General features: G+C 38.4%; 1 protein-coding gene across 1 annotated transcript; it reads left to right on the forward strand.

Annotated features, from left to right (window-relative positions):
- Positions 1 to 9,865: 9,865 nt before the first annotated feature.
- Positions 9,866 to 42,017, forward strand: FZD6 (frizzled class receptor 6). The gene is made up of 7 exons (XM_017528920.2): positions 9,866 to 10,048; positions 10,969 to 11,303; positions 28,418 to 28,614; positions 34,593 to 35,610; positions 37,778 to 37,926; positions 39,114 to 39,524; positions 40,496 to 42,017. Exons 2-7 carry the CDS (start codon positions 11,127 to 11,129, stop codon positions 40,662 to 40,664), a joined length of 2,121 nt encoding a protein of 706 aa, XP_017384409.1. The 5' UTR covers positions 9,866 to 10,048; positions 10,969 to 11,126; the 3' UTR covers positions 40,665 to 42,017.
- Positions 42,018 to 72,089: the final 30,072 nt, after the last annotated feature.

Raw genomic sequence — 72,089 nt, forward strand, 5'->3', positions numbered from 1 at the left:
AGGCCGAGGCAGGCGGATCATGAGGTCGATATCGAGACCATCTTGGCCAGTATGATGAAACCCTGTCTTTACTAAAAATACAAAAATTAGCTGGGCGTGGTGGAGTGTACCTATGGTCCCAGCTACTCTGGAGGCTGAGGCAGGAGAATCACTTGAATCCAGGAAGGAGAGGTTGTGGTGTGCCGAGATCACACCATTGCACTCCAGGCTGAGCAATAAGAGCAAAACTCTGTCTCAAAAAAAAAAAAAAAAAAAAAAAAAAAAATATGTTAAAAAAAAAAAAAAAAAAAAAAAAAAAAAAGCTGGGTATGGTATGTCATTGTTGTTCTTACCTTTGTGTGTTTATTTCATTTTTGCCTTTTGCACTTATGTATATACTATACTGTGAAATTTTCCTATTTTCCTCCAAAGTATTTTTGTGAAAGTCATGCACGATTGATGTGAAAGAAAGGCAACAGTCCCCTTTGCACACCAGACTCCCACTTACTCCATGCAGTCATTAGGAATCCAAAGTTAACAGTTTCTTATACTTCCTTGGTAATATATAGGGTTAATCTCCCCTCTCTATTTCTGTCCAACCCATCATATCCCAGTCTCACCCAACTCAAGCCTAGACCTGACAATTGTGTTTTTTTCTAACTAAAGAAAATTTTATTTAGGAAGACATTCTGTAACTTTCAGTTTGTCTTGTAACTATAGTAAGTCCATAGAATGGCTTTTACTATCTCAGATGTCTCTAGTTGTTGAACGTCCCATATAATTCTCTTATTGTCATTTATGTTATAGTTAATTTGTTAATCAAAGACAATATTTGTTCTATCCACAGTTCTTACTAAAATATAAATATTTTATTAATAAGATTCTTGTTTAAATCATCTTTTTCCCTTTAATAAAATAATACCTTTAAGATTATAATCCATTCAATTTGAGCAAAAGTATAATCATTTTAGTTAGGGCCATGTTTTAAGATTAAAAATAAAAGTGATCATCCAAAATTACATTTAAAAAGAGTCAAGACTAACTCTTTTTATTGTGAATTAAGTTGTTCATTAGTGGAATTACTTGGAGGCTGAATCCACTTGAGGCTAATTCAGTTCTACTTTCAGACATGGCAGTGTGAGGAAAAATCCAACCCATGGAAAGAGGATAATGAAGAAGACTGTTTGATGAAAAGAAATTCCTTGTCATTGATGGAGAAGGTGGAGGGCCAGGCCAAGTAATGAGAGAGGAGTTTCCTTTTCCTATAAATTCTTCCTTTGGCAGCAAAGATTTCTGGATTGGAGGAAGGAATGGAGGGACAAAAAAGCTCGCAGGGCTTACCTGGTTTGAAGATCTCTGCAATAAAGATTTTGCATGTACATGGGCTTCTCAGGGTTCCACCTCCCCTGAAATAAATAAATAGATATATAGTTTTAAGTTTTGTCGAATTTATGCATACAAAAATTAACTAGTAATACAAGGTTTATTATTCACAAAAATAGATGTCAGCAACCTCCTCTTATACCACTCTCCCTTTCAAAGGACAAATCAATTAAACTCTTCCAGATGTTAGTAAGTGCCTCAAAACCCATCTGAATTACTCAACTTTCCTGGTCTCCACTATGTTATTTTCTTCCATTCAAGAAGAGTGAATTATGATTGTGAGGTTCTTAAAGCTTACACAATTTTAGAGACCTTTTTAAAGAAGAAGAATGTAAGATTCCAAAATATCATATTAGATAGAGCCTTGGAAAGGTCCCTGATGCTTAAGCTTAATATTTATAGTACATCTGCTTCTGTCCTCAAGTGAGAATACACAAGATCCTTAGTATTAAATTATCCCACTGCTGCCTCTAAACTGTCTCCCCATCCACATACCATGTCAGAAACACCAAATCTCTCAATAATTTTACATTCAAGTAGCTCCCTAAAGCCCACCTCTTCTATAAAATCTGATCTATTGAACTGAAATATAGTAATAATTCTTTAATTCCACTTTCTCTAAAAATTTAATTCCTTGTTTTCCTTCACTTATCAACCTATGATACATACTTATCCCATTGTGCTTACTTTTTATATTTCTTTTTCCTAGCTTTATTGAGGTAGAATTGGCAAATAAAAATTTTGTATGTTTAAGACATACAATGTGATAATTTGATATACATATACATTGTGAAATGATTACCACAATCAAGTTAATTAACACATTAGTCACCTTAGTTACCATTTTGTGGTGTGTGTATGTGTGTGTGTGGTGAGACACTTAAGATCTACTCTCTTAGTAAATTTCAAGTATATGACACAGTATATAACTATAGTCACCATGCAGTACATTAGATCTCCAGAACTTATTCATCTTATAACTGAAAGTTTGTCACCTTTGACCAACATCCCTCCATTTCTCCCATCCCCTACCCCCTAGCAAATACCTTTCTACTTGCTGCTTCTATGATTCTAACTTTTTAAAATTCCACAAATAAGTAAGATCATACAGTATTTGTCTTTCTGTGTCTGGCTTGTTTCACTTGGTATTATTTTCTCCAGGTTCATCTGTGTTGTTACAAATGGCAGGATTTCTGTCTTTTTATGGCTGAATTATATTTCATTGTATACTTATGTCATATTTTCTTTATCCATTCATCCACCAACAAATGCTTAAGTAGTTTCTATAGCTCAGCTATTGTGAATAATGCTACAGTGAACATAGAAGTGCATATTATCTTTTCAACATACTGACTTCAGTTCTTTTGGGTATATAACCATTAACGTAATTGCTGGATTATATGGTAGTTCTATTTTTAATTTTTTGAGGAACCTCCATACTGTTTTCCATATGGCATACAGGCATACCTAGGAGATATTTCAGATTTAGTTCCAGACCACCACAATAAAGTAAATTTTACAACAAAGCAAGTCACATAATTATTTTGGTTTCCCAGTACATATAAAACTTTTGTTTACACTACGCTGTAGCCTACTAAGTGTGTGATAGCATTATGTCTAAAACACAATGTAAATACCTTAATTTAAAAATACATCATTGATGAAAAATGCCAACAATCATCTGAGCCTTTAGAGAGTCATGATCGTTTTGCTGGTGAAGGGTCTTGCCTTGATGTTGACAGCTGCTAACTGATCAGGGTGATGGTTGGAGAGGGCTGCAGTAGCTGCAGAAATTTCTTAAAATAAGACAACAATGAAATGTACCTTATTGATTGACTCTTCCTTTCACAAAAGATTTCTCTGAAGCATATGATGCTGTTTGATACCATTTTACCCACAGAACTTCTTTCAAAATGGAGTCAATCCTCTTCAACTGTGCTGCTGCTTTATTAACTATATAACATAATATTTTAAATCATTTTCTATCATTTCGACAATATTCACATCTTCACCTGGAGATTTCATCTCAAAAAACCACTTTCTTTGCTCATCTATAAAAAGTAACTCTTTATCCATTAAAGTTTGATCATGAGACGGCAGCAATTTAGTCACATCTTCAAGCTCCACTTCTAATTCTAGTTCTCTTCTTATTTCTACCAGTTCCTTCTTCCACTTCAACCCTGAACACCTTGAAGGTCATCCATGGGGGTTGCAATCAACTTTCTCCAAACTCTCTTTTATGTTGACTTTTTTTTTTTTTGAGACAGTGTTTCACTTTGTTGCCCAGGCTAGAGTGCAGTGCCACAATCTCAGATCACTGCAGCCTCAACTTCCCAGGCCCAAGCCATCCTCCTGCCTCAGCCACCCAAGTAGCTGGGATTACAGGTACCTGCCACCATGCTTGGCTAATTTTTTTATTTTTAGTAGAGAGGGAGTTTTGCCATGCTGGCCAGGCTGATCTTGAACTCCTGACCCAAGGTGATCCACCCCTGTCAGCCTCCCAAAGTGCTGGGATTTCAGGCATGGGCCACTATGCCTGGCCAATTTTCGTATTTTCAGTAGAGATGGCATTTTGCCATGTTGGCCAGGCTGGTCTTGAACTCCTGGGCTCAGGAGATCTACCCACCTCAGCCTGCCAGAGTGCTGCAATTAAAGGTGTGAGCCACTGCATCCAATCAATAATGCTTCCTTCTTCAGAATGAGTATTATTCTGTATATACACTATAGAACAGTGTAGTGGTTTGAGAAAATGGCCTTTGCAGTCTAACATATCTGAATTCGAATCCTGGCTCAGTCATTTACTAACTCTGTTATTTAAATTCTGAAAGCCTCAGTGTATAAGTCTGTAAAATAAGGTATGTTGATATTTTGACCTCCGATGAATTATGAATGTTCTTCATAGCATGTAGAATGGTGAATCCTTTCCAGAAGGTTTCAATTTACTTTCCCCAGATCTATCAGATGAATCACTCTCTCTGGCAGCTAGAACCTTACAAAATTTGTTTCTTAAATAATAAGATTTGAAAGTCAGAATTACTCCTTGATCGATGGGCTGCAGAACAGATATTGTGCAAGCAGGCATGAAAACATTAATCTTCTTGAATATTTCCATGAGAGCTCTTGGGTGACCAGATGTATTCCCAATAAGCAGTAATATTTCTTTTTTTCTGAGCAGTAGGTCTCAAGAGTGGGCTTAAAATATTCAGTAAGCCATGCTGTAAACAGATGTGCTGTCATCCAGACCTTGTTTTTCCATTTATTGAGCAGAGGCAGAGTGGATTTAGCATAATTCTTAAGGGCCTTGCGATTTTTGGAATGGTAAATAATAACTGGCTTCAACTTAAAGTCAACACTGCATTAGCCTTTAAAGAGAGAGTCATTCTATCCATAAAAGCTTTGAAGCAGGCATTGACATCTTCTCTCTAGGTATGAAAGTCTGAGATGACATCTTCTTCTGACATAAGGTGGTTTAGTCGCCATTGAAAATCTGTTATCTAGTGTAGCCACTTTCATCAATAATCTTAGTTAGATATTTTGGATAATTTGCTGCAGCTTCTCCATTAGAACTTGCTGCTTCATTTTTATATTATACAGATGGCTTCTTTTCTTAAACCTCATGAACCAACCTCTGCTAGCTCTGCAGCTTCCTCACCTTTCTCAGCCTTTCTAGAATTGAAGTGAATTAGAATCTTGTTCTGGATTAAGCTTTTGCTTAAGGGAATGTCATGGCTGGTTTGATCTTCTATCCAGACCACTCACTTTGTTCGTATCAGCAATAGGGCTGTTTTGCTCTCTTACCATTCGTGTGTTCACTGGAGTAGCACTTTTAATTTCCTTCAAGTACTTTTCCTTTGCATCACAATTTTGCTAGCTGTTTGGCACAAGAGGCCTAGCTCTCAGCCTGTCTCAGCTTTCAATGTGCCTTCTTCACTAAGCTTAATCATTTCCAGCTTTTGACTCAAAGTGAGAGATATGTGACTCTTCCTGGCACTTGAACATTTAGAGGTCACTGTAGGATTATTAATTGGCCTACTTTCAATATTGTTGTGTGTCTGGGAGTAGGAAGGCCCAAGGAGAGGGAGACAGATGGGGAACAGTCAGTAGGTGGAGTAATCAGAACATACTCAACATTTTTCAAATAAGTTCATCATCTTCTATGGGCGTGGTTCACGGTGTCCCTAAACAATTAAATAGTAACATTAAAGATCACTGATAACAGATCATCGTAATAGATATAATAAAAATAAAAAAGTTTTAAATATTGTAAGAATTACAAAATGTGACACAGAGACGTGAAGTAAGCACAGATCACTGGGAAAACGGCACCAACGACTTGTTCTATGCAAGGTTTCCAGAAATCGTCCATTTGTAAAAAGCACAGTATCTATGAAGGACAATAAAGCAAAGTACAATGAAATGAGGTGTGCCTGCACTAACTTATATTCCCACTAGTAGTGTGCCAAGTTTCCCTCTGGTCCACATTCATCTCCTCATGTTGATAGTAGCCATCATAAGAGGTATAAGATGTTTCTCATAGTGGTTTTGATTTGCATTTCCCTGATGATTAGTGATGTTGAGCATCTTCTCATATACCTTTTATTTGAATGTTTTATGTGGTAAAACATCTATTCAGGTTCTTTGCCTATTTTTTAGTTATTTGTTCTTTGGTTTTTTTTTTTTTTTTTTTTTTTTTTTTTTTTTTTTTTTAAGTTGTGTGGGTTCCTTATATATTTCAGATATTAACTCCTTATAAGATATGCAGTTTGCAAATACTTTATCCCAGTCCATAGGATTGTCTTTCCATTCTGTTGATTGTTTCCTTTGTTGTGCAGAAGCTTTTTAGTTTGATGTAGTTCTACTCATGAAATTTTACTTTTGTTGCCTGTGCTTTTGATGTCATATCCAAAAAAGTTATTGCCAAGACCAATGTCAAAGAGCTTTTCCCTTATGTTTTCTTCTAGGAGTTCTATAGTTTTGGTTGTAATATTTAAGCCTTTAATATGTTTCAGTTATTTTTGTATACTGTATAAAAGGGCCCAATTTCATTTTTTTGCATGTGGATATCTAGTTTTTTTCCAACATAATTTATTAAAGAAACTAACTTTTCCCCATTGTATATTCTTGGTGAACTTGTCAAAGATTAGCTGATTCTATATACACATAGGCTTATTTCTGGGCTCTCTCTACTGTTCCACTGTTCTTATACCAGCACCATACTAGTTTGATTACTATAGTTTTGTAATACAGTTTGAAATCAGACAGTGTGATGCCTCTAGTTCCGTTCCTCTTTCTGAAGATTTCTTTGGCTACCTAGGGTCTTTTGTGGTTCCATATGACTTCTGGGATTATTTTTTCTATTTCTGTGAAAAATGCCATTGAAATTTTGATATAAATTGCATCAAATCTATGGATTGCTTTGGGTACTATGGACATTTTAACAATATTAATTCTTCTAATACATTTGTTTTTAATTTTAAAGATCAGAGTTATTAGCAACCCATGATCCACAGTTGGTATAAAGTTGGTTTTACATATCAAAGTAAATTAATTTAGTTATTTTGTATAAATTACTAAATTGGAGCAAGAAGTCCCTTTCTAGATGCTTACAAGCTTTATAAAGGGAAAATACTATTTCTAATATTTGGCTTAACATGGCTGCTTTGGTTGAAAAAAAGGATAATATATTAAATATTTAAAATGACCAGATGGTGAATTTGAAGCCACTAAAAACAAACCCAGCAAGGCAAACTCACAGCCATAAAATGTAACTCAAAGCATTCGTAGAGTTAAGGCTGTTTTTCTTTAGCATTATGAATCTCTTTATTTGCAATGACTATACCAGAACCCCAAAGAGGCAATCTTATATATCAAACTGTCATTAAAATATGTGGCTCTTTCCTGCAGTATCATGTTACTACTACATTGAAAATTTTATTTTTCCAGTAATACTAGAGATAGTAATTAGAAAATCTATTATTTCTGGCCAATCATAATAGATACAACAATAATGGACACAACCCAAAGGTTAATTGCTACTACAAACACTGCAGCAATTAGCTTTTAGAGCAGGGAGTGACAGGGAATGTATTTCAAGCGAAAGTTAGTTTTTAAATAGAAACCATTCTCTATGTCATGTGGATAGACTCCCCTAAATTAAGATAGTGCATGATCAAATTCACAATGTTACTTGGAGGGAGGGAAGCCATGGTAGAGCTTTCAAGGGTTAGGGAAAGAAGTACTTGGGAGAGAACTTCAGGAGGGAAGGGGTTCATGCCACTGGAAGTTCTAACTGCTTCCTCCCAAGTTCCTCTTTCCTTCTGTACTCTTCTATAACCCTGCTCAGCCCAGCCTCCTCCAGCTGGGGTCCCTCCACTGCTGTTTGTTCCTCAAACTGCTAATGCCTCAGCAACAGGTCAGTGGTCACAAGCAGGCCTATCCCCTAGCATGTGTGCAGTGCTTAAGTAGGACTACAAAGGACGACACCATGCTATATGTCTACAGAGCTAAAATTCATATATCAAACTAACAAGCTGCTACTTGAAATATGTTGTATCCTCCTACCTTGAAAAAAATATACCTTTATAAAGACAAAAATGTTTCTAATGTGTAAAGCTATGTTTTAATGAGTAGGCAAAATATCAAAGGCAGATAAATTTGATTATTATTGCATATGTTTGCATAGTCTGGTGATAGGCTGGAAATGTTTGGGTAAGTAATTAAATAAAAACATACACAGTTCATGAATTTCATATTTACCCCGGTGAAATTTACTTTCTTCCCTTCATTTCAGCTAAACCCCTTAATTATATTGTCATAATCAAAATTTTCATATAGCCAGTATTCCATGAATACTAATGCCAAATTATATAACTTTCCTGAATTATTGTAGCTCTCGGGATTTTTCAAATTGATTTTAACTTGGAGAAACTTTCTGCTAAGGCAGTAGCAACTGGAATTAGCAATAAAATTCTTAAAGTAATACCTATTTTTTAAAATGAGAAATTAAGGTTTCTACTGTGGCTTGTTACTCTGTTCTAACAATAAAAAACTGGACAAACTGAAAATCAACAGCTCTTCCTAGATCTATCAGAGAAGTGAGGACACAGATCATGCCCCTGCCTCCAACACTGGAGAGACAAACAGGCAGATACAGAGAATCACAATTTCCTAGAGCAGAAACCCACCAGCAGAAACCTCCAGGGGCACGAGTACAGAGTAGGAAGACCAGAACTGTAACTGATGAACTGCTAGAGGCTCAGCATAGTTAAGACTATGAGTTTAAAACTCCAGGGGGCCGTGGTGGCTCATGCCTGTAATTCCAGCACTTTGGAAGGCCTAGGCTGGCACATCACGAGGTCAGGAGATTGAGACCATCCTGGCCAACATGGTGAAACCTTGTTTCTATTAAAAATACAAAAATTGGCTGGGTGTGGTGGTAGGTGCCTGTAATCCCAGCTACTTGGAAGGCTGAGGCAGGAGAATTGCTTGAACCTAGGAGTCGGAAGTTGCAGTGAGCCAAGATTGCGGCACTGCACTCCAGCCTAGCAACAGAGCCAGACTCTCTCTCAAAACAAACAAACAAACAAACAAACAAACAAACAAAAAACTCCAAGGGGCCTAGTCTTTGGAGGGCACGCCCACACTTTTATAAGTTTTACCTGCAGGAGCTCTCCCAGGTTCTCTCAGTGAAAATCAGAGAAAAATCACCTCCTACATCCAATAGGGAGAGGTGAAAAGTAACTATTTTGAAATACGTCAAAATATTCTGCTCTTTTTCAGATTCTGGAGAGGATGCGGAGAAATAGGAACACTTTTAAGCACCATTGGTGGAATTGGTTAGGACAACCATTGTGGAAGACAGCGTGGCGATTCAAGGATCTAGAATCTGAAATACCATTTGACCCACCAATTCCATTACTGGGTATATACCCAAAGGATTATAAATTACAGATCAGGTGTAAACACTTGTAAAGAACTTGGCACTATTTGACTTACAGCCAGTGCTAAATTAACGTTAGCCATCATTACAACTATTGTCATTCCTATATTGTGAGGACACTATGCCCCTGAAAGATTAGGGTAATTTAATATCTATAATAGAGCTGGTACCCAACACTAGGTTGATTTCCACAGCAATTCAACTTCCTATTAGGGTTTTGCATCAATAAACTGTAGGACCCGCCAGGGCTGGAATCCCACTGCTACCTGAGCATCCAGTTGGTGACCAGGCTCTCCGAATTAATAAAAGGATTTGTTGTTGTTTTCATAGCAGTTGTCCAGGAAGCCTTCCAGACGCGGTTAGCGAGAGGGGGCTCAGCCTTGTGTCTCGGGGGCCGTAACAGACGGCAAAGTGGAGGCGGCTTCCTGGCCCCACAGCCGGACCTCGGCACCTCGAGTTCGTTCACCCGGGCCGGGTGCTGGCTGGCTGCAGGGTCAGGCCCGGCTGCGCAGCGCAGGCGGAGCCCGGGCGCAGGGCCAGTCCCACCGCCGCCGCCGCCGCCGCGAGCCCGGACCTGCCCGCCCGACCTGGCGGCGCAGTCTCGCGGGATCGCTCAGCTCTCGCTCCCCGTGTGGTTCCCGAGGCGGCTCCAGTCCCCTACGCTCCCCGGAGCCGTCTCAGTTCGCTGTGGGGACGGTGGGCTGGACGGAGACCGGAAGGGAGAGCGGCCTTCGACCGCCGCCCGAGGTGAGACTCCCACAGCCGGGACCTGGCAGGGACCGGGCGGGTGCCGGGGGAAGCGGGGCGGGCCTCGAGGGGCGCGGCGCGGGGGCGGCTAGGATGAGGCGCGCCGCGAGCCGCAGGTGCTGGGGAGGCGGCGGCGGGACGGCCCGCTCACGAGTTTCCTCCGAAGCGGGAACCGGCTCTGAAAGGCGATGCCGGGGCCCCGCGGCGCCGCGCGGGCCAGGGACGCTGCTGCTTGGCTCTAGGCCTGGGGCAGGTGCCCGGGTGTGGGGCGCTGGCAGACCGGGTACAGACCAGCGTGTGTGGGACGCGGGTAATTCGTAATCCGGGGCCCACAGCTGTCGCCCTCCCACCGGGACAGATTTGCGCACTTTCCTTTCGACGGCCGCACTACACCCCACTACAGCCAGTGAAAACTGCAATGTTGCTCCTCCGCTGGAGGAATCATAAAAGTCTCCGTCTAGTTGGCCTTTTGAAAACCGAGGAAACTACGTACTCAGAAGACTGCCAGAGTCTTTTACAAGTTTAAGAACTCTTTGGGTCTTAAGGAATTTCCCAGGGCCTTAGTTTTCTTGTGCTTAATAAGACAGGGGCCCTTAGATTGTATGATTAATCCTTTAAAATTTAATTCGAATCACCAGCGTTCCCTTTTTCCTCCGTCTTACTCTTGCCATACCTCCTTTTAACCCTGTGTTCCATACAAGCACCAACCTCCTAGCATCGGTTCCCTAGAGGTGTAGCTTCCTCTGTGCAAATGATATAGTCCATGCCAAGGCAGGTGGGAGATTATCTCGCGAGGACAGAATTTTCCATTGTTTTTCCAGTGTTTGTTACCTGGGATGAAAATCTTAACTCTGCACTTTGACTCTCCAGTTGAGTTTATGACAAATGTTGCTGATACACCCTCTTCGTTGTTTTTACAGTAATTGAGCCAGGACTCATTTTCTGGAAAACCGCTACCTTCAAAATGGTAAAATAGTGAAATGAGGAATTTAAACATTTTACTTTTGGATGGGTATCTTCTGAGAATGAAAAGAATGATTCATCCAAGCCATGTGGTAAAATCAGGAATTTGAAGAAAATGAAAATGTTTACATTTTGGTTGACGTGTATTTTTCTACCCCTCGTAAGAGGGCACAGTCTCTTCACCTGTGAACCAATTACTGTTCCCAGGTGTATGGAAATGGCCTACAACATGACATTTTTCCCTAATCTCTTGGGTCATTATGACCAGAGTATTGCCGCGGTGGAAATGAAGGTGAGTAGTGCCTCATACCTTTATTGAAAAGTAGTTTACTCTGTTCTACAGTAAACTAGTAATGTGACTTCTTTTTAAACAGAGCCGATTTCTTCAGGTTGTGTACAAATCATGTTTTGAAAAGTCCTTTTGAAAACTAAATTCCTCTGCTGACTTACGTTTTGTGCCATTGAGTAGATTCGCTTAAATAGGGTTCATTTTATATAATGAAGTATGGTTACAGATGATTTCTAAATACCTTGTACCTGGAAAATATTTTGCTTTCCTGAATCAAGTATGATAGGTCCTCTAGAAATGTGAATTCTGAATTTTTTTCTAATTCACTGAACATGTAATCTTTATTGCCTGGACGAAAAGTGAAGGAATCTACATGTTTTTAAAAGTAGTCATAAAATTCACTTGGTACAGTTTTCCAGAAGCAAATAAATTATCAGAATATTTTGTTGCTATAGACTGTATTTTAAGGCTATTACAAAGTCACTTTTTAGTGACCAAAAAGTGACTTTGTTTTCTAAGCCTAGCACTTAAATGTTCTTTAATACTTGTTAAAAGAAACCACTTGTTGAGGGAGGAGTACAGTGACACTAAAGATTGCCTTAGGTGCCCCAGTTAACCTGTCTCTGGTTTAGAGATATGCAAATAACTAGGGAGTGTGGGAAGAAAGCTACCTGTATAGACAGGAACCTGTCTTCCTATGCAGATTTGTTAGGTTAAGTCTACTGAAGAAAACTAGACACATGCATTGTTTTTATAGTTTTTTTTTCTCCAGAAAAACTGAGGATAGTAAAGGCTTTTTTCCCTCAGATTGTTAGGAGAGGAAATCCCTGCAAATTTAATGTAGATACTATTTTTAAAATTGATTAGATTTGATTTTGCAGCTTTGAAAGTCTTCTATTGTTGTTCAGTTGAATAGTTGTCTGAGTGCCTCATTGTGGACTCATGTCTGGAATAGGAAAGCTTGTAAATAATAAGTAGATGTTGTTTAAAAGGGTAGTACAGATTATATTATTGTTGAGTGGTTTTTTCAAACCGATGCAAGATGTCCTTTTGAACACTGAACAAATGAGGCACTGAGACTTTCATTAATCAGAACCATTTTGATGGTTCAATCTGATTCAAAAAAATATACATATATATATATATAATGGGAACACTGTGAAGCAATAATTATATCTTTCATTCGCTTTTTCTCTGATGACGTGTTTTATGTGTTCATGTTTTAATAGTGTTCCTAAATTTTTTTTAATCTGATTTCCTTTGTATGTAGTAACTACATACATTTTAAGGTTTTTGGGTTTTCTTTTAGAGAGGGGATCTCACTATGTTGCCCAGGCTGGTCTCCCAAACTCCTAGGCTCAAGTGGTTGTCCTGCCTCAGCATCCCAAGGATTACAGGCATGAGCCACTGCATCTGGCGGACCATTTTAAGTTTGATGCTAACAGTGACCTTATAAATTAATATCATCTAGACTCAAGAGAGTTGCATTCTTGCTATTAAATGCCTGTAATTATAAGATGGTAACAACTAGCTTTGTTCTACACATGTCTTTTCGAAACCAATTGTTTTTTACTTTCAAAAAAGAAATTGACCCAGGTAGTTTTGTGTCTGGATGTTATCAAGAAGGCTTTTTATTCTTATCTCTTTTATGTGATTGCTAACACTACCAGTCTCTTCATTATATAATTTTCCATGTATAACCAACCTTTCTCATAGCCTTTACTAATGACTTTTTTTTTCTGTAAATCATACTTCAGTAAATTTAAGGATACAAAAGAAGAAAGCTATCAAGAAGTCACAATGCCAGCATTAACCTAAGTCTACAGAAGAAAGGAAGGGGAAATGAAAAGGCAAAAATAATGTCAGCCTGGGCCAGACTTTTAATCCCTATATGTAATTTTTTCGTCTATAGTGTTGTATTTTTCCTACTGCCCCATTCCTGTTTATCCATATACTGTAGTATTCTCTTTTAGCTCCTGTGCTTGAATGCCGCAAATCCTATAATCTGAGAGTTGTAAGTGACCCTAAAGATCATACAGAGCTTCTTAACCTTTTTGTGTCATTTACCCCTTCTCAGAATAAGAGAAGTTTTAATATTTAAATAAATAAAATGGGTGGATTATAAAGGAAACAAATTATATTGAAATATACTTATAGCTAAGGTAAGGAACCCCTGAACCCTTCATTATACAGGTGAAGAAACTGAAATTCAGGGAAGTTATGATTTGTCCAAGGTTTGAGCACTCTGAATTGATAGTCTTCTCTGCCTACATGGACCATAATGTCATCTTTGACTGGTTGTTTTAGGCCTTGTCCTTATTGGATAAACAAGATAATATTTCTTATGATTTGGAATGCAATGTATGAATTTCAGACTTTGCTACCTCTTTGCGTAGTTCATTTAGATAAAAATGAAACTGGGTGATTGTTACCTCTATTTAGTTCTGTCCCTCTTTTTCCCACCTCTCCTAAGTGTCTTGAATACAAAGTCTTGTTAGACCAAAAATAAAATCCCCGTAGCGCACACCTGTAGTCCCGTCTACTCTGGAGGCTTAGGTGGGAGGATCACTTAAGCCCAAGAGTTGGAGGCTTCAGTGAGCTGTGATCATTCCACTGTACTCCAGTCTGGGCCATAGAGTGAGACCTCAACTCAACAAAACAAACAAAAACAACAACAACAAAAAGCAAAAGTGAATTCCCTAAGCTTCAGTCTCTTTAGTGGTGCCACAATGATTTTATTATAATGTAAATTTGTGCAGTCCACTTTAGGGTTAAAATCCTTCATCACTTTCCCTAAAGCTGGAAAAATAAAGATCTGATTCTAGAGCACCCTAGGCTCTTTATGTGGGACCCTGCCTTCTCGTCCAGTCTCCCATCTCGTACCTTCCCACATTGCACACTCTGCTTCAGCCAACTGACCTGTTTGGAGAATTCAAATCCATATTGCTCTCTGTCACCTCTGTATCTTTACACACACTGTATCTTCTGGTGGGCCATCTGTCTACCTACCTTTCTTCGCCTGCTCAGTTCCTTCAAGTCTCAGTTAAAGCAATAACTGTTTTCAGTGAACCCTTCTTTCACCTTTTTCCTGAGCATATTTAATCAGCTGACTCTATACCCCTACAGTACTTAAAATGTACAGTTCTTATACTTAATCATGCTGTTTTACAGTGATCTGCATGTCTCTAGATTGAGAGTTTGTTGAAGATAGGGATGGTGTTTTCTTCATCTCTATCACTAATACCAAGTACAAAGCCTCTGAGCATGGTAGAGGCTCCATAAAAGCTAAATGAGGAAAAAGGTGGTATTTTATGTCCCAAAAAGTCAGCAAAGGGGATTTTCCCTCCCAATCTTTACCTTCCACTTCTATCATCTACAGTGTCCAAATGAAAGCATACTAATATTTTTAGGTGGTTTATGTATCATTCTTTTTCATTCTGTCTGAGCCTAGCTAATGAAATACATCAGTTGACATCCTCTATATTGTTTCCCACATTAGCTCTACACATATTCATCAGAATTTATTTAAAGAATTTAATTTTTAACAATTTCTAGTTATTTATATCGAGTGAAGGAATTCAACTTTTGATTGGACCATTGGATTATAAACTATATGAGTCTTTTTTTTTTCTAACATTGTACTTTATTTAGTCTTCAATTGTATGGTCCAATCGAGTACTAAATTATAGCTGGATATAACTTGGCTTTTACTAGAAATGTGTTTTTTAGCTTCTCTAAAGATTGGATTGGGTTTTACACCTCCAACCCAATTGCCTTTAGTTTCTGCTGGTACCTGTTGAATGTCCAGGGTTCTCTGTGAATTAGTGTTAGGATGAGGGGCTGAAGAATTGCCTGATGGCTATGGCAACGAATTGTACTCTCTTAGCCACCAAGAATTCCATATAACTCAAGAGATCTATCTCATTCCTTTTTTGTTCCTAGTTTTCATTTTGTGACAGCTAGCATGTTTTACAGAATTTAAGCCTTTATGGTCATTTTTAATCTATGATTGTATGAGACGACTTAGAGCAATGGTTCTTAAACTTTAGTTCTTGGACCAGCAATTTGTGAGCTTGTTGGAAATGCAAGTTCACAGACTTCTATCCCAATCTACTAAATCATGATCTCTGAAGATGGAGCCCAGCTGTGGTTTCACAAGCTGTCCAGGTGTTTCTTATAAGTGTTAAAGTTCAAGACCCACTGGTTTAGAAGTTTGGATTGCAAATTTTTATTGTAAAAGACCAAATTATTTTGGCTTTGCAGACCATAGAGTCTGTCACAGCTATTCAACTTTGAAATTGTAGCACAGAACCAGTCACAGACAATATGCCAACAAATGAGTGGGGCTGTGCTTCAATAAAACTTTATTTACAAAAACAAGCAGTGGGCTATATTTGGTCCAATGGCTACAGTTTGCTCAACCTTGGTTTAAAGTACTTGAAAATGTTTTAAGGATAGTTTGGAATGTAATAAGTGAACATTATTGTGCATTCTTATGTTAATACATTACCTGAGTTATATGTTACTTATTTTCCACATAAATTTTTTAAAGTAAAATTTATCACAAACCAAAGAATCTGACTGGGATATCTTGGTTCTTTAGTTTTGTTTCAGAGGTTGCTTAAAATAAGGGACTTCAGTCTTTTTCCTTATTTTATTATGTGAACCTGAAATCATTTGTGTTACAAAGAGTTAATTTACAATTCTGCATAGTAACTGGCCTTTGTAATGAAAAGGATGTACAGTCTAACTCTCTCAAGTGGAAAAACAAATGGCTGCTGGTTTTCCATTGTGTTCCTTTTGTTTCATATCTAGAGCATTGTTTCACAAATTGTGAGGTTGAGGTCCCTTGAGAGACTGATTTCATCCAGAAAGAGCTGAGACTGATCTAGGGTAAATGGAAACAGGAATGTTGTATTTTTCTATTTCAATTGCCTTCATTGAGGCCTAGGCAAAAGCAAGGTCACGTATTGTGTTTAGAACAGCAAGTGGTCATTCCCCTTTTAAACAGTCTAAAGGGAAGTGAGCCAAAAAAAAAAAAAAAAAAGCCTTTACTTTCCACCTGTTAATAATGTACTATTAGAATGTCTCTATTCAGTTAAACTGGATACACAGACTTCTAAGGAAAATATGTATTTCTGTTGTATAGTGGCTTTTATGACTTTTCATTTTTCTGTTTTTAGAAGAGTCCAGCCCCTTTCTTCTTTTACCTTTCTTCCATCCTCTCTACCTCATATGCTCTTACACAAAGAAAAAAAATGTTTAGTGAGATTAGCCTGTTTGTTTTTCAGGAAAGACTGTCTGAAAATAACTGTAGCTATTCTGAAAGTAAGATATTAATCATATAAAATGAAATAAATACTGAGAAGTGTTCCAAGCCAGTTGCGTGTATGATGACTACTGTTGTGTTTTAAAGGTAGAAACCTTCCTTTGTGATGATGTGTTGCAGTAGTAAGGAAAGTATCTTAACCGCTTCTTGTAAATCTGCAGAACACAGATTTATAGACAGGCCTGTATGTGAAGAGAAAGTATATTTCTCCTGGGAGGCTCTGCTGATAGGCACAAGGTTTCTAGTCTATTCCCTAGTATTCCATGGGAAAACTCTTGTGGTTATTTCCTTTCCCAGTAAGCTGGCATGTAGATCATGAAGCTTTATTACTCTAGGTTATATATTTGTCATATGTTCATTCATATTTGTTGAATACCTGAATGTGTAGCTTTCCCACAATTACAGTTTTTCAAGTTCTAAGGGTTAACATTAAAAAGGCAATTGATTCTTTGCTAGACCGATTACTTTGTAGTGTCAACCAGTTAATATATATGTTTGTTTAATTTCCAAAGGAAATCTCTTTTGGAGAAATGATATAAATTTTCTAATGGTTCCTGGCAAGAAATAGTTTAAAAGTAAGTTTTCCGTTATGGAAATAATGCAAATTCCTGTTTTTTATTCTCTTGTATTCCAGGCTCCCTTTACATTTTTTAAAGAAGCCGATTTGCCTGAGATTGATCTCATTCATTAAAATAAGTATCACAATTTGCACCACTTTCTTATACAGTAGTCCCTTGACATTCTCAAAGAATTTACTCAAGACTTTGTAACCGCTTTAACAGTATTTGCCCAGTGAGGTGTAATTGAAAACATTTAAGGGCCCCTTTAGACTTTAGTGAGCTTGCTGCTTTGCTAAGCTTCATCACTTTTTTTCAATCACATTTTAGATTTCTTTCACTCAGTTTTCATCACTCTCACTGTAAATCGACTTTGTTTTTGGTGCCAATTCAGAGCAAGAAATATAGCTTTTCTCACTGCGTGAGAGTTACTGTGTATATCACCATGAGTAGGAAGCACAAATCCTGAGCTTAGGATCAGATGCTTTGCAGTCACTTGGTCTTGTTCACTGGTGATATGGCTTGCTTCCGTGTACCAGTGGAATTCTCATTCATGCTTCAGAAAAGTGACAAACATTTATATATCCCATATTTTCAGTACTCAAGGAGGCAAGGCACTGCCAAGATACTGCCACAGGACCACTCTGCTTAGGCTATGCTTTATATATTTTTAAGAAATGAAACACTTCTTCTTTTGATCCCTCTCAATTAAAATTCTAGCCCAGACTTTCTCTTCAGGATCTTATGTGCCACCAACCCCAGGCCCATATTATGGTTCCTTCCATTATCATATCATTATAGCATCAGGAGCTAGCTGGTCCTTTCCCTGTATATCTCACTGAGACCAGCTAGTGTTTATTCATTCAACAACTATTTGAATGCCTAAATAAATAAATATTTGAGAGACTGTTCAGGTACTCGACATACAGCAATGCACAAATAGGTCTATGTGCCCTCATAGAATTTATATTCTGGTGGAGGAAATGTAAAACAACCTATCTGTTTTGGTCATTGTACTTTCATTGCTAGTTTTTTACAAAGGCTTATTAGATTACTTTTTTGCCCTTGTTTACTCATTTCCAAAAAATACCTTTAGACCTATTTTAGTATTATTTTGCCCTGATCATTCCTTCATTGATTTTATATAGCTCTTAATTCTTTTAACTCTGAAAAAGGAGCCTCCTTTCCTTGTGTTCTAAGGTTTTTTTTTTTTTTTTTTTTTTTTTTTTTTTTTTTTTTTTTTTTTTTTTTTTTTTTTTCTTTTCACCTTAGAGTACCTAGATTGATTAAGCAGAAAAGGAATTGATAATAAGAGTAGCAGATAGCTCATAGAAGGGACACACTACAGCTAAGATGCTGGCACAGGTGTAGTCTACTTGGGAACTTATAAACGGGATTTCAGTGAGGACAAGTCTTGGATGGAAAGGATCCAGAATACTTAACCTGACACTAGATAGTTGGATGATCCTGCTGGGACCTGAGACTGTATTGAGGGCTTAAGGTTGGTTGCTGCTCTGTTTCTGGCAAATGAACTATTCAGCAATAGCCAGATCACCTGAGGAAGGAGAAGTCTATGCTATTGGATCTGGTCTGGGCACTCTTCTGCCACCATGGCCCTTTTGTTCCTGAGTCTGTTAAGCGTATACTGGTGTAACTAAAGAAAAGGCTGATTGACATCCACAGAGTAGATTATTTAGTCTACACATTTAAGAGTCCCCCTCTGTCTTGGGGCTTTTGGGTTTGCATTCACATGCAAAATTTTTTTTGACATTATGGGCCCATTTTAGTCCAGTCACATACTGCTTTTCCAGACTCCTAATACCAGTCTTCTAGAGCTCTTCCAAGCTCTTGTTGCTTGCAAGTCCCTATCTTGTTATATCATTAGCTATAGCCGATTAATCAATGTTAACTTCTTACCTGAGACTATCTTTCTACTGATAACATAGACAGTGATTGAAGTTCTGCCTGCTAGGGCCACCTCTGAATGGAGTTATAATCCTATAGTAGCTCACTCTTGGCTGGGGCCAGCTTGTGTAAGTCAGGCTGTAATTGTTTCTTCATGAGTCATTTGGTCAAAGGGAACTCTCATTGAAGCCATAGGTGTGTTTTAAGGAATGGATTGTAATATGGCAGAAGCAGGCATTCTGAGAATGTGAGCAATGTGCTACTTTCCCATATCTTTGAGATCTGCTCAGTCACTTGAAGATGGAATGCAATTGGGTACATCTGCCATCACGAGTAGGTGAGTTCAGTAACACTCAGTTCATCAAGAGGTAATTTGGCTTGATGATCTCTAGATGTTCTCTCCTTGTATTTAGTTTCTATGAGGAACTAGTAGCAAAAACCAAGGTCCCTTTTAATTATGTAGCGTTAATCTCATTTGCACTTGTATCTTACCATGGCATCTAGGGTACGTGTCTGGCCACATCAGCTTTATGTCTTCCATAAGATAGATTAGTGTGATGTCCTGTGAAGTTGGTAATATGTTTCACTGACAGTTAAATTGAGGTACAGAGCTGAACGGTTGATGTTCCCCTAAGGCCATAGCTCTTAAACTTTGGTGTGCGTCAGAATCATCTGAAGGGCTTATTAAAACACAGATCACTGGCTCCATCCCTGAGTTCCTGAATCAATAGGTCTGCAATGGGATGGAAAAATTCCACAAATTTGTGGGGGATGCTGGTGCTGCTCACTCAGGGCCCACTCTTTGGGAACCACTGTGTAAGGCAAGTTGGCAAAGATGTTCTGCTGTCCCTGCTGGGTGAAAACAAATTGCTTTTGTAGAAGAAAGAATTTGCAGGCTTAGAGAGGCATACAAGGTGCCTGAGCTTTACTGATTTACTACAGGAAAGAGACCACATCTGGAGAATCACCTTAGCCAATTGAGTTAAGGTTGCTTAAGACAATCCACTGGAAAGTTAAAATGAGCAGGTGGTAGGAATTGCTACCCCTGAGTATGTCTCTAGTGGTGTTGTCAATCCCTGAAAATCCCTTTGGCCTGAAATATGTTTTTGATTTTCTCTCATGGTAGGGAGGGAGACCTCTAATGATTTTTGTTTGTCCCCTAACATAATAACATTTATCCAGGAAACAAATATGGTGATTATGCTTTTAATACAGCTATTTTAACTGTACATACATGGACTTGGAAAATTGCAGGGGGTTGGATTTTGGTCTCACTGAACCCCTGTCAACAGCTGTTTATCATCTTACCCCCAAAAGCCCAGCCTCTGAGTCTAGCACACTGAATCTAGAATCTCTGGGAAATAACCCCCTATCAGTATGTCTTAGCCGCATCTAAAATTGTATTCTTTCCTCCTCAATCTGTAACCCTCAAAAACCAATATAAATTAGCAGTCTTACAACTAGTTTTTTGGCCTTTTTTTCAGATTTGATTTTGACTTGATTTTCCCAAGCCATGCTGGGATGAAACTCTAGTTAGAGGTTGAGACATTGAAGAGTGGTGGGATGGGGCAGGGGGATATTTATTTTCTTCTTACAGAAAGGGTTTGCTGTTAGAGCTGCAGATTCAGAGCACTCTGTGATATCCTGAGCCTTGTCATGTGTCCCTACTGCAGAACTCTGGGTCTCACTGCTTCCTAGTTACAATATCACCAGGTCTTTTATGTGAATGGGAAGCAAATGAAACTGATATAATTTAGCCACCTGCAGATCAAACTGCTTGGTTTTCATCTCCTTAAGCCTTAAGTCCTTTTAGTCTGTGTGTGTTTGTGTGTGTGTGTGTGTGTGTGTGTGTGTGTGTGTTTCCTTTTGTTAGAGACAGGGTCTCACTATGTTGCCTGGGCTGGAGTACAGTGGCACAATCATAGCTCACCGCAACCTTGAACTCTTAGGTTTAAATGAGCCTCAGGCCTCAGCCCTGCAAGTAGCTGGGACTGTAGGGGTATGTGCATCCACTCCCTGATTTTTTTTTTTTTTTTTAGAGACACAGTCTTGCTATGTTGCCCACACTGGTCTCAAACTCCTGGCCTAAAGCAGTCCTTCCACCTTGGCCTCCCAAAGTGCTGAGATTACAGGCGTGAGCCACCATGCCCAACTTAGTGTTTTGCTCTACACGCCTTGAGTCAAAAATTCAGAGATGTCAGTTTGTCATTCTCTTCCTAAACCAAGCAGTACCATTAGAAGCCCTCACCGTACCCCACGATCTAAATAACTCATGCTCTTTATATTATTTTCCAGTTTTCTGGCAGCAGCCACTCATTTATCTCCCACAGCCTTGTATTCACTGGGCATATCATTCTAACATGTACAGAAAAGCTAAGCTAAAACCAAGCTAAGTGATTACAAGGATAACTTCATTCAGTTTGCCATGGGTTGCCAGATTTCCATCTCTAAATACTAATAGGTTGCTCACTGCCTTTGGCCATAGACCAGAAACCGAGTTCTAGAATTCCCCGTTTTGCTGAGATCACTTGTAAACCATTCTTTATGGTTTTTTTCTGTACTAGTCAGTCTACTTGGTTACAAACAACAGAAACCAATTCTTACTACACAGAAAATGGATGGATATTGGACATCTTGTAAGTTCAAAGGGAAGGCAGGAGAAACAGCCAATATCATACCGAATGGGCAAAAACTGGAAGCATTCCCTTTGAAATCTGGCACTAGACAAGGATGCCCTTTCTCACCATTCCTATTCAATATAGTATTGGAAGTTCTAGCCAGAGCAATTAGGTGAGAAAAAGAAATAAAGGGCATTCAGTTAAGGAAAAGAAGAAGTCAAATTGTTCGTGTTTGCAGATGACATGATCATGTATTTAGAAGACCCCATCATCTTAGCCCAAAACCTCAAGCTGATAAGCAACTTCAGCTAAGTCTCAGGATAAAAAATCAATGTGCAGAAATCACAAGCATTCCTATACACCAATAACAGACAAACAGAGAGCCAAATCATAAGCGAACTCCCATTTACAATTGCTACAAAGAGAATAAAATACCTAGGAATACAACTAACAAAGGACGTAAAAGATCCCTTCAAGGAGAACTACAAACCACTGATCAAGGAAATAACAGAGGGCACAAACAGACAGAAAAACATTCCATGCTCATAGGAAGAATCAATATTGTGAAAATGGCCATACTATCCAAAGTAATTTATAGATTCAATGCTATTCACATCAAGCTACCATTGACCTTCACAGAACTGGAAATCACTTTAAACTTCATATGGACCCAAAAGAGAGTCTGCATAGTCAAGACAATCCTAAGCAAAAAGAACAAAGCTGGAGGCATCACACTACCTGACTTCAAACTATACAACAAGGCTACAGTAATCAAAAACAGTATGGTACTGGTACCAAAACAGAGATATAGACCAATGGAACAGAACAGAGGTCTTGGAAACAATGCCACTATCTACAACCATCTGATCTTTGACAAACCTGACAAAAGCCATGGGGAAAGGATTTCCTGTTTAATAAATGCTGTTGGGAAAACTGGCTAGCCATATGCAGGAAGCTGAAAGTGGACCCCTTCCTTACACCTTATACAAAAATTAACTCCAGATGGATTAAAGATCTAAACATAAGAACGAATACCATAAAAACCCTAGAAGAAAACCTAGGCAACATCATTCAGGACATAGGCACAGGCAAGGACTTATGACTACAATACCAAAAGCAATGGCAATAAAAGCCAAAATAAACAAATGGGATCTAATTAAGAGCTTCTGCACAGCAAAAGAAACAGTTGTTAGAGTGATCTGGCAGCCAACAGGATGGGAAAAAAATTTTGCAATCTACCCATCTGACAAAGGGCTAATATCCAGAATCTACAAAGAACTAAAGCAGATTTACAAGAAAAAAGCAAACAAGCCCATTCAAAAATGGGCGAAGGATATGAACATACACTTTTCAAAAGAAGACATATATGATACCAATGAACATATGAAAAAATGCCCATCATCGCTGGTCATTAGAGAAATGCAAATCAAAACCGCACTGAAATACCATCTTACGCCAGTTAGACTGGCAATCATTAAAAAATCTGCAGACAACAGATGCTGGAGAGGAAGTGGGGAAAAAGGAACACTTTTATACTGTTGGTGGGAGCATAAATTAGTTCATTGTGGAAGACAGTGTGGCGATTCCTCAAGGATCTAGAAGTAGAAATTCCATTTGACCCAGCAATCCCATTACTGGGTATATACCCAAAAGATTATAAATCATTCTGTTATAAAGACACGTGCACACTTGTGTTCATTGTGGTGCTGTTTACAATAGCAAAGACGTGGAACCAACCCAAATGCCCATCAATGATAGACTGGACAAAGAAAATGTGGCACATATACACCATGGAATACTATGCAGCCATAAAGAATGATGAGTTCATGTTCTTTGTAGAGATATGAATGGATCTAGAAACCATCATTCTCAGCAAACTGACACAAGAACAGAAAACCAAACACCACATGTTTTCACTCATAGGCAGGTGATGAACAATGAGCACACTTGGGCACAGGGAAGCGAAGAACACTCAGTGGGCTAGGTGGGGACGGGAGGGGAGGGACTGCAGGGGGCGGGAAGGAAGGGAAGGGATAACACTGGGAGAAATGCCTGATATAGGTGACGGTGGTGGGGTGGGTATGAAGACAGCAAACCACCATGGCATATATGTACCTATGCAACAATCCTGCAAGATGCAGGATGTGCACATGTACCCCAGAGCCCAAAGTACAATTAAGAAAAAAAAGTTTCTTGGCAAAATGTGCGTGTGTGCACACACAGACACTTTGAAAATAATTAAAGATTTTTTCTCTCAAGTTCCTCCCAAATCTAAGATACTTTAAATCTGTTCATCTGCAACTGAACATGGAATTTGGTAGCCCACACTGGATCTGACCTGAGACTTGTTTTTTCTGTGTGTGTGTGTGTGTGTGTGTGTGTGTGTGTGTGTGTGTGTGTGACGTTGGGGGGTGGAGTTTCTGTTGCAAATGTGTAGATTAAAGTGCCAAAATCTAAAATTTGGGAAATTACACATAAAATCTAGGATCTGTTTTCTTGGGAAAAATTGATATACCCGACAATTCTGTGCCTCCATTTCCAAATAATAGTCTGCTAGAGTTGAGTAGCATCTGCTTCCCAAATATTCCCTATCATCTTACAGGCCTTTGAGTTTACTTGGCCTCTGAAGGAATCTGAGTTTTCAGCATTCAGTGTTTATCCTATACACAGTGCAGGAACCTCAGCATTATTGGATTAGCCAACTTTGTCACTGTAGAATAATTAAATTAGGGAAGAGACTTGCATTTTCCTTGTAAGAAAATTGTTTTAGTATAGCAAAAGTACATGTATTGCATTTATTTTGCCTGTCCTGGAACGAGATAATTACTTTTTAAGTGCTGACCACCAGTTAACCATGGCTTCTGAGTTAGAAGAACTAAATAAACACAGTGTGTTTTAATTCTTTCTACCAAAGGATCTGATTACCAGATAGTCAAAAAATTTAGGAACTAGGCTTTTTTAGGACAGTAAACAAAGAGTAAACACTACTAGTGGTCTGCAGCTCCCCTTCTCCCACCTCAGGCTCAGAGCAAGATGTGCACACCATCTGGGCACTCTCTCTTTCTCATGATGGAGGAAACTGAAAAATGTACCATGTTGTTTGTACTCAAAGTTCCTGTGAAGTAGCAATGGATCCGATCTCAGAGCACCATTCAAATGGAAGCAATAACATATGTCAACCATGGCACCCCGTCTCTGCTCAGTCACTTTGCCCCATCAGGACGGGAACTTCCCACTGTCCAAATCCTCCATAGCTATTGTCTTCTAATTGTTGGGTGTGGTTATGTATGTGCCCTTTAAGTTAGCCTTGTTAATTGTAGTCTGTAATCTAAGCTTATATTTACGTATTAATTTTTGTCTGCTTGACCATTCATTTACTAAAGAAGATGTGTTGAAATTTCTCATGATCATGGAATTGTCCATTTCTCCTTATAGTTTTATTGCTTTTTGTTTATATGTTTTAAGGCTATTTTATAAGGTGTGTACAGTGCACAGCAATGCATTTTAAAGTGTATTTGTTGTACTTTATCCAGAACCTGAATGTTTTGTGGCAGGAGATGTTTAATTGACCATACTGATGAAAGAAGTTGGCATTCCTTCTTTTTGCCTTTCAGAAATTTCTCAAAGCTTATGGTTTCTTGAGGAGTCTTTTCCTTGCTTTTTTAATGCAGCTATGGATTTTATTTTTTATCTTTAAACCTTTTCTGTCATTTCAATGGCATTTCGAGAGGAAGAAGATGCTAATACATAGATTCAGTACATTTCCCTTGAATCAGAATTTTCATCTTTTCTCACTCTACATGTTCTTTTTTGGTAATTTCAGTCAGTTATTTCAATTACCATTTTCATACTGATGACTTTTAAATCCATATCCTCAACTTTAAGTCTCACTCCTGCATAGCTTTATTTATTTAACTACCTGCTAGTAGATATTCCACACTCAAATGTCCCATCGGCACTTCAGACTGCCCATCAACTGGTAAATGGTTAAGAAAATTATGGTACAGCCATACAGTAGAATATTACTTGGCAATTAAAAGGAACTACTGATGCATCTAACAACATGACTGAATCTCAAAATATTGATGCTGAGTGAAAGAAACCAGACAAAAAAGACAACACACTATATGACTCCACTTATGTAAAATTATAGAAAATACCACTCCACAGTGACAGAAGGCAGATCAGTGGTTGTCAGGCGTTAAGAGTTACTGAGGGGGTGAGGAGGATGAAAGGGTGGGAGGGATGACAAGGGACCTAGAGGAAACTTCTGGTGGTGGTGAGGGATACATTTGTTACCTTGATTGTGATAATCATTTCAAAACATCAAATTGTATACTTTATACATGTTCAGTTTATCGTGCATCACCTATACCTTAATAAAGCTGGAAAAGAAAACCCTCAAAACTGAAAGGCTTTGATCAGAAAAACAATAGTCCTTGCCTACCTTCACCCACATTCCAGTCATGCCCTTGAGAGGGAGCCTCTGAACTCCTTTAGGTGTTCCTCTGGTATGTAGGCCACATTCTAACTAATGGGTTTACTCTGTTGGTTATTGATTAATCAATTTAGAACTTCAGGCCATTTCTGTTTGTTCTTTCCTATTAGGGTAGTTGATAATTCATTTATCTTACCCTGCCACTTTTACTTCTCCTCTTAATACAGTTTTTGATTAAATGAATAGTGCTAACATTACTAGAAATATTAAATATTGTGCACTGCTAAGTCAGGTAGTATATTTTAAGTACATTTTTTAGTACCCTCCCAACAATTAATGTAGTAGTTGTATTTGCTTTGTTTTTTAATGTAACAATGTCTGTTTTTAGATACCTTAACAAACTTTTCAGACCCTAGCAGCAATTTTCCTAGTGCTCAAATTAACATATAATCTGTCAATCTCAATCCCTCCTCCTTTCCCTTGGAGACCTTTCTTCTTCAGCCATCTGTCCTTCTGTCAGATGTGCTCTGATTGCTTCTGGACTAGATTTGTAGTTGTCACATGGAAAATTTTTCTTGTAATTCTTCAGTGTTGAATCAGCTAATTCCTGGATCCCATATTATTTTCCTTCCTAGTTTATTCATATATTCCTTCAGTTTGTTTCAGGAATATTACATCTTCGAGTTGCTTGCTAAACAGGATGCTTGAAAGTTTAAATTTTGTATTCCTTACAGCACCAAAAATGTCAATAGTTTACCCTCTAAATGTTTCGGTGGGTCTAGAATTCTAGGTTGAGATGCATATTTCTTTAGAATTTTATAGTTGTTTTTTTAATTTTCTTCTAGCTTCTGATATTATCAAATATTAACAATTTAATTTAGTTACATGTATCCTGTTTTTCCCCCTTCTGGAAACATTTGTGATCGTCTCTTTGTCTTGATGCTCTGAAATGTTTTATTGATATGCTTTGTCATTGTTCACTTGTTTTGGAGAATCGTGCATTTACTCTGTAAATATAGAGAAATTACTGTGTAGCAGACACTGTTTTAGGCACTGAAGATAGAGCAGTGAACAAAGTAGACAAAATCCTTTCCCTCTTAGAATTTCAGTGAGGGGAACAGCAAATGCAAAGACCCTGAGGCAGAAACACATATGGAACGATGAGAAGCAAAAATCCAGTTTAGTGGCAATGGAGTTAATGAGAAAAGTGATCAGAAATGAAACTGGAGACATAATGGGAAACCAGGAAATTTAAGGGCTCATAGGAACTGGAAAGGACTTTGGAATTTATTTTATTGGAGTCTCTGAACAAGGATAAACTTACATTTTAAAGAATCACATTGGTTGGAAATTTGACTGTAAGATTAGCAAGAGTGGGAAGTAGTGAGACCTGCTAGGAGGCCATTTTAGTAGTTGAAAGATAATAGTGGCTTAGACTGGGTGGTAATAGTGAGACATGGTCAGATATGGAATATACTTTAAAGGGAGAACCAACAGGATTTGCTGATGGGTTGGAGATGAGGTGAAAGAAGAGAGGAGTAAAGAATGAGTTGTAAGATTCTTGGCCTGCGCAACTTGGTGAATGGTAGCATTATTTACTGAGATGGGGAAGACTTAGGGAGTGTTTGGGAGGCAGATATCCAGTGGGATTGAGTTGTGTTTTGCATACTTTGGGTTCGAGATGCCCATTAACAGCCAAATGGAGTTGTTCTGGAGCAGATGCTCATTCAAATCTAGGGTTCACAGTAGAGATGGGGGCTGGATGAGTTTCCCTTGATTAGTCAGTAGAGATAGAGAAGAGATCTTGGGGACTGAGCTCTGGAACATTTCAATGATGGTAATTGGGAATTGGAAGAGGATCAGAAAAGGAACAGCCAATGAGATGGCTAGAAACCCAAGAGAGTTCATGTCCTAGAAGACAAGTGCAAAAGGGGCCTCAAGAGGAAGCTAGGAGCCACTCTGTTGATTGCTGTTAAGAGCTGAGTAGAAGGAACATTCAGAATTTACCATCAGATTTGACAATGTGGAGTTTGTTGGTGATGCTGACAAGTGATTTCACTGGAATAATCCATGTCTTCTTGAAAAATATATGATTGAATAAAAAATAGTCATATTCCATTATGTATGGAAAGTTTATAAGTCTGATAGAGGGAGATTTAAAGATTCTTTTGGAATATAAGTGAAAAAGTATATACTTCAAACAGTAAATATATTAATTGTATTCATTGTTATTAAAATGTGTTCTAATTGTATCTTTCTGTCTTTAATAGCATTTTCTTCCACTTGCAAAACTGAAATGTTCGCCAAATGTTGAAACTTTTCTCTGCAAAGCATTTGTACCAACCTGCACAGAGCAAATTCATGTGGTTCCACCTTGTCGTAAACTTTGTGAGAAAGTATATTCTGATTGCAAAAAACTAATTGAAACTTTTGGAATCCGATGGCCTGAGGAGCTTGAATGTGACAGGTAAAGTATGTTTTTCATGGAAAGCTACTAATGGTAGTTTACTGCTAGTATTAGCTCTCTGGGATGTCAGTGGCAGACTTTCATTATTTAATTCCATAAATGTTTATTGCACACTTAATGTATGCCCTAATCTATGGTGCTAAGTGTTGTGGACACAAAGGTGAGCAAAAAACAGATTTGTTTCTTCCTCTCAGGAAACTTACAGTGAGGTGAGAGGGACAGACAGTAATCAAATAATTATGCAAATAAGTGCAAAATTATGACGGCGATAGATACAATAAAGGAAAGGTAGATAGTTTTTTGAGAATATATAATGATACCTTTGACCTAAACTGGGGAAAAGGGAAGGAAATAATTGTTGAGTTAAAGTATGAAAGGTAAGGGTAAGACAGAGGTAAATAGGCAATGAGAGGAGGGAAACGCATTTTGGGCAGTGGGAATAGCTTATTCAGAGGCCCTGCAGAGTCCCTGAACAGGGAGTGAGGGAGCAACGTACATAGAGGGAATTCAAAAGCTAGTGTAGCTGGAGTGATGAGAGTAAGAAAGAACATGGTGCAAGAAAAGGAAGGAGAGAGATGCAGCATTCAGACCATCCTGGGCCCATCTTGCATTTTTTTATGCTGAAAGCAATGAGAAGGTCTTCAATATTTTAATATAGAAATGGGAAGCATGACCCTGTGAGCTTCTGTGTAGAGCATGGCACCTGTGTCAGTCTCCTGAGGGTAGGGCAGCACTCTGTGGCAGTTCCTGTTAGGAATCCAGGACACTTTCATCCTGCAACTCTGTCAGCCAGGTGGATGGGAGAGAGAGAAGGTAGAGAACTCACGCCTTTTCTTGAGTGCCTCAGATGTGTTATACCTTTTCCACATGTATTCATGTTGGCAAGATGTCAGTCTTGTGGTTACAACTGAAACAAATAGGGAAAATGGTAAATGTGTGTCCTGAAGGAAAAAAATATTCAAGGCAGAGGACATGTCAGGTGCTGCCAGTCAAAAAGAACACTACCTTATGCTATTTCACTAGAGTGATTGAGGCAAAGGACAGATTGCAGTAGGTGAAGGAGTGAGGGGAAAGTGAAGCCAGAAACAGAGAGAGTTCTTAGGGAAGCTGGCTATAAAAGAGGAAAGTTTATAAGTTTAATGGGAAAGAACTGACTATTTTAAGAACTACTAGGAAAAAGGAAGAGGCAAGCATATATGGGATAGAAGAAGTCATCAATAGTGGTTTTCTAAGAAAGAGGTAGGATCCCAAGTATATATGACATTTTGACCATGGATGGGAGGAACATCCATTGTAACAGAAGGAAAAGATAGGATGGCTATGGATAGGTTTGTGTGTTTGGTAAGAGTTATTGCAAGAATTTCTTTCTGATGCTTTCTGTTTCCATTGTGACATAGTAAGAGTCAACAAGATCCTCTTTTGTGAGTCTGGGAAAGAAGGATATGTGCTTGAGAGAAGTGGTCATTATGGAGCATGGGAGAATGAGTCAACTAGGCTTCGTAACATTTTAGGTAAATCAGGCAATCTTGAATTTGTGTATCTCATCTGGCCCATTGAAAACTTCTCCAGCTGTGGCAGGATGCTTGGGGCTAAGCACAGAGAAGACAGACAGTTGTGTTCATCTGTGGTTGGGGTTTTGTCAGATAGATTCAGTGCAGAAATAAAGGAGCACTGAAAAATGAAGGGTAACAAGAAGGGTGTTACTGAAATAATAGCCTGTGAAAATCTAAATATATGGGAAGTGAAATTAAGAAAGAAAAGAACTTACTTATGGAGCCAAGCTGGAGGAGATCCCAATGAGGTGGGGTTTTTTTTTAAAGAAATGAGGATTTTTAAATAAATGAACTGCAAGGATAGGAGCTTGCAGATGAAGGGCAGGATGCTTGAGTTGACTTTTGGATATAGTGCATACTTACAGGTTGTGGCAGGGTTCCTTATGTGACTTTGATTGCAGGTGGCCATTGCAGATTAGGGATAATCATTGGAGATGAGGAGGCTAAAGAGTCGAGAAGCCAGAGTGTAGATGGCTTGTCCTTGGCCAGGTCACCAAGGATGATGACAGCAAAAGGAAAGGAGAGAAAACTGATGATTCTTTCAACACATATTTCTTGAACTCTTACTGTGTGCCAGGACTGTTCAAGGTACTAGAGTTATAACAGGCAAAAATTCCTGTGGTCATGGACCTTACATTTTAGTGGAGGGAAGGAGAAGATTAAGTTATATTTATATTAGAAGATGGTGAGGCCTGTGGAGAAATACTTGCTCTTTCATTATGAGATTGCCTACTCAGTTTCAAAGCAGGGGAGGTTATAACTTACAAAAGTTTATACTGGAACCCATGCTTAATTTCTAACTCTAATAGAGTTTTGGTCTTTGTAACTTGATTTTTTGAGAAACTGATAGTTTTCAAATAATTAAACTAAGTCAAATTTATTTCATGTTTGAGAATGCTTGATATATTGAATTGGAAAGTAAAATTCATTTTTTAGAATTATTTGAGCCCTATATTAAACTGTGTCCCATGAATATAAAGCAAATTCATAAATATCCCTTTATACAATGTTAGTTGGGTCAGTTGCACATAAAAATAATTCTAGTATGGCCTATACTGGAGAATATTTTTTTCATTTCTATAAATAAGACCTTCAGGCTTTTGTGGCATCTTAATTACTTTGAAAATATACACAAAGAAGGAGAGGAACTTCTAATTAAAACACAAAATCTAGCTCATTGAAAGATTTATAGCATAATGAAAGGTTTAACATAACTGTGGTAAAAACATCAATTCTGCTTCTATTATTTGAGAAATGTCAGAACTGTGTGATTATGGCATGCATTAGGCTCTTGGTTCCCCAGGAGAATTCCTTTGTCTTGGAAGGATGGCAAAAAGGTGCATTCATTCTTTGAGGTCTATAGTTTCCTCAGCTCATTAGAGCACAGGCACAATCTTTTATACGTGAAGAGTTCTGTAAACTGACTTTGTCTTTAGTTCTGGCTTCAGCCATCCTCAGGTAGTTTACCATAGATGAATCCCACTCATTTGACCCACGGCAATTCTTCTCTTCATTTCTTTCCCCACAGCAGCGCATGTTCACCATGCTACCTGAGAGTCCATGAAATCTTATTTTCTGCTATACTTCCTTCCTTATGCTCATTTTCCCAGCTTTATTATGATAGTCAAACTTTTTCTCCTCAAAGGTATAGCTGCCTTGCTTTCATGAAAACACACTTTCCTGATATGATTTTTCAGAGGCCTTTCCATACCTCAGCCACTATGCTGTGACAGATTTTATAATTAATAAGTGCATTTCAAAGTGAAAATGTTACAAACATGCTTAACAGATGTGTTTATAACATGAAATATTCTCTGTGTTAAGATAAAAATGCTGATTATACTTGTTACATATACCTCAGACCAGTATTAATGTAATATTTTGGCAAGGTGAATGTTCTTTTTTGGATATAAAAATCTCAGCATAAGCCAGGTGTGGTGGTATACAGCTGTATTCTCAGCTACTCAAGAGGATTGATTGAGTCTAGGAAATCAAGACCAGCCTGGGTAACATAGCGAGACCCTGTTTCCACAAAAAAGAAAAAAAGAATCTCAGGCATATGCAGGCATATATTTAAAAGAAATATTCTATCTGGACCTTTCTGTGATAGTGAATAAACATAATGAATACTGATTGACTTGATCATTTGCAATTAGAGTTCATGTGAAGAAAACAGGATTTTAAGCACAATTAATTTATGAATGAATGTATCCATTCACTGACCTTTTCCTAGTCTTGATTAATTACTTTTGTTTCCTATTCTCTAGACAGTGGAGGTTTGTAATTTTAAATATTTTACTGATATAGTGAGACCTCATGTAATAAATTGGGGAAGGAAGCTAGTTAGCTTTTTTGGTTTATTTTTAGGCTAAAGAAACTGTAGAACCTATGTGGAACTTACACACTTCTGGTAGATACATAATCATTTTCAAGAACAATTGAATAATATATAGTAAAATGGCAGATGCTTAACCCTGCATCCTAGGAAATCCCCTCACATAGAAACTCTTACACAGAGAGTTGTGCACAAGAATATTGATTATAGATTATTCCTAATTATTTTAATGGGAAAAAATCTGAAAGTCCATCATAGAAGAATGATTAGTAAGTTGTGATGTACTTACACACTGGAATACTACCATACAGTTGAAAAAATGAATGCAGTTGACCCACATCTGTTATCATGGATAAATCTAGAAAATATAGTGTTAAATTTTAAAATGTAAGTTATAGCATGCTATATACAGCATGGTGTCATTTATATAAAGCTCAAAACATGAAAAACAAGACTTTATGAGGTTATAGTTAGTAAATAATATAATAAAAATATTTTAAAATGCTTGAGAATAAAAGCCAAATTTGTAGTAATGAATACTTAGGAGGAGAGAGAGAAGGAAATAAGACCAGAAAGAGGTCCCCACTGTATCTCTAATGTTATATTGCTTTATTTTAAAAGATATAAAAAATTAACATAATAATATGTTTTAATAAAGCTGGTGGCCAGTTGCGGTGGCTCACACCTGTAATCCAGCACTTTGTGAGGCCAAGGCAGGTGGATCACCTGAGGTCAGGAATTCAAGACCAGCCTGGCTGACATGGTGAAACCCCATCTCTACTAAAAATACAAGAAAAATTAGCTGGGCATGGTGGCAGGCACCTGTAATCCCAGCTACTTGGGAGGCTGAGGCAGGAGAATCACTTGAACTTGGGAGGCAGAGGTTTCAGTGAGCTGAGATCACATCATTGCACTCCACCTGGGCAACAAGAGTGAAACTCCCATCTCAAAAAAATAAAGCTGGTAGATGATTTTTTGTATTTCATTTTATGGGCATATGTTTTAGTCCCTTCTTATCTAAGGTATATTTAAAATTTTTTCTCATTTAAAACCTCCAATACTTTTTTTTTCCTTCAGACAGAGTCTCACTCTGTTGCCCAGGCTGGAGTGCAGTGGCTCAGTCTTGGCTCACTGCAACCTCTGCCTCCCAGGTTCAAGTGATTCTCCTGCCTGAGCCTCCCAAATAGCTGGGATTATAGCCACCTGCCACCATGCCCGACTAATTTTTGTATTTTTAGTAGAGAGAGGGTTTTGCCATGTTGGCCACGCTGGTCTCAAACTCCTGATCTTAAATGATCCACCTGCCTCAGCCTCTCAAAGTGCTGAGATTACAGGCCTGGGCCACCACGCCCAGCCAAAACCTCTAATACTTTTAAAACTATTATAGATTCCCCAAAATACTACCGGTATTTACAAACTCAACTTAGTAATAAAGTTCTGCATGAGTTGGAAATGTCTCCATGTATCACTCAGGACTGTCCATAAACAAGGGAGGCAAGGAGACCAACCTGAACAAAATGGTGGCGTGCATTAAGGTGGCTCTCACCCTGCCTTTTGCTGGTATACTTGCCTTTCTTTAAAAACTTGAACTCTATCCTGTTAATCCAGGGAAGGATCTCATTTCAGTCATTTTAATTTTTGTCACCTTAGTTATGTGGTTGCTTTACTTTTCTTATGGGCATTAGAAAATAAAAGTGAATTTCTCCAAGATATATGATGTAAAGAGACAAGCCAGCACTTATCTGGAGTCTACCAATTAAGATAAATTCTTTCTTAAATATGTAGTCTTAAAAGTAGAAATTATTTTAAAATTATTAATTGGCTAATTTTTTCCAAGTAAATACATTTTCATGTTCACCTGCCTTGTATTTAATATAAATTATTGGGATGAGGCCCCATTAACAACCGTAAGTTTATAGTCAACTTCAAAAATTTCTACTCATCTCTTACCTGTAATTAATTTAGATTTGTATCTCTTCCCATCAATCATGAATATATAAGGTAATATTTTATGGTTGGAAAGTATAGCTTAAAATAGTGAATCAATAAAAATGTTGATTTCATATATTTAATTTTTATAATCTTTACAGATTACAATACTGTGATGAGACTGTTCCTGTAACTTTTGATCCACACACAGAATTTCTTGGTCCTCAGAAGAAAACAGAACAAGTCCAAAGAGACATTGGATTTTGGTGTCCAAGGCATCTTAAGACTTCTGGGGGACAAGGATATAAGTTTCTGGGAATTGACCAATGTGCACCTCCATGCCCCAACATGTATTTTAAAAGTGATGAGCTAGAGTTTGCAAAAAGTTTTATTGGAATAGTTTCAATATTTTGTCTTTGTGCAACTCTGTTCACATTCCTTACTTTTTTAATTGATGTTAAAAGATTCAGATACCCAGAGAGACCAATTATATATTACTCTGTCTGTTACAGCATTGTATCTCTTATGTACTTCATTGGATTTTTGCTAGGTGATAGCACAGCCTGCAATAAGGCAGATGAGAAGCTAGAACTTGGTGACACTGTTGTCCTAGGCTCTCAAAATAAGGCTTGCACCATTTTGTTCATGCTTTTGTATTTTTTCACAATGGCTGGCACTGTGTGGTGGGTGATTCTTACCATTACTTGGTTCTTAGCTGCAGGAAGAAAATGGAGTTGTGAAGCCATCGAACAAAAAGCAGTGTGGTTTCATGCTGTTGCATGGGGAACACCAGGTTTCCTGACTGTTATGCTTCTTGCTATGAACAAAGTTGAAGGAGACAACATTAGTGGAGTTTGCTTTGTTGGCCTTTATGACCTGGATGCTTCTCGCTACTTTGTACTCTTGCCACTGTGCCTTTGTGTGTTTGTTGGGCTCTCTCTTCTTTTAGCGGGCATTATTTCTTTAAATCATGTTCGACAAGTCATACAACATGATGGCCGGAACCAAGAAAAACTAAAGAAATTTATGATTCGAATTGGAGTCTTCAGTGGCTTGTATCTTGTGCCATTAGTGACACTTCTCGGATGTTACGTCTATGAGCAAGTGAACAGGATTACCTGGGAAATAACTTGGGTCTCTGATCATTGTCGTCAGTACCATATCCCATGTCCTTATCAGGTAAAAGCTATCACTTGGATTATGTCACTATTTAATGTAGAAAATGTTCCATGGAAATATACTTGTATTAGTCGTGGATGTGAAAGTTGATTTCAGGTGAGAAAATGCAAGAGCCATAGGGAAGGATTTCCTATGCATCAGCTGAAACTGGGGTGAATGCTTCGTGACTTCCTTCCTTGAGCTTTAGCTTCAGTGGTAGTAGAAAAGCACCTCCTCTATTCTCTGAAAAATTAAATTGAGTTGCAAAGGCAGACTAATAGCAATGAAGAGCAGAGTTAGAAGAACAGACCTTGACATCGGAAGAAAAACAGAAGTCACTTCTGCTGCAGTGGCAATTGTTTTTAATTTTTTAGTAGTGAAAAATCTTATTTCAATATACTTAATTTGATCATATTATTTATTTTTACAGTATATACTTATAAAAACAGAATTTGCTTTTTGCCTGGCTTATCTGTCATTTCTCAGTTGAAAAAAAGTTGTAACAAAATATGTTTTATCTGTTTCTGATTCTTATGATTAGTATAAGGCTGGTGTTTTTAAAATTAATAAAAGTAAATTTCTGAAAATATAAAATTTTGTAAAGCATTTTAGTTGAGGTTTTGTAAATAGAAATTTGGTTTTGTTTGAATAGATTTTAGACATTATTCCTAACTCTTGTGTGGTATTAACTCATTGCATCAAGCAATGGAAAAATTGAACTATTTTATATAGTAGCTTATATTTCAGAAAGTTACTGCTTTATAACATTTTGGAATCTATTTTTTAATGTTGGTATTGGGGATAATAGTTTTACTTGCCTTATACTTTGTCTATAATCTATTCTCTGTAGTCTGTTTTTACTGTATACTTAATAAGAGAGGTATGTCTTAAAGTGATCCTGCTGTATTAGTACTGTTTCCTAGATTCCTCAGTCCAGCAAGATCGGGGAAGGGAAACTGTTACATACTACTAAAAAGTTTAAGAGCTATGGTTTTCAAGTTTAAGATCTGTGGTTCTTATGTTTTATGTAAGAAACTATAAAATGTAATAGGATAGAATTAGAAAATTATAATCTTCAAGTGGAGAAGTATATAACATTCCTGTAGTTATAGAAACTATAAAAGATTGCTAAATTTGACTAAGTAAAAAAAAAAAATTTTAAAGATTCTGCATGACGGAAAAAAAAAAAACCCCAATCCACAATCAGTGTCAAAAGAGCAACTTGGAAAGTTTATTTGCATATGACATCATAGTTGAAGGGCTAATCTCTCTAATTTATAAAGAGTTGCTACAAATCAATAAGAAAAAAAAAAATCTGATATAAAAAAAAAATGAGAAAAGGTTAGGAAAAAGGTTCACAGAATATAAAAATGAAAAAATACAAAATATTAGCCGGGTGTGGCGGCATGTGCCTTTACTCCCAGCTACTTGGAAGGCTGAGGCAGGAGAATTGCTTGGAGGCAGAGGTTATAATGAGACAAGATAGCACCACTGCATTCCAGACTGGGCAACAGTGAGACTTCGTCTCAAAAAATAATAATAATAATAAAGAGCTCTATTTGTATTGATACAGAATGGTCTCCAAGAAAGTCAGTGAAAAAGGCAAGAAATGCAGAATATATAGTATCTTGATCCTTGTGCAGTGTTTAAGGTTAGAATTTCAAAGTTTATGCTTAAAAGAAATTCTTAGGATATTTTCACTTCCTAGGATATTTTCACATTTTACTGATGTTTAATTTACTTTAACCAAATTTTTATAATACAAATATTAATAATGTATAAAAGCTGTAAAGTATTTGTTGTTATGATGAGTTTAAATGTATTTTTGTGGTAGATTATAGAGAGGGAAAATAGATAAATATTTAGAGGCAAATATTCTGGCAATTGTAAGAGGCTACTGTATCTATACAGAAGAAAATGCAAGGAAATCATGCCAAGATTTAGGAGATGATTCTTAAATATATTTCAGTATTTTCCCCTTTCTGGAGATTTGGTACATAAAGGTTCTTTGTTCACCATTTAGATGAAACATGGATTACACTTAGAGTACTCTTCATTGTATTATTTCAAACCTTTTTAGTAAAACAGTTGAAGATTTCTAATTTTTGTTCATTTTATATTGACAAGATAGACTTCTTTCCACTTTTAATGCATCACTGAAAATGTTATTGTTCACTGTTTTTTGTAGGCAAAAGCAAAAGCTCGACCAGAATTGGCTTTATTTATGATAAAATACCTGATGACATTAATCGTTGGCATCTCTGCTGTCTTCTGGGTTGGAAGCAAAAAGACATGCACAGAATGGGCTGGGTTTTTTAAACGAAATCGCAAGAGAGAGTAAGAAACTATTGAATTGTCTGACATAATTTTTAAATAAATAGATCAAAATACCATGCAACTATTCAAATCAATGTACTAGAGTGTCATTATATCAACTATTATTTCAATTTAATTAGCCAACTGAAGTTAGGAAACTTTTTTCATGGAAGAGACATACTTTATTTTTGCATTTTGTTACAATAGTCTTTGACATATACTGTTCTATTTGAAATATGAATGAAAGATTTATAAAAGGCAATATTTTCTTTTCATGATTTATAGTATACCCAGTATTATTACTGCTGTCATATTCATTATTTTGGGTACAGCATTTTAAATAAATTTTTATCAATAATAAAAGATTAAATGGGACTAAGTATATGTAAGGAAAACTATAAAGTATGATTCAAATGTAAGTGATATGATATGGTCATATTTACTAACTTTAAATCTTATTACACCAGCTGTGACCCAAAATTTCACTTATGTGTCTTGATACCAAAAATTCAAACTTATGGAATAGTCTATAACAATATTGGTTTATATTTAAAAGTAAATAATTTATTTTCATTGTGTACACACACACACACACACACACACACACACACAGAGTATGTATACAATGTACTATAGCTTTTAAAAAATTGTTCCCCATTGGTTTAACTCATTTCAGAACTGTAGACCATTTCACAAATAAGTTTTTGAAGTCTGAAGAAGCATATTTAACTGGATTTAATTTTTTTGCACTATTATTATATATCTCATATTTATATACTCACTAACTTCCTAATTTTTAATGTTAGAAAGAAAAGAGTTATATTTAAACAAAGACCATTAATTATATTTTATATCCTTCTGGTTTACTTTTATATTACATATTTATATATGATACAAATATAGTGTCATGTATAGTATGTTTATGCTGCCTTGAGTCTCCTTGCCCTCATCCTTTGATTCTTGCTTTTTAAATTGCCTGCCAGTTTACTATTTATGCTGACAAAAGCAACTAAGAGTGTATAAACAAAAGATTTTATAAAGTCAATTTATGTCTTAGTATTTATAATTCAATATTTTATAATAATATAAACTATAGAATTTTCAACCTTAGTGACCAGGATTTTTGGCAAAAGATAAATGATATCCTTTATAGCCTCTAATATAACACTTGTAATTTGAGTAAATTTTCTACTTTGATTTTCTTACAGTCCAATCAGTGAAAGTCGAAGGGTACTACAGGAGTCATGTGAGTTTTTCATAAAGCACAATTCTAAAGTTAAACACAAAAAGAAGCACTATAAACCAAGTTCACACAAGCTGAAGGTCATTTCCAAATCCATGGGAACCAGCACAGGAGCTACAGCAAATCATGGCACTTCTGCAGTAACAATTACTAGCCATGATTACCTAGGACAAGAAACTTTGACAGAAATCCAAACCTCACCAGAAACGTCAGTGAGAGAGATGAGAGCGGACGGAGCAGGCACCCCCAGGTTAAGAGAACAGGACTGTGGTGAACCTGCCTCCCCAGCAGCATCCAGCTCCAGACTCTCTGGGGAACAGGTCGAACGGAAGGGCCAGGCAGGCAGTGTATCTGAAGGTGCACGGAGTGAAGGAAGGTGAGATTTGATTTTATCTAAAATCATCACTATTTTAAATACTGCATTACACATTTTTTTAATTAAAGCGTAACACATCTGGAAAGCATTTTGTGATATGTCTGTACTCTTACCCCAAGGAAGTTTGAGTTCAGCCTATAAATATGCTGATTAGTAGTTTAATTCTTAGCTTTGAAAACAGCTTTAATATGTGTTATTCAAGTAGGAATGTTCATTTCTGTTGTAATTGTTAAGAGTAACTTATACATTTAGGAAAATGCGATTTACCTGAAATACAGGTTAAGTTTTAATTAATACTACATTATGATGCCGTATAAAAGGTGTAACCCTATACAAAATTATAAGGTGTCATTTTATCAAAAATTATTTTCTGAACATAAAAGGATATTGGCATTGTCTTTAATGAATTTTCTCAAATGGCCATAGTGACCATAGCACAGGTAAACCAGAATGCAGACAGCTAATTGCATTCAGATCTCAAGATTATCTTACCTAGGCCTCTCAGACTAGGCTAAATGCACTTTCTCTGTGTTCCTGTGGCAGCTTTCATATGTTTGGATTGGAATTAGCTATATGCTTTTATCCTCTAGTAGATTTGAATCTCCTCAGATGGGGAGAGCTGAAGTCTTACTCATCTATATGTTCCCAGTTTCTTATGCAGTATCTGATCCATGGTGAGAAATCAATAAAACATTAGTTAAACTGAGGGCAGGAATCCCGCCCTATTAATTTTGTTCCCCACAAGACTCCATGTTCAGCCCATATATGGGTAGTACTTGATAAGTTTCTGAAGTCAGTGAAAATTATATTTTAAAAAATTATTTGTATTTTGAAGTGTTAAAGTACAGCTAAAGACTTAGCTACTTATTCTCTGATAAAGGTGGACACTGATTAGGGGTAAAACTCATGAAAAATGGCATCATATTTGTGCTCATGAATATGCATGTGTCAACTTTTTTTCTTTTTTCTAGGATTAGTCCAAAGAGTGATATTACTGACACTGACCAGGCACAGAGCAACAATTTGCAGGTCCCTAGTTCTTCAGAACCAAGCAGCATCAAAGGTTCCAGATCTCTGCTTGTTCACCCAGTTTCAGGAGTGAGAAGAGAGCAGGGAGGTGGTTGTCATTCAGATACTTGAAGAACATTTTCTTTTGTTACTCAGAAGCAAATGCGTGTTACACTGGAAGTGACCTACACGCTGTTTTGTAAGAATCACTGTTACATTCTTCTTTTGCACTTAAAGCTGCATTGCCTACTGTTGTACTGGAAAAAATTGAGTTCAAGAATAATATGACTGATTTCACACAAAGGTTAATGACAACAATATACCTGAAAACAGAAATGTGCAGGTTAATAATATTTTTTTAATTGTGTGGGACAGAGAGGAATCTTCCTTTTCTATTTATGAAGATTCTACTCTTATTAAGAGTATTTTGGGGTGTACTATGATGTTTTACCTTTTTGATAAAAAAAAATCAAGATATTTCTTTGCTGAAGTATTTAAAACTTATCCTTGTATCTTTTTATATATTTTTGAAAATAAGCTTATATGTATTTGAACTTTTTTGAAATCCTATTCAAATATTTTTATCATGTTATTGTGATATTTTAGCACTTTGGTAGCTTTTACACTGAATTTCTAAGAAAATGTAAAATAATATTTTTACCATAAAAAAATTGACATACCAAAAAGTCTTATAGTAGGAATTTAACTTTAAAAACCCACTTATTGCCATTTTACCATCTAAAATGTGTGAATTTTATAGTCTCGTTGTTTTAGGAATTTCACAAATGTAAATTATGTAGCTGAAATAAGGTGCTTTCTGAAAGAGTGTCCACTATTGATTGCATTATGCTGCTCACTGATCCTTCTGCATTTTTAAAATAAAATGTCCTAAAGGGTTAGTAGATAAAATGTTAGCCTTTTATATATTAGGCTAAGTGCAATTGATTTCCTTTTTTTAATGTTTCATGACTACCCAATGATTGCATTATAACCACTCACAGTTGCTTATACTTTTTCTTTGTTTTAACTTTTGTTTTTAACATTTAGAATATTACATTTTGTATTATACAGTATTTTCTCAGACTTTTGTAGAATTTATTTGAGTAGCTCCCTTATTATTTTGCTGAACATTAAAAAATGTGATAGCAAGATTAATGCCAATCAAATGGAAAAAAGCAGTCCCAATAAACAAGACACAATGTTTTTATACAACATACTTTAAAATATTAAGGAATTTTCTTAATTTTATTTCCTATTAAGTATTATTCTTTGAATAAGGTCTTCTGCTGCTTTTGGTTTTCTCTCAATTTAGCATTTGCTTTTAGTTTTTTTCTCTATTTAGCATTCTGTTAAGGCATAAAAACCTATGTACTGTATGGAAAATGTTGTAAATATTACCTTTTCCACATTTTTAAACATAACTTCGTATATAAAAACTTTGCTTTGTGTGATCTTTTCATGAATAAAATTATCTTTGTATAAGAATTATTGAGTATTCTGTGGTTAGGTATTCTGACCAAGGAAGTAGTGTAATTTTTTAGATTAGTGACTCCATGGCTGGTAAGTCACAAGTTTCTTTTTAACCTTGAAAGAGAAGACAGTCAAGACTCTTGTTTTTTGTCATTATTTCTTTCCAAAAATGTAAATTATACAACTATATTTACAATAACTTTTTAAAGTCAATTGGAAAGACCCAGGGTTGGGAGGAGTTAAAGCAAAAGGATCCAAGGACTCTGTTTTCACTCCTAACAGTGGATTAGGTGATTCAGACAAACTTTCCAAAAAAGAAAGCTAAAATATATGGATGAAATAAAACAATAGGCAGATCTCTATCATAGGAGAAAAAAAAAGAAATAAAATATCCTCCAAACTAAAAACTAATAACATAGTGAGGAATTGCCAGGTTAAGATCTGGGAGAAGAGAGAAATTCCCACTGCCAAGCCCAACATTAATAGCTGTTTTTGCCCAGGGAGCATTTGATGACTTGGAAAAGATAGCTGAGAAATGGAACAGCACTATTAACAGCCTGAAAGGGCTGGAAGACAAGGGGTCTGCAATCACCCTACACTTAGAATTGTGATCTCAAAGGGCTGGACCCTAAAAGTACATGTGAGTTGTACATAAAGCAGCCCTGCTTCAAGTTGTCTGGGTAGATAGAAAAAGTTCAAACCCTGAAATTAGATTAAGGTAGCTCTGGATTAGTAATACCCTCAAGCACCAGGAAGAAGTAAATGAAAATCTCTAGAGGAAGAAAATGTTATTTTATAAAAAGTACCACAGTGTTCATCAGACAATCAAACAACCAGGTATGCAAAAAAGACAATTTTTTGTTCATCAAAACATGAACGAGAATTGGCACAAACAGGAGAAAAGAATTCCCAGGTACTGCCGATGTATTACTAGATATACATCATGTAGCTTAAGAGTGCAAGCAAGAAAAACAGTGAAATACTACACACCTCTAAGACTGGGTAGCACATAGGGACTTCCTTCCCAAGAATCCAAGTACAGGTGGTAGAGGAAGAGTACCATTTACAGTGGAGAAACGTGATAAACTCTCAGCCAGAGGTACCTCACTACTCAGAAGGTGATCAAAGTCAATATCAAGAGTGGTAAGTCATATTGAGAGTATTACCTTTCATATGATGTGATAAAAATTGCAGCTTACCTCTGTGATCTTCCTAAAACCCATAACCTCGCTCTAGTTAATGAAATAACAGATGAATCTCAGCAGATGGACATTTTACAAGACACCTGACCAGTCCTCCTCAAAAGGAGTCAAAATCCTCAAAAGCAAGGAAAGTTTAAGAAACTGTCACAGTCGTGAAGCTGAAGGAGACATGACAACTAAATGTAATGTGGTATCGTGAAAAAGTACATTAGATAAAAACCAGGGAAATCTGAATAAAGCTTGAGCTTTAGTCCTTTAGCTTAGTCATCCAAGTCAGCTAAATGTTCTTTGTGTGTGATAATATTCTTCCTTCTGCTTACTTTTTCTCACCTTTTAGTCAGATACTGGACTTTGGATGGATCCTTTAATTTTATAATCTTTCCTTTTGCCCATCTCTTTGAATTTTTTTCTTTTAAACTTTATCAAACTTATTTTTAAATTTTTGATTGAAGTTTTTTTGACTATTATTTTTTAATTTCACAGCATTTAAAAAAGCTTTGTTCTTTTTTCATAGTACCTTTCTGTTTTGTGATTTTTATACTATATTTCAAGATACACAATTTACTTTTTAAAGGTCATATAGGAAACATTAATTTGTATGATTTATTTTGAACCAGGTGACTTTATTAAAGTCCCTCAGTCCCTCTAATAATTTTGTGGTTGATTTTTCCTGGATTTCCTAGGTGGATGATATTTTCATCTCAAATAATGGTAATTTTATGTCTCAATTATTAGTTAGAACTTTTAGCCAGCTATCATTAACAGCAGAGGCAGTTAGCATCCTTGTCTTGTTTCTTTATTTCAAAGAAAATGCCTATAGCACTTCATCAAGAACAATGTTGGCATTTGACATAAGATAGGTATTTCTTAACAAGTTAAAAGAATCCTATTCCATCTTATAATTTTTTTAAAAAATGATCAATATGTACCAAATTTTATTAAATGCCATTTTGCTACCAGGATTAGTCAGTATGAGGCTAACTTCTGTAACAATCCTCAAAATTGTAGTAGCTTTAGAAACTTAACACGTAGTAGCTTTAGAAACTTACACATGTGAACGTTCTTGAGGTAGCCTTTCAAATTCAAGCAACTACCACTTCCATCTTGTGGCTCTGCCATCTCTCTCACTGAGTAAGAAAGAGAGAGAGTAAATGATTGCACAGAAAAATGTTTCATGGGCTAGAGTTGAAAGTGGCGTGCAACATTTCTAGCTGCATTTCATTTAGCAGAACTCAGGCACAAATCTAGATGTCTTTCTGATGGAGGAAAAACATTTACTGAGCCGTTGGCCAGCGTTTTAATCTACTAATGTGATTTGTTAAATAAATTTATTTCCTAATATAATGCCATCCTTTAATTTCTTGAATAATCCTACTTGATCATGATGTATCATTTAATACTGCTGGGTTGGATTTGTTAGTGATTAGGGTTTTTTAAATGTGCATCTATACCTATATTCAAATGATTTATCAGCCACGCTGGGCATAATATTTGCAACAAGTAAACTTGAATTTTAAAAGTATTTATTTTTAAAAGCAAAATTCAAAAGCTTTATTTAATTTTTAAAAACAGTTTTTCATGGGACCAGAGTCTTTAATGCAAAAAAAAAAAAAAAAAAAAAATCCTGCTGTCTCAGAAAAGGTGACATTAATTTTTATAAGAATTACATAGCATTTTTCAACCAAGAAAGATGACTTAAATTACATAATGTATTTATATTTACAATAACAAAATTGGCATGAGCACCGTGCAGCTAAAACCAACCGCAGCAAAGTCTGCTAGAAACCCTCACTTTGAAAGTCTGCTACAAACCTTCAACACAATTTTATGGAATGCCTTTTTTCAAAAAGACCCAGAACGGTCATTGGGATCCACCACTGCTATGCTGTTCATGGTTTGGAATAAATCTTCCCTACACTTTCTTGATCAAACTAGACTAAAAACATCATAATTGCCAGCCATTATCAAAACCACAGGTTTAGTGCTTTCTTACTCTCTTCATCTTCTCAGAAACGTACCACTGGTGGGTGTTTCCAGTTCCTACTGCTGGAAAGTTTTAACCTTGCTAAGCAGGCATTATTACTCTCAGAAAATGAAAAATGCAATTTGTAATAACCACAAGAAGTCCTGCAGTTGCTTTTGTGCATGGAAAGCATGATATTTAATACTTCACTGCCCACTGCACAAGTCAGAGACTTAAATTCCAAGCTTTAACCGTGGCCCCTGTGATCTGCCATGTGCAGAAGAATCAAAATTTTCATTAACTCACAGTGACAATGTGTCCACGAAGACAGCAAGAAAAAATTAAAGGTTCATCCAAAATGATCAAAGGCATTGGGATCCAGAGCCAGGCAGTAGTGGAGAGCAGCATAATAAAGTTCATTATGAATATTACTGCAGTATGGGAGCCAAAAGATGCAGTATGGAAAGAAATACAATGAAATGAAAAGAAGAAAAGACTTGTGACAGTCAATACTAATTAGAAATAAAAACAGATGGAAAATCATTGCTAAGGTGAGTAAATTTAGCAGCCAATTCTGAGGTTTGTATTTTCTATCCCTAGAAGGAAAAAAGAACCAGGAAAAACGTTGAAGAGCACGTTTTCTAATTTTCCACCACAAAAAGAGGACATGAAGGAGGATGAAGCTACTTAAGTCTTGATAGAAACGTCTTAGACAAAGTTTTCAAATAGTTTTCCAAACACATGCCATAGTTCATCTTCATTAATACTGAATACACTTTAAGTATTTTCTACTATTTCACTTACATTATGTTTTAACATACCTAGTGTACAGTCTATTAAAGCTTACATTCAATATCTATGTTTATAAATATACTATTAATTATAGTAATTATGTTTAGAATATGTTGAAAAGAGAGGAACAAAATCAATAGAGATTAAGAACAAAATTTTTTCTAAAGTTGCAAGAAAATGAAATATCTAAATATCTTTTATACCAAGTTCTAACTAGAGTAAAACTGTCTAGTTTGTGCATTTATTTCCTTAGGGACCTATTCCAGGATCTAATTAGTTTCACTGTCAGGAAATACATAAGTCTGAATATACACACTATACATTATCTAGAGAAACTCGCCAGCAAAGTAAGAGTTTCCCTCATGGTTTTAGTCCTTCCTAACAGTCAGTCCAGAGTCCACTCATGAAAATCTCATAAAACAGAAACCTCCAGGCTTGTAAACAAAGTTGACCACTGGCAAAACCCTTGCTGGAATTTCCAACCTCTTAACCACCACCTCTATTAGTGCAGGCTTCATGTGAAAAAGAATGGCATGCTGTGTTTCTGGAGCTGACCTTGTTGGCAGGCTGTGGGCAAATAAAAGTTACAGTAAAACAAAACAGGAGGGCTGTGTTTCCTCGACTGACAGGCATCACTGCCTCCTTGTCACGCGTCCTCAGGCTCAGGGGAGGCCTTTCCAGGCTTACCACATAGATGCTGAGCAGTCCAGTCCAAAGGTGTTCTTTTACAAAAGCAAAGACCATGAACGTGATGTACAACACAATCAGAAGTTGGAGGAGGGTACCTCAGGGGTGCTGTAGGCAAGGCAGAGTCTGGCTACCTGGACACTCTGAAGAGCCCAAACATAATATAAAAACACAGGCTCCACTCAACAAGAATACAGAGTGACAGGGGAGGCTGCATTCACCCTTGCAAGGGGACAAACATCCAAAGAATTAGGAAGTAATCTACATGAAATCTAAGTGCACGGACATGGAAGATTCTTGTATTAGTCTGTTCTCACCCTGATAATAAAGACATACCCGAGTTATAAAGAAAAGAGGTTTAATTGACTCATAGTTCTACATAGCTGGGGAAGCCTCACAATCATGGCAGAAAGCAAAGGGGAAACAAAACACATCTTACATGGCAGCAGGCAAGAGGGCATGTGTAGGGTAACTCTCACCATCAGATCTCATGAGACTTATTCACTATGACAAGAAAAACCTGCCCCATTATTCAGGTACCTCCCACCTGCTCCCTCCCACGACATGTAGGGATTATTATGATTCAACTTGAGATTTGGGTGGGGATGTAGAGCAAACCATATCATTCCCAAGATATTTTTAAGCATAAAAAAACTTGCAAAATTATACTTACATAATAATACCATGTATATAAACACCTCCACCCCACAGACCCATACTAATATTTTCTATTGTTACTTATACATATATCTAATGCGTGACACCATGTATGTTAACCTTCACCTCATAGAACAATACTATATGTTTTCTATGGTTACATGTATATGTGTATAAATGCATACAGGAAGTTTGGGAAAATACAGAAACATGGGTTATCTCTGTGGAGGGGGTCAGCATTGTAAGTGATAATCAAAGCAGATTTTAGTCTGATCTGTAATGTTTACTTTTTTTTTTTTTTGAGTCAGAATCTTGTTCTGTCGCCAGGCACCAGGCTGGAGTGCAGTGGCGCAACCTTGGCTCACTGCAATCCCTGCCTCCTGGGTTCAAGCAATTCTGCCTCAGCCTCCAAGAGTAGCTGGGATTGCAGGTGCACGCCACCACGCCCAGCTAATTTTTGTATTTTTTAGTAGAGATGGGGTTTCACCATGTGGGCCAGGATAGTCTCGATCTCTTGACCTCATGATCGGCCTGCCTCGGCCTCCCAAAGTGCTGGGATTACAGGCGTTAGCCATTGCACCTGGCCTGTTTACATTTTTATAAGGAGACTCTATTAATATATCACATGTCATAATTGAGAATCTGCTTATTTATTTATTTTAAAACAGAATCTTTGTCACCTAAGCTGGGGTGCAGTGGTACAACCTTGGCTCACTGCAACATCCACCTCCTGGATTCAACTGATTCTCCTGATTCAGCCTCCAAGAGTAGCTGGGATTGCAGGTGCTTGCCACTATACCCAGCTAATTTTTGTATTTTTAATAGGGGTTTCACCATGTTGGCCAGGCTGGTCTCAAACTCCTGACCTGAAGCTATCTGCCTGCCGCAGCCTTTCAAAGTGTTGCGATTATGGGCGTGAGCCACCACACGCAGCCAAGAATCTGTTTTTTTAAAAAAATAAAATCTACTAAACACAAATCTAGCTAATTTGTGGGTTCAGCCACATCTGCCTGAGTCTTGGCCTGATGCGGCCATTGTTTCTGTGGACATGGAGCACACATCTGCAGGCCAGGGAGAGGCAGCCCACACCACTGGGGTTGGGAAAGGCCACCAGTGCATCCAGTTCAAACTCCCCTTGCCTCCTCGATCCTGCACTTCTCCTTTCTCTGGAACCACATTCTCTTTAATTGGCAATCACCACATGTTTATTGGGAACCTCTGTGCCTGCTTCTTTCTCTCCAGTCCCTTTCCCAGATTTGATTACCACCCCCACAAGTAAAGCCCAGACCTGCTGATTTGTTCCCACACAGGGAAGATGTAGGGGCCTCCCAGGGTAAGCCATCAGGGACACAGGTGAAGGAGATGAAGCTGAGGTAGGCAGCATTCAGCAGAACACCCACCAGGGCTGATAACTCCTGTCCACACCCAAGTGCACACACCACCAGTACCTCAAGTGCTGCCAGCAGTTGGCAACTCATCACCACAATTTGCTTCTTTATGCCTCAACCTCAAGTTGAGAAACTGCTCAAAAGTGATATCTGAGGTTAAGGAGAATCTAAGGGATTCGTGGCTTTCTGCAGAAGACAAACCCCTGTTCTTCTCTGGAAACTCCATCAATATATTCACCGATGTGCCTTAGAGTCATGCAGTTGACCCAGGCCCTTGAGTTCTGGATGGAAGCATAGGAGCCCATGGAGCTGAGAAAGTTGGCTGTTTACAGCTCGCTGTGTCCTAGTAGCCGTGGCTAGGTATTCTCAGGGACCATCGAATTTTGATCAGCAGTTCCCAGTTTGCTGGATAGCTCCTACATAGGCTGAACTGTGAAGGGCATAACTTTCTTGTCTGTACCTGCCTACTGCCTAAGCCGCTGAGAGATTAGGTTTTGATTTTGAAATTTAACCTAGTCCTTTCCCTCTAGACCAGACGAGTCAACTTTTCCTCTTAACATGTTTGCCAAGAGCAAAAATAACTTTTTTAACCATCTGACACTTAAACCAAAGATTAATTATTTTTAACCAAGAGGACAAAATGTTCCAATGAGAATACTACATACATCAGTGAAAGATAAGGACCGGTTGTGGCCTGGGAGATGGCTAGAACCTCCCAAAGATATTCTTCTATCACTGCTGGATCTGCCATTCAACCTCTAGAATATAGCCAAGAAGAAAAAGTATACTATTTTGGCAAGATAACATACACACTACAGACCCTGAACTCAGTAACTCTCAATACCGTTTTTCTGGTCTTTGTTTTTAATTTTTAATTGACACATAATAATTGTACATATTTGTGAGATACACAACAGTGTTTCAATACATACAATGTATAGGGATCACATCAGGATTTGGGTTGATTTTATGGTTTCTGCAGAACTAGAGGCTGGTATTCAGACTAAGATGCATGTTACAGTTCCTCCTCCTCATTTTCCAGGAGTGGGAGGAGGTAATAAAGTCCATTGCCATCTGTACTTCAAGCTCTAGACTAGGTTCTCATGGCACGGAACTTGAGATATACCAAGGAGTTAACATGCCTCATACATAGAACAGAGACCCATGGGAATAATACAACCTTATGGTTTTTAAAATATTTTACTAAGACCCTTCTTTCATATTGCTCTGGATCTGGAAACAGGACCATTTACTGGTTTACTAAAGCCCTGTTTACTAAGGCAAACTGAAGGGTTTAATTTGCATCCCAGATTTTTAAATTTACAAATTTCAAGTACACATGAGCGTGTGTGTGAAGCTTTTGGAACACCACTTAAGAACTCCCCAGAAAACCCTGTGTCAAGCCTTTATTGCACACACTCAGGTAAATGGGTCTGTTCTGAAGACCAAATTTTGCCTTGGGTGATGTGTTCTAAAATCTAATCTTGGGAGGATCAGGATGCCAGGAACACAAGCAAGCCCATTTGACTCTCACAATAAGCCACATTCTCCAGTGGCAGGTTTAACATCAACACACATTCTCAAAAATAAGGGGGAGGTATAACTAAATGAGCACTCACTCAGACAAACTACAGAGATATTTGGTATATCTATTTGTAAATAAAGTGGAAAAGAAGAGGCTCTGCTTTCTTCGCAGCCCTGTGTTGCTAACTGGTTAGAGAAAAGATTGAAAGAGGTCGTATGCACAATCCTGTGTCAAAATAAGAATTCCTGTTACCCTGGATCAGTACTCTGGCTTCTCACCCATATGAACACTTACACAATAGTTGGTCCAGAAACAATTCAACTCATCAAAAAACATATAGCAATTTTAAAGTGGAACTGAGAAGCTATATAATAGAGCTACAAGAAAAAAAAAAAAGAAAAGAAACAAGATGAACAAATGGCAGACACAGAATACCTCCCAGAAAATATTGCTACAGGGTAGATAAAATGTTTGACAAAACATATCATTTTTACAAGTTTTTAAAATTAGTGAAACAATCAACACTGTAAAGGAAATAAACAAAAGAAATATAAGCGCTTGGAGATGACATGGAGAAAAGATACAAGGAGGCAAAACATGAATTACTGCCAAAACTCAGGAAAGAAACAGAAAAGAATTAGAAGAAGCAGAGGATAACAAACATTGCCTATGAGACAGCAAAGGACATAGAGGACAGAACCAAAAATCATAAAATAAATAAAAATGAATAAGAGTTAAAAACATTGAAAGAGAACATGGTAGTTACAGAAGACAAAGAAAATTACTATTTATATAATTAGTGACCCCAAAGAAGATAACCAAAATAACAGAACATATAATAAGATGCCAGGTGTGGTGGCTCATGCCTGCAATCCCAGGGCTTTGAAAGACCCAGGTGGGCAGATCACTTGAGGTCAGGAGTTTGAGACCAGCCTGACCAACATGGAGAAACCCCAACTCTAGTAAAAATACAAAAACAAATTAGCCAGGCATGGTGGCATGTGCCTATAATCCCAGCTACTTGGGAGGCTGAGGCAGGAGAATTACTTGAACCTGGGAGGCAGAGGTTGCAATGAGTCAAGATTGAGCCATTGCACTCCTTGGAAAACTGTGGCAACTCAACAAAGACAGTGCCACCAACACCCTAACAATTTAGGAATGACAGTTTGGGTCTTCACTTGGAAAAAAGCCTCCAAACAAATGAAAGGCTGGTGGGCAAAGAGGGAAACATGGGATGGGTGAGGTAAGAGGCAGCTAGGATATCAGCTTAGGATTGGGAACTTTCCCCCTTTCTGACACTACCTAGATGAAATATTGGTTTGTTGTTATTTGTGTTGTATTTCAGGAGCATAAGCATTACCCTATAGTAGTCATGGTGATATTTAAAGGATTTTGTTACTTTTATCCAAGAGAAAAAATGTATATTTTCAAGTTTTTTTGTTTTGTCTTGTTTTGTTTTTTGAGTCTCACTCTGTTCAAGCTGCAGTTCAGGCTGCAATCTCGGCTCAATGCAGCCTCCACCTCCTGGGTTCAAGCAATTATCCTGCCTCAGACTCCTAAGAAGCTGAGATTAAAAGCATGCTGCAGCACACCTGGCTAATTTTTGTATTTTTAGTAGAGACGAGGTTTTGTCATGTTGGCCAGTATGGTCTTGAATTCCTGGCCTCAAGTGATCCCCCTGCCTCAGCCTCCCAAATGCTGGGATTACAGGCACCAGCCACTACGCCCAGCTTAAAGTATTTTGTCTACCAAATAATTCTTGAAGTGCAGCTCCCAACACATTGGACCAATCAAGGCCATTCATACTCTCAGGAGAACATCAGATAAAGCCAAGAGCACAGGAGTCAGGGGACACAAGTGACTAAATGTGTCCTGGCCCCATACAGCCAGGTCAGTTGTAAAGAGGAAAGGTGCCAGGGTGGGTGTGAAATTCCTGAGACCTAAACTGGATCGTGGCTTTCAAACTGGAAAGATTCCAAGGCATCAGACTCTCCAAAAGGGAACGGCTTGGGCAGGAAGGAGCTCTAAGCACTGAATGCAGGATGAGGCAGGGAGAGGGCCACAGGCAGCCACCTCTCCAGAGTGCCCTTGACTCCCTGTATCATTGATGGAATCTCGAAATAGCCAAGTGCTCCCAAAAATAACCACAAATTATGGTATCTGTCAGGCACCATACCAGGGAAGGATCTAATGGAAAACACTAAAGGTCCTTGACCTCATGAAACTTACAATCAGGTGGTATCAGGCAATAAGCAAGTTACTGAATAAACAAACAAGGCCAATTCATATAGAGAAGGTATTAAATACTGGAATATTATTTGATGAGATTAATTGAAGCATCATTTATAACAAGCTAAAGTGTCTACAAATATGCAACTGTTATATAAATTTTTCCATTGAATGGAATACTGTGAAAATACTATATTAATTAGATAAGGAAGAACTGTAAGTGTTCATAGGGAAAGATGTCCAGGATTCACTGTTAGTGTAAAAAGCAGGCTATAGCATCATATGTACATGATAATCCTATTTGGTTTACATTTTAATGCAGTTGTATATGTATAGTGACTAGAAATATATGTACCAAACTACAGACAATGGTTATTTTAGAGGAGTGAGATTATGGTATGGGTCAATAGCAAGGAAAACTTTTACTTTCTGCATTTTGCACTTCTACATTGTTTTATTTCAAAATAAGAATAAGCTATTCACCACCTACCTCCAAAATAGAGGAGGGGAATGGCAGCCCAAAGTGGTAGGAAAGAATAACCTATTTTGCAAACTTCTATTTCTTGTTTAACTAATTTGACACTTCAGGTAAATTAAGGCATATTGCAGTTTAAGCAATGTATCAAGATAAGAATGAAAATAAGCAATATTATGAATTTCATTATCTTAAATGCTATTCTAGGAGTTTCCAAATTGTTTCTTACCAGATAAATATTTCCTTTCCTTCAATTTTGTACAAGATAAAATATGCTTGTTTCTGGAACACAACATGTAAATTTTCATTGATTCTATATATGATATTAATGTATAAAATGCAGAGTTGGTTTTTGCCTTCTACTGTAACTTAGTTTAGAACTTAACTTTGATGAGTGTCCTGTGTCTCTGGATAGAGATTAGAAGTAGTTGATGTGTTTTAGTCCTATACAGAATTCAAAGTTAAATATTTCAAGATGGCTTTGGTCAGCCAAGCCTGACTGCTGGTATGCAGACATGAACAAATCACTAAGAAAAATAATTAAAACCCTTACTTTGGATATGCAGCTTGGAAACCAGCATATCTGTTGAACATATTAACAATGACTCATAACCACATGAGTTAAATATACTGAGAAATTAAGTGTTTAGCTCATAGTTCTGGGTGTCCTGAGGTCTGGGATTACTGTAACTCTAACAGAAAATAGTGATTGGATTAGATACTGGACCCAACTCCTAACTTTAAGGCCAAGAGTTTGCTAATAATGTACCGTGTAGGACTCAGGCAGGAGGGGAACCTCCCTGTCTCCCTCTGCCTTCTGTTTTCCAGTACTCTGTCAGGCAAGAGGGGAAAGTATCCTTGCAGCAGCCCATGGTGTGACTTGGATTATTGCTTCAGAGGCAAAGGCCAAAAATCTCAGAACAAAGGGAGTTCTGGTGACAAGTTTTAAGGAGAAAAAAAGTTATACTTCCTCACCATCTTAGGGGATCCACAGGAGCCCTCAGGACAATGCAACTGGTATCTGGGCCTCCTCCGGCAGTGGAAGCAGCAGATGGGTGTCCGCTGGCAATCTGCCATCTCTCTCTGCATGCTCCTGACCTTGGGAGTCACAGCTCTGCAGTGGGAACACTCCAGGGGCAAACTACTCTCTGGAAAGGAGCTGATGTGCTGGCTCACTTTAAACTGTAAATGCTGCTGGGTGATCTTCCCAGATACATGGAAAAACAAGATATAGAATTTTGCTAAGAGAGAAAAAGAAAAAAAGCTATTAATACATTCAACAATGGATAAATCTCAAAAACATTATACTGAGCAAAGGAAACCAGACACAATGCACACACAAAAAGCACATCGTCTCGAATTGGGTGAGTGATGGGTTAACCTGCAAAGGGTTATATGGTTGTATAGGCATGTCTATCATCTCTCCATAAAATGTGTAGGCCAGTGTCACCTATTTGGGCTTCATCCAAAGTTCTGAGGAAAAAGGACAGTCATCTTTAACATATCTGTGTCCTCAACCCAAAGCTGTCAGTTGCTAACTCAATATCTATTCCCCCATCCTTTTTCATTGCAAAACTCCAGTTTACTCAAGTAGCAACTCTATTCTACATGGGGAAATTAGTCCCAGGAATTTCTTCTTGATTTGCCTAAGTCTATTGTGGTTAACTCATTTCTGGGATTAAGGATTATTTTAGGGTTGAGTACGTGGCCTCATTCTGGCCAATGAGATGTGTATAGGGGAGGGGGCTCCTGAGAAAGATTCTCTTCCTCAAGAAAGAGATAATGCAAGAGATGGTCCTCTTCTTCCTCTAGACATTGTTGCATTCATCGGGGACACCTGAGTCAGCTGTCTCCCGGGGGGATGATAGTGTGAGGACAGAGCCAGAATCTTAAAATGGCAGAACCTAAAGATGGAAAAAAACTTAAATCCTTGATGATATAGTTGAGCTCTGAATTAACTCATCCCAGAGCAGCCCTCCTTCTGAACTTCCTGTTAAAAGAGAAAATAAATTTCCTTATTGATTAAGCCATACCGAGTTGGAGTTTCTATTCCATGCTTCTGAGAGCATCTTAACTGATTTAACAATCAACTTTTTGGGGAGTAATGCATATTTCTGAATATAGAGTCTATCACATAAAAGACATTCAGTCAGTGTTTGTTGAAATATCATAAGAAATGTATATGGCTGGGCATGATGGCTCACACTTGTAATCCCAGCACTTTGGGAGGCTGAGGCAGGCAAATCACCTGAGATCAGGTGCTCGAGACAAGCCTAGTCAACATGGTAAAATCCCATCTCTACTAAAAATACAAAAATGAGCCAGGTGTGGTGGCACGTACCTGTAATCCTAGCTATTTGGGAGGCTGAGGCAGAAGAATTGCTTGAACCTGGGAGGCAGATGTTGCAGTGAGCTGAGATGGCTCAACTGCACTCCAGCCTGGAAGACAGAGTGAGATGTTGCCAAAGAAAAAAAAAAAAGAAAAGAATGTGTATATCAGACACGTTGATAACTACAGATGCATCATTCCATCCAAATAAGCCTGAATTTGAGCTTATTTATACTGCAAAATGAGTAGACAAGTAAGAGAAATGTAGGATTTATGTGGAGTGAGGCCATGTGGGAATCACTGATGGTCAAGCTTATCAGGGAGCTGGGTACAGTGGCTTATGCCTGTAGTATCAGCTACTCAGGAGGCTAAAGCAAGAAGATTGTGTGAACCCAGGAATTTGAGGCTGCACTGAGCTATGATCACGCCATTGCACTGGAGCCTGGGTGACAGAGAGAGATTCTATCTCTAAAAAATAAATAAATAAAGGTAGCAGCGAAAGCAACAGTAACCACTTGGCTGGGGAAATGTCATTTATAATATAGGAACTTCAACCTTTAGTATGAAATCCTTGAAAATTCTGCAGTAAACATGAGGAAATGATGTCAAGGCAGGATAAGTGACAAGCTGCAAGCTTTTCCGAATCTGAAGGCTGATAAAGATTAATCAAACAGATACTGAACCTCTAGAATAAAAGATTAGAAGCTTTTTGTTACACCCTGAGTTCCTCTACTCTTTGGTACTTAGCTAAATCCTACTCCATACAGATCTGCTTTGCATATTGCCATAGCTAAAGCGATTTTTGCAAGGAAGGTGATGGCAATTCCAGGAAGCCTTTGTTCAAAAGATTACCCAGAGCCATGGTTTCATGAGGACCTTAATCAACACTGTACTATTCCACCCAATCATACCCATTGATTTAAAGGAGATTTTATTTTTTAGAGCAGTTTTAGGTTCACAGCAAAGTTGAACAGAAGATGTAGATAGTTTCCAAATTTTCCCTTCCCCGACCCCACACAGCCTCCCCCACTGCCAACATCTGCCACCAGGTGGGACATGTGTAGCAAGTGACGAGCCTATATTGATGCATCATTATCACCCAAAGCCCATAGTTTACATCAGGGTTTACTCTCTTGATATACATTCTATGCACTTGGGCAAATGTATAATGACATGTATCCACCATTGCAGTATGGTACAGAATAGTTTTGGAGTCTTGTTTATAAGCTTATAAACTATGTATGCATTTCATTTTTGCTGGTGTAGTTAAGTACAGCAGGCAAAATAGAAGAGGAAAAACAATCACCTTACACCTTTTTCAAACAGATAAACTGATAGAGGACTCTGTAACTGAAGAAGATTTATCATAAGAATTGAGAAGGCCGGGCGTGGTGGCTCAAGCCTGTAATCCCAGCACTTTGGGAGGCCGAGGCAGGTGGATCACGAGGTCAAGAGATCGAGACCATCCTGGTCAACAAGGTGAAACCTCGTCTCTACTAAAAAAAATACAAAAAAAAAAAAAATTAGCTGGGCATGGTGGCGCGTGCCTGTAGTCCCAGCTGCTTGGGAGGCTGAGGCAGGAGAATTGCCTGAACCCAGGAGGCGGAGGTTGCGGTGAGCCGAGATCGTGCCATTGCACCCCAGTCTGGGCAACAACAGCAAAACTCCGTCAAAAAAAAAAAAAAAATAAAAAAATAAAAAAAAGAAAGAATTGAGACTTTTTTTTGGCATGGAAACAAAGAACACACCACTGGAAATAAAGACCAGTGTGGGAACAAACAACCAGTGCGCTAAAGTGCAATAATGATTATTATTATAGAGGTATGGTAGCAATCATGAAGAGCAGTTTGAAATATATGCCTAATAATTGAGTTTCTGCCAAAGAACCAATACTCCAGGAACCTAAAGACTATACCGGGTCTAGGAAAAGAATCTGAGCATTGTGAGAATCTGAGCCTAAGTTTCATCTGAGGAATTAGCAAGAGATAGCAAAATGCTTTGTGGAAATGACTGACCAGAAAATTTAGTGTGTGTTAGTGACATTTTCCAGATATACACAAGGTTTCTTAGTAAGAGGGGCCCCACACATGATCCTCCAAAGAGGAAAAAAAGCACATTCCATTAAGACTACTGTAGAATCCTGGGAAGGCAGGAAGCAGACATAATACAGGCAAGCCACTGAATAAGTGGGGAAGTTTGCAAAGTTTCTTGGACTTTGCATAAAACATTTATAAAAATGGATCTTCTCTGGAACATTCCATTGCAACCACAAATAAGCTAGGGCTACTTACCTAAAAACAAAGCTGGTTTCTATAATTAGCTTTTGTGTGCTAGAAAAACTACTGGTACAAGAAGAGAGTGGATATCATGGGTTAACATCTATGAAAGGCTCTTGATGATACATCCTTTGAACTTGGGGATTTATTTCCCCTGGTGCTTTATCCTAAGCCCAACTCCTGGAGCCTCCCGTTTCCAAAAGATAACGAGAGCTGAAATGACTGGTGGGAGGTTGGGCAAACAAGCCAAAGACTGTCCTGTGGTTGATAGAAAGGGGGAAACGGTAAGAGGGTCAATGCTGAGTGAGACTGTTCTGTGGCAGACACTCTAAGCTGTGTGCTCAGCAGTCAATCACTGCACCACCACTCACCCTTCTTTTTTGCTATAGAACCCAAATGGCATTCATTATCCTCCATGCGGCCATGACCTTCAGGGGAGACACTGTCTCTTTCTAGCCTCATGGGGTTAATATCCCTTACCAAGTGACTTGTTTTGGGAAACAGGCAAGTGAGACAATCCTGGCCAGTGAGATAGGAGGAAAGCCTGCAGGGAGGACTCTAGGAATAATTTTCCCACTCTTGAAAGAGAATACACAAAGGACCCTTTCATGTGTGGGAAATTCAGGAAGGAGGAAATGCATGCTGTGGACAAAGGCTAACGGCAAGGAGACAGGCAGGAGAAGAACAGCACTAGGGTGCCAAGAAAATCAGCAAATCCCAAAGCCCAGGAGATCACCGAAGATTCAGGATGCAGTCCCAAAGTCTCAAGCTGAGGAATGAAATCAATAGTCCAAGAATCAGGGAAGACCAACAGGTGTTTCACAGGGTGACACTTCTGATCTCATACTAAGGATATTTGTTCTCTGTCGTGAGTTTAACTCCATTGCACAGGTGTGTGTATGCTCAGCTGTGTGTGTGAGGTAAAGGAGAATCTGAGTTCTTCCCACGTAGGTGGATATTGATCACAGCATAGACCAGGGTTCTGCTCCTATGACAGGGCTCTCTACCAGTTTTTCTCCTACTTCTCTGGCCTCTTCAATGGAGCTCTTTCCTTCTTCTGCCCATATCATAGTCATTTGTTCTCAAAATATGGTCCAGGAGCCCTTGGGAGTCCCTTAGGCACTTTCAGGGAGAATGTAACAATCAAAACTATTTTCATAATAATACCAAGGCTTTATTTGATATATTCACTCTCCTCCTCTTACACATGCAATAGTGGAATTTCCAAGAGATATGATGTAATTTTTTTTGTTTTGAAAATATAGCTTTTTAATTAAAACCTGTTATTTATTCTAACATATAATGGGTGAATTACTGAGATATTAAAATGAACTAAAATGAATTTTCAAATTTCTCAGTTTTAGATTCTATTGCTTGCTTCGTTGACTAGCACCATCAGAGCTTATTAGAAATGTAGAATCTTGAGCCAGGTACAGTGACATGCACTTGCAGTCCCAGAGACTGGGGAGGCTGAGGCAAGAGGATCAATTAAGCCCTGGAGTTGGAGGCTGTAGTCTGCTATGGTTACACCTGTGAATAACCACTGCACTCCAGCCTGAACAACATATCTAGGCCTTGTTTCTTAAAATAAAAAATAAAGAAAGAAATGCAGATTCTTGGGCACCTTGCCAGACCTATTAACTCAGAAGCCCTGGAGGTGAGTACCAGCAATCCTGTTTCACAAGCCCAGGCACAGGGAAGTTTAAGAACCTCTGCTGTCATACATTGGTCACCCACCAATTCTCCAAGGTGGACAGAAACACATTCCCAAGTCTTCTGAACGCAAGTCCCCGAGAGACTTGTCCCACATGACTTATGCACCTGTCTTAGGATACTAGGGCTGTCATAATAAAATACCTCAGACTGGGTGGCTTAAACAACAGAAATTTCTTTTCTTACAGTTCTGGATGCTCAAAATCTGAGATGAAGGCAGGTTTGGTGTCTGCTGAAGCCTCTCTCCTTGTCTTGCTGGTGGCTGCCTTCTCCCTGGAGTGTCACATGGTCTTTTCTCTGCATGCATGCATCTCTGGTGTTTCTCTGTATGTCCAAATTTCCTCTTCTTATAAGGACATCAGTCGTATTTGATTAGGCCCACCCTCATGACCTCATTTTACATGAATCATCACTTTAAAGGCTCCGTCTCCAAATACAATTGTGCTCTGAGATTCTGGGGGTTAGAGCTCTAACATACTCACATTGGAGGAGACGCAATTAAGCCTGTAACAGCATCTAACTGTTAATAACTTTATTTACTCTAGTGGTGGGGGAGCATTCAAGAAACCTGGCAGGCTCTAGAAACTGGGGCTTCAGAAATATCCTGCTTGGAAATTGCTCTCCTGAGTACTCTGTGTAGTCACAGAGTACTTAGATTTACCATTTGCCATGTTAAAATGCAAATATTCCTAGGAAGCATTCGCTGAAACACCAACTGCTTTCCCCACATAATCATATTGCCTTTCCCCCGGCTGAGATTAGGTCTAAGGAACTAGGAATTCAGGACTGATGTGAGCTGTAAAGTAGAACAAAGTCAGTAACCAACGATTGCAATTTAGAGATGGGTGGAGAGACACAGACGCTAAGAAGGGGATCCACGGGGGAAGGTGGGAAAACCTCCGTGGGTCTATGTGGGCTCATTGCTTAGATCACTGTGGAACAGGAGAAAAGGAAGCAATGAAGGGCAGTTGGCTTGCATTTTCTGATTGTTTCTGCAGAAGGGGAAGGAGAGTGGGAGCAGGCATGTAATGAATAGCACAATATGCATTCAGAAGGAGACATGGAGGGGAAAAAAAGTGTTATATGCAGTGATGGCCCCTACTACCATCAATTAGTCAATTAGTCACGCTGCTCCCAGATTCTAAAACCAATGGGAAGAAAATGTCAGTTTATTAATAGTAAAGCAGGCTTATAGAATGCACCTTGGACAAAAGCCAGCCTCCTGAAGCACCTGATGCTCTCAAACATTGCTGCAAACCCAGCCTCAATATGTCAGATAACTGGCCAAACCCACAGAAAATGATGATGACAGGAGCCCAGTCAATAGGCCCAGATCTTCACCATCTGCTCTGCCACTTCATCACAGACCTTCCCCATGGACAGACTACTGGATTTCCCTTCTTGCTCCTCCATCCCCCTTCTCCACAAAAGATGCTTGAACCAGGCCCTGCATGTCGCCATGCACCACAGTTCTAGAAAAGAGTTGAACAACGCATGACATGTGCATTTCCAGACAAGACTAGGCCTTCAATCCAAAAGTTTTTACCACCCACACTGAGGTCTCCATACTCATTGCCATTGCATCTGTAAACACATTTCCTAAACTTCCCTCATCCCAGAGCTATAACATGATCTGCACATTGGTTTGCATCCATATTAAAATGGCACACTTCCATACTCAAGTATCTGCCCTCTAGGATGAGGCGTCTAGTCAGGCTACTTAGCCTCAGTGTACTTCCCGGCCCTGTCTCCCTTAGCCACCCTGCTTGGCTTGGTGGTCATCTCTATGTTGGTGAGTCCTCCACTAAGCTTCAGAACTGTCTTTCCAACTGCCTATAGGACAGCACTCTCAGATGTCCCTCAGGTACCTTTAACCCAAAAGGCCCAAGATTGCATTTGTTTATTTATGCCCTGAAAACTGTTCCTTTTGCTATACTTTATATCCCAGTTTCTGATAATAATCCACGGATTGTGCCCTAAGCTGGATATCCAGAAAGGGGAGGGGAATCATTGTGATTGTCTCACTCTAATTGCATTTCCTAGATTTTTCTCACCACGAAGCTCAGTTCCTTGTTATCTCTAACCTCTACGAGTGGGCCCCAATCCCTTTTCTCCTGAGAAACAAATATTCATGCATCATCACAGCATATATATTCAGGATACTCTATGGTCATCCACATGCAGCACTGATGAAACAGGCTTCAGATCCTGCGCAGTTTCCAGGCCCTGCAGGAACAAGAGACTATCCTTAGACAAATCAGGCACAGCACTGTGGCTGTGAGCCACTGGCTTGCATGATAACAATAGCTTTCTAAATCATCTCCCTAGACACAGTGTGGCTCCCTCAAGTCCTGCCTCTCTATGCAGACAAAAGTTTCTGCCAAAACAAACCGCACCAGGCCAGTTATTAGAAAACAACCACCCAAAGCTTCCCACAGACTCCAGGACAAAACCAGTCACCTTCCCAGGGAACACAGAGCTCACCATGGTCTAACCCCTGCTAGCCCCTCCAACCTCATTTGTGGACACTCTGCCTTGCACCATAAGCTCTAACAACCCGAGAGGTACAGCTTCTTGAATATGGGGCTGTTTCCTGCCAACTCCATACTGCCACCTTAACCAAATGCCCTTCCTTTCATTACTCTCCATGTTGATTCCCCCAAGTCCTAGTGTCTGCCCTTTGCCTGGCTAACTCTAACCTGCTCTTTATAATGGCCAGGTATCACCTCCTCCAGGAAGCCTTCCATGGCCTCTTTCTCTCTTCAATCTCCCCATTTCAGGCAACCTGTACTCACTTTTACCATGGCACCAATTACCCTGTTCTGCATTCACCACGTTAGAAATCTTTCTAAGCACAAAGCTATTTGAGACAGAGACCATGCCTTTTTCTTATCACCTTTCCTCAGTGTCTAGCACAGTGAATTACTACCTAATTCATAGTAGCTGCTCCATAAACATTAGCTGAGTGAATGAATGAATGGCTTCCAGAAATAATGGAGAAACCTTATGTGACAGAGTCAACAGAGCACCATATTTAGAGACAGTCCAAAGTGCAGTAGGTGATTGACAACGTTGCCAGGTGAGACAGGGCTGGGAGCAGGGGGAGGGGCTTGGGATATCCTCGCGATGAAAAGTCTTGCAATAAAATTGAGAGAAAGGTAGAGTGCCTAATCCCTGTTTTTTAAAGCATAGGGTCTGTCCCCACAGCCTTGCCATACTTAAACTATCTGTGATTCAAGACTGTTTTGAGTTTAGGCATCCAATTTCAGTCCCTGAGACATGTACTACCTACCAAGCTAAGTTTCCTGGAGTTAAACACTGCCCACTCATATACTATTTCTAGAATGTAATCTTTGTCTTCCAAGATCAATTTCCATATGTGAACTACCCTCAAATAGGGGCTCTCACAGAGGTCCTGCTGCACATTTAGACAGTACCTGTGCTCTTGTGTACTCACCACCAGGGCAACTGGACTATTATCACAATGCAAACATCAGCATGAAAGGCTTGCTTCCACTCTTGGCACTCCCTGGAATGTGGCCGATCATCTCAGGGAAGTTTACACTATCCTCTGAAGCATAATAGAAGCTTTCTTCTCCCTTTTGTGACAACCCTTTGGGTTTTTGCATCTTGCTTCCCTTAGCTAGGCTTCTCCATTTTTTCAATAATTTGAAATCTTTTGAGATGGTTTCTAAACCCCTTCACAATCATGCTCACTTTACTTAGAAGCATTCCTGTGCTGTATTCACAAAATGTTGCTCTTAAACTGTGTTGTCTGGAATAGAACCTAGTACTGGAGAGGTGTTCTTAAGCATGCACAACAGTTGATATCTGTCAGTGCACTTATAAGGTTGCCTTGGTTTTTAGTAGTCATGTTAGCCCAGCCTTGATAATTGTAAAATATGGAGCAATATAATGATAATTAAGCCAGGTGCGGTGACACAACTGTCACCCCAGCACTTTGGGAGGCCAAGGCCAGCAGATCACCTAAGATCAGGAATTTGAGACCAGCCTGGCCAACACAGTGAAACCTGTCTCTACTAAAAAAAAAATACAAAAATTAGTTGGACATGGTAGTGTGTGCCTGTAGTTCCAGCTATTCAGGAGGCTGAGGCACGAGAATTGCTTGAACTGGGAGGCAGAGGTTGCAGTGACCTGAGATCATGCCACTGTACTCCAGCCTGGGTGACAGAGTGAGACTCAGTATCAGAAAAAAGAAAAAAAGATAATTAGAGTAGAAATGCAGGATTTTGTCTTTGTCTATGTGAATGAATATGGGGCAGCAAGGCAGGGGGACTGAAGGTAGGCCAGGAATGTAATATTCCAGCCATAACTTTGAAATGTTGTCAGACATTTAATACAGGGTTACCAAGATGCAGAGGTTCCTGGAGACATATTAAGCAGATGGTGTGGATACAGCCTGGCTCTTAGAATAATTCTACCTAACAGAAAGGGTAGAAGGGAGTAAGGCAAGGGTGTAAATTTCCTGTGATACCCAAAGGAGCAATCAGCTTAACAACAGGTCCATGCCAAGCATCCCAGTTACCTGATGAAGAAGTTTTACTATGAAACCATGAAGGGGTGGAGCCCCAGGTCATCCCTGCTTACCCCTAGCATAAGAGTCACATACAACTGGTGGTAACATCTAACCTGGTGCATTTAAACTCCAAAAGAAAGGTTGTATATAGCTTGGATTAGTAGATGTTTATACTGTTTAGTGGATACATGAGAATTTTTATTCTCTGTCATTTTTCAATTTCCAGTGATTTCTTCTGTATGGTAATTTATTTATTTTCACTTAGCTAGTGAGTAATTCAATATCTGCATGCTTCCCCCTCATCTACCCAGCTAATACTTCTCTTGCTTTGGTGCATGCAGCTAGAGCATTATATTAGCTATCTCTTCTAGCTTTTGGTCATCTATAAATTTTGAAGCATGATTTTCTATGCAGTCCCTAAATTAAGGGGTCAACAGTGTCTACAAAAATAGGAATCACTGGCTGGGTGCCATGGCTGTCACCTGTAATCTCAGCACTTTGGGAGACCAAGGCAGGTGGATCACTTGAGCCTAGGAGTTCAAGACCAGCCTGGGCAACATGGTGAAACTGTGTCTCTACCAAAAATGACTACAAAATTTAACCAGTGTGGTGGTATGCACCTGTGGTCCCAGGTGCTTGGATGGCTGAGGTGGGACAATTGCGTGAACCCACAGGGTGAAGTTTGCATTGAGTCATGACTGTATCTCTGCACTCCAGCCTGGGCAACAGAGTGAGACCCTATCTCAAAAAAATAGGGGGGAATCATTAATTTAGCCAAGAGTTAGAAGGAAACAGCAATAGAATGATGTTTCTGATAACTCTGATAATATTACCATAGCATCTGATAATAATGCCACTGGGTTATTTTCAAATCCAGTAAAGAACATGGGAAGGGAGTTTGCCTAGACTTAATTTTAATTTTCTACACAGTGGTTAGCAAGTCTTAACAACCAGTAATCTCTTTGCCATATTGACAATGCATTATTCCATTATCTCTTGTTTTATTCTTTGAATACTTTCTTGTTTTGTACGTGGATTAGCCCATTCTCACACTGTTATAAATGTATGAAACTGGGTAATTTATAAAGCAAAAAAAACTTAATTGGCTCACAGTTCCACAGTCTGTATAGGAAGCATGGCTGGGAGGCCTCAGGAATCTTTCAGTCATGGCAGAAGGGGAACCAGGCACATCCTACATGGATGGAGCAGGAGGAAGACAGTAAAGGGGGAGGAGCTACATACTTGTATTAAACAACCAGATCTCTTGAGAACTCACTGACTATCACCAGAACAGCAAGGGGACAATCTGCCCCCATGATCCAATCACCTCCCACAAGGACCGCCTCCAGAATTGGGGGTTACAATTCAACATGAGGTTTGGGAGGGGGCCCAAATCCAAACCATATCAGTACCCAAACCTCTTTATCTTTCTCTCTCCTATCACCTATCAATTGCACCTTTTTACTTTTTAGCATTCTCTATTGGATAGTTTAGGGAGAGGTGAAACTATATTCAGCTTGCTTTGCCATTTGCTACAAGCCCTATGGAGTGAGGGAGGAGATTAAAATTAGTGGCTTATTTCAATTTCCACTATAATGACCTGACTTTATACCAACAAATGCAATCACATCTCCAGTAGCCGGAGGGGATGGAGAACAACAAGAAATCACAGGGCAGCTGATGGAGTTGGAGATTTGCGGAGGGAGACTGAAGAACTGTAAACTTTGTAAACCAAAGTGTTTTGAGATGCAATTTCAGAACTTCTGCTTACTTTGGCTTCCTTTTATCAAAAACAGGTAGTTCTTTGTACTTTGAAAGAGACACACAGGCTGCAAAGAGTCATCTGAACTGCCCAGAAATGTCTTTTCTTGACCATTTTCAAACACAGATTTCCACAGTGAACAATTTTCTGAGGAATTCTTACAATGCAGAGTCTGTTCAGAGGATGCTGATTTAAAAACCTCTGTATACAGAGGATAATGAAGAGAGGAAGAAAGTGCATGGTTTCGGGTAACTTAATAAAGAGGGAGAAAATTTGACTGGAAATGAAAGACTACCCACGTTGAAAGCATATAGCATGCTATGATTCAGAAAAAATGAAATGGAATTCTTCCAGGTCTAAGAGACCAGCACTTGCCCCCAAGTACTGCAGAGAATATTAGCTTCTAGTTTTATAAATATGCAGAAATAAAAAAGGACGCATGTAGAACATACTTACCATTATTGCAGGCCAGGGACTTTTGGTCTTCTTTCACCAATAATTTAGGGTCTGTGATTTACCATCAACTAGTATTCTCTTAGAACTACAAAAATTCCAATCACTCTTAAACTGATAAAATGGTATATATTTAATGTCTATCAGTACAGAGTGTGGGTAGGTTAACCATTTAATACCAATCTAAACAGCCGGGTAACCTAGGTGTTTAAGAATGTGGGTGAAGCCGCCACACTGTTGGATTTTATGTCTGTTTGTGTGCATGTGAACATGAGCCAGTGGAGAGAGGAATTTAGTAACCTCCTTCTGAGAGTGATTGGTGCTGTTTGCCTTCAGATACATTCTTTAACTTCCCTGGCTCTGCTCCAACCTCTGAAGGCTGTTTCCCAGGCTCCCGTTTTATAGGCCTCCAGTTGGGCATAGCCAATCAAAGGTTGGAGGATGGAAATAAGAGAGAAGCCAAAATGTTGCTCATTTGCCTTCTTTGCCACAGGTGGCTCTTCTGGCAGTGGCTTCATCTTTTTCGTGGTTCCAGCTTCCAATGCAAAAGCCCAACACGATTGCAACTTTGACTGGACACCTTAAGTCTCTCCATCTTAGGGGTGGTAGCAGTTTACAAGATACTGCCAATTTGGGGTAGGGGGGCCTAACTGTCCTCTGTATAGCTTGTAGTCTGTGTGGATGACCCATTTGTTACATTAAATTAACTCTTCTAGAATAATCAGAGTTGTTTCTGTTTCCCAGTTGGACCCTGAATGATAAAACTGAAGTATAGGTTAGGTGTTTTCCACTGAATCATGACTTCCTTTAATCTATATGGAATCCCCTAATTATCTAATTAAAATAACAATAACTAATGTGTCCTGAGCACTCTCTAAGAACCAGGTACTGTGCTAGGCCAGCATTCTTACAGTTGGTCTTTTCTGCTTTTTGGGGTTTTTTTTTGAGATGGAATCTTGCTCTGTCACCCAGGCTGGAGTATAATGGCACGATCTCAGCTCACTGCAACCTCCATCTCCCGTATTCAAGCGATTCTCCCGCCTCAGCCTGCTGAGTAGCTGGGATTACAGGCACATGCCACCATGCCTGGCTAATTTTTGTATTTTTAGTAGAAACAGGGTTTCACCATGTTGGTCAGGCTGGTCTTGAGCTCCTGACCACGTGATCTGCCTGCTTCAGCCTCCCAAAGTGCTGGGGTTATAGGCATGAGACACCACACCCAGCCTCCCAGTTAGGTCTTCACATAATCATTGTTTGAAGAAGGTATTATCACTATCCTCATTTGAGGAACTTGAGATTCAATTAGATTTTAAGTAACTTGTCCAATATCATGCTCATTAAGTGGCTGAATCAGAATTCAGTCATGGTTTGTATAACCGAGGTCCAGTGTTCTCACTTTTAACAACTATATTATGTTGCCTTTGAATATACTGTACTTACGAAAAATGTACATAGGCTGGGTGTGTTGGCTTACACCTGTAATCCCAGCACTCTGGGAGGCCAAGGCAGGAGAATCACTTAGGCCAGGTATTGAGACCAGCCTGGGCAACATAGCCAGACCTGTCTCTACACAAATAAAAAATAAAAATTATCCAGGTGTGATGGTGCATTTGTGTCATCCTGGTTACTTGGGAGGCTCAGGTGAAAGGATAGGATTGCTAGAGCCCAGGAGCTTGAGGCTGCAGTGAGCTATGGTCACACACTACACTCCAGCCTGGGCAACAGAGGAAGGCCCTGTCTCAAAAAAAAAATAAATAAATAAATAAAAAGTAAAAAGAAAAAAATGTGGATAAAAGTCAAGTAAACTACAATTAAAACCAACTCATGTTATAGGAAAAAAAGAACTTACGGAATCACATAACTGAAAAGTACAAGCTCACTTCAGGACAAGGTCTAAACGATGTTTGGGGTCTTTATGTCTTTCTTTCTCTCTATCTCTTGGAAGAGCTCTCTCCAGTGGTAGACAAAGCAGCAATTGGCAGCCCAAACTCATACTCTGCAAGCTTAGGAAGGCCAGCAGAGAGCCAGCATTTGCCGCAAATGGATTTAAAAATAAAACATACTAGGGAGAGCCCTGATTAGCCTGGTTAAGGTCATCTGCTCATCTCTGAACCAATTACTGTGGCAAAGTGAATGGGGCCCTGCAGTTGTTGGGGCCTGGATAACATGCCCCATCTCAGTGCTGGTGGATCAAAGCCCTACTTGACCTACAGAGAACAGGAATGGGTTCCTTACTCTAGAAGAATTCTGTCACCAGAAGAAATCAAATAAGTGGTTTTAAAACCACAAAGGCAAGTGCTGTTTAGTAGAGCAGAGTTCACATCCCTTCCCGACCTCAGAAATATAATGAATTCCTAGATACTTCCCACTCCTGATAATTTTGAGATATAGTTTCCTCATTTTGCACATGTTCTTTAGGTTTTTATATTGTCATGCCCTGGGTTACTTTTTATTGTTTTCAACTTTAAGCCATCCCTCTATACTCTGCTCTGAAATGATAGGTCTAGAGGCTAAAAACTACATCTCCCAGATGTTCTTATCAGCTGGCTTCCTGTTATGGTCTAATGATTAAACAATTGGATGCACTAGAAAGACATAGCAAGGCACAAGGAAAGAAAAAGTAACTCACTTCGTTAGGGATTCCTGCTAGCTCCACACTGATGGCAAAGCCTAGTCAAGCTTCTCTCGACACTTCCCTTGGCAGCTGTGCTTTGCCCCTGTTGATGGTTCAATCCCTGTGTACTTGGTGCTCCAGGGAGAAGTTTAAGAACTGAGCTGGAGTAGGGGTGGAACTTCCTCTAAGTTCAAGCTTCTAGGGCCTCCTCACAGACATTTCCTTCCTTTTGTTTCTCTAGTCCTGCAGATGGTAGCCGCTTCCATCAGTACCTAATTGGCTTCACCTCAGCATATTGGCTTTCCAACAGCTGGGTAATCAATTTCCCGTATTGCATCTACTACTCTGGTTGAAATATCTAGCATGGTTTATGTTACTCTGACTAAACAGGTTCTTCTTATCTTCATTCCAGTGACTGTTCCATTGATGCTAAAAAATTGCCACGTTCAGCCCATTTATACCTCTATTTCAGCTGTACAAAGTTTATGAGCTCTTATAATTAATATCACTACTTCTTAATTGTTTTCTTTTTATAAAATAAGAGCGTACAAAATAGTCAAACAGTTACACATATACTGCTATAGAAGGATAGGAGTGCTGCTGAAACTGAACTTTTGACTGGCAGACAGTAATCACATGATACTTTGAAATGTTTATCTTTAGCTGATACATGAAAGACATACTTGGCATGAGGTTGACTGAGAAATATGTGACCACTTAACATTTTAAAAGTTGAGAGCTGCTTGTATTTGCTTTCCTGAAAAGGAAATATAAAAACTTTGGTAGCCACCTGCTGCCACTAGTATAATTAGAACATTTTTATTGACCATCTTGAACTTATTGAGCAAGCTTGATACAATTTTGTGCTTTAAGGAGACAAGCGATGAAAATCAAAAACATCTTTCCATAGCTAATCACCTCATACTGTAGGCAGAGTTCTAAGACGACCCCCAAGATTCCTGCCTTCTTTTAGACACATCCTATATAATCTCTTCCCTTGAATGTGAGTGAACTTGTGATTATGATCTGTGTCACTGCAATGATTATATTAAATTATACAGCAGAAGGATTTTACAGGTATAATTAAGGTCCCCAATAAGTTGACTTTAACTTAAAAGGGAGATTATCCTTGGTGGGACTGACTTAATTGTGTGAGCCCTTAAAGGGGACTACACCCTTCCTGAAGTCAGAGAATTAAGACATGAGATAGAGCTCCTTTAAAGGGGGCCACATGGCAGGAATCTGAAACCAACTTCTGGTGCCTGAGAATGATTGATCCCTAACCCACAGAGAGCAAGAAAATGGGGATATCAGTCATATAGCCATAAGGAAACAAATCCTTCCAACAACCTAAAGAAGCTTGGAGGGGATTTTTTTCCCCTAGTGGAGCTTTCAGATGAGGGTGCACCTGGTGGATGCCTCGACTTCATCCTAGGATAATACTGAACAGAGGACCGGCTAGCCATGCTAAACTCCTGACTCACAAAAATGGTGAGATAGTAAATTTGTGTTATGTTAAGCCACTACATTTGTAGCAACTTGTTACAAGTAATAGAAATGTAATATAATATATTGGGGAGGGGGGAATTCCTTTTGTAATAGCAGCAAAATATCTGGCTTTCTCCACTCATGATAATCAGATGATCTTAGACACCACATTCAGGCACAAAAAAATATCCAGAAAAAGATGAGCTAGTTTCCACTCTATCATTGTTAGGGACAAGGAATCTTCTCCAAAGTCATGTTACAGAACTTGGTCATGTCTTCAGCCAGGATTAGACCACGTCAGTTTACTAACCAATCATTACCCAGGGGAATGAATGTAATTTGACTTAGTTCAATCCTTTGAAGTGAAATAGATGCTGGACATTTTGCTATCATAGGTTATTTTCAATTTATAAAAAATACTGCATTGAATATCATTCTACAAAATCATTTTGCACACATATCATTATATCCTATGGATAGAATACTAGGAGTGGAATTACTAAATCAAACAGAATGAATGTTTTTTGTCTTTTGAGGTGAAAGAAAAATTCTTTCTTTTATATTTCCTTTGCAGGAAAGCAAATACAAGCAGCTCTGCAGTGGCGAGATCTCGGCTCACTGCAACCTCCGCCTCCTGGGTTCAAGCAATTCAAAGAGAATTAACTTTTTAAAGGCTCTTGATATGCAATTAGAATTACTTTTTATAAAAATTATACCACTTAATACACCCATTGCAGTGTGAGGGATCACATCTCTTTACACCCTTATCAACTTTAAATATGCATTTTAAATGTTTGCCACTTTAAAATTGACCATATTTATTGATCACTTCCAAGTTAATAGGCTATTTCCAGTCTTCCAACATTTTTTACTTCGAGCTATTAATGTATTTTTTGTTAGACATACAAATTCTTTAATTATTGATATATTTTAAAACATTTAATCTTTCCTCCTAGGGACATATCTCCCCATCTTTCTAAATTTCCTTTTAAGTATCAGTAAAGTTCTATAATTTTTAAATTTTAGCTTCTTGTGCATTTCTTGTGGGTTTTTTTTTTTTGACAGAGTCTTACTTTGTCTTACTTATTTTCTTTTTTTCAATTGTAATTGTTTTTGTTGTTGCTGTCGTTTTGTCTTTTTTAATACAATTTAAGTTCTTGGATATGTGTGCAGAATGTGCAGATTTTCTGCATTAGGTATTTCTCCTTAATGCTATCCCTCCCCTAGTACTCCAGCCCCAACAGGCCTTGGTGTGTAATGTTTCCCTTCCTGTGTCCATGTGTTCTCATTGTTCAACTCCCCCTTATGAGTGAAAACATGCGATGTTTGGTTTTCTGTTCTTACGGTACTTTGCTGAGAATGATGGTTTCCAGCTTCATCCATGTCCCTGCAAAGGACATGAACTCATACTTTTTTATGGCTGCATAGTATTCCATGGTGTATATGTGCCACATTTTCTTTATCCAGACTATTATTGATGGGCATTTGGGTTGGTTCCAAGTCTTTGCTATTGTGAACAGTGCTGCAATAAACATATGTGTGGATGTGTCTTTACAGTAGAATGATTTATAATCCTTCAGGTATATACCCAGTAATGAAATTGCTGGGTCAAATGGTATTTCCGGTTCTAGATCCTTGAGGAATCACCACACTGTCTTATACAATGGTTGAACTAATTTATACTCCCACCAATGGTGTAAAAGCATTCCTATATCTCCACATCCTCTCCAGCATCTTTTATTTCCTGACTTTCTAATGATTGCCATTCTAACTGATGTGAGATGGTATCTCGTTGTGATTTTGATTTGCATTTTTCTAATGGCCAGTGATGATGAGCTTTTTTTCATATGTTTGTTGTCCATATAAACATCTTCTTTTGAGAAGTGTCTGTTCATATCCTTTGCCCACTTTCTGATGGTGTTTTTTATTTTTTGTTTTTTGTTTTTCTTGTAAATCTGTTTAAGTTCCTTGTAGATTCTGGCTATTAGCCCTTTGTC

This window comes from Cebus imitator, unplaced genomic scaffold (assembly GCF_001604975.1).
Source record: "Cebus imitator isolate Cc_AM_T3 unplaced genomic scaffold, Cebus_imitator-1.0 Scaffold56, whole genome shotgun sequence".
Lineage (NCBI taxonomy): Eukaryota > Metazoa > Chordata > Mammalia > Primates > Cebidae > Cebus > Cebus imitator.

What these genes read in the sequence shown, in the direction of transcription:
- FZD6 (XM_017528920.2), top strand. Translation starts at nt 11,127, where the DNA reads ATGAAAATGTTTACATTTTGGTTGACGTGTATTTTTCTACCCCTCGTA. An exon ending in GAGGAGCTTGAATGTGACAG is followed by an intron (nt 28,615 to 34,592) that starts GTAAAGTATGTT and finishes TAATCTTTACAG; the next exon opens with ATTACAATACTGTGATGAGA. An exon ending in GGTGCACGGAGTGAAGGAAG is followed by an intron (nt 39,525 to 40,495) that starts GTGAGATTTGAT and finishes TCTTTTTTCTAG; the next exon opens with GATTAGTCCAAAGAGTGATA.